Genomic DNA, 72089 nt, shown 5'->3' with positions numbered 1-72089 from the left:
GCAGATCTGCTCCTTAAAAAATCATAGCCAAGATGGTTCTCTAACCATCCTTATGTGTTTAGAATATGGTTATCGTGTAACTCCTTGCACATAAATCCATATTTTCTAATCACTTAGCTTCATTTCTTTAGTACTTCAAGAGTACTAACCAATGAACTATATGGCTATATAGAGACTTCTCTCAAAAATTTGATTTTTTTTTAACTATTCGTCATACTCCAAGTATACGAATTATAAGAATGGCGATACATCTTAGCTTAATGAATTAATCCCACAGCGGAAGCAAGTGGATTCAATTTCTTCATGTTCAATACTTTTGAACTTGTCAAGACTCTTATTAACATAAGAATATTAAGTTTATGCTAATATCCATCGAACTAGATATTCTAGAGATGTATTATTCTTCTCCTACTTTTTTCATCATTCACAATGATTAATATGTCGTTCACATATAAGACTATTAACATCACCTTACTCCCACTAAACTTCATGTATAAACATAACTACTCGACAATTCGAGAAAAAGTTTATCACATGATCAAAACATACATTTCAACTCCTTAACTTCTACTTAAGACTTCTTCTTACGTTTGCATCCTACCTTAGGATAGTTGCGATTATCAAAACTCATGCAAGATTATTTTGAAATCCAAGTGTCAAATTATATCCGAATTCAATAAAGCGTTGTTGTTGCGTGCAAAACCCTTTGCTACCAATCAACTAAGCTAAGTAAACATCTTCATGTTTATGCTCATTTCGGACTCTTGTGGAGTTGAGACTAGATAAAGCATCTTAATAAGTTACAGGTTTGTTACTTCCAAAAATAACATGACTCCTATCCACTTAGGTTTCGAATCATTAACTTCTTGATTTTGACCAAGAAGGAATATCTTCTTACGTCTTATTCTTAGTTTGTGGGTCTTGAACATTTTCTCCCACTCTATCTTTAAGAAATAATCCTCATTTCTTTAATAGACAACATCACGAGCCACAAACCCTTTGTTCTCGTGATCATGTAGGAAGAGATAGCACATGTTTACTATCGAAACAAGCTACAATTTAGGTACCATGCCTAACCATATCTCATATGAAAAGTAGATGATTACTTTAATCATGTTTTATTTTAGTGAAAAATTTAAATGCCAGACAAATTTTATAACAGAAACTACCTCCAACTGTAATGTAAAGATTCAATCATATCATAATGAAAGTGAACTTGCGATACGATATCACACTCTTTTTGGTGCAGATAAAAGTCATCACTTTATTGTTCCCTATTTTAACAAAGTACTAATACTTTGGTTTTATAATCTGTAGGTTTTGATACCTTTTAAACATTCATTGAACTTATTCAAAGAATTTCTCTTCTTACCTCATTAAGTGGATATCAAGTATCTACCTAATTCGTTGGTAAAAGAGATGAAGAAGTAATAACCTTCTCTTGATTGAAATCGTATTCGACCATACACTTTAAAGTGTAAATAGGGCGAATATCTTGCTCTATTGATAATCCTTTTCCAGAAAAAGTCATGAATTAACTTGCTTTGAATACAAGATTTGCACACACCAAAAGATTCCCAATCAAATGGTTTGGGAGACTAGTCAAAACTAGTTTCTAAAAGCGAATTTCAATCAAGAATTGAGAGATGATAGGGGTCACCAACTTGAGTTTTGTATATATGACATTTATTTCTAGTTTGAATATAATTACCTTTTGTATGGTCTCGCCATGATCTTAATCGTGGTATGTAAGAGCACAACGCTTGTTTTAATTACATAATAGAGAGACCCTTTGCGTTTTATACAAAAACTTGAATTATATTTTTATTTAGACGTAGTGTACATCATAACAATTATTTGAGGTACATGTCTAAATACAAAACTTATAATGAGTACACTACATCATTCATATGTTCATGGATAAAATGACAACTACCCTAGTTTCATTCATGCAATTTTATGAATTTATTCTTACTAGTCGTCAAACGATAATGCCAAATATTATGATGAAATCCACAAATTTGTATCAAAAACTCATGATGTGGTAATTGGCAAGAATGCAATGTCAATGTCACAGATATTCAAGAAGGAATATGTTGGGGTCACACAACCAACTTCCTTGATCTTTACTTATTGGGGTTTGTATCTATTTTAGTGTTTAACACCTTCTCTTTCGAGCCTAGTTTTATCCTTAACAATTAAGATAGGTACTTACTTCTTATTGCTCCCACTGACTTCAAGAATTTCTACTTGATGAAGACTTATCTTCATATAAATTCCTAGTTAATCCTTCACAAGGATGAACTCTATTGTGGTATTTGGTTAATCAAAATTTCTAACAAATTAATTTACCAATTTAACATTGTCATGTTCTTAACAACTTAAGTGCTTGATGACAAGTGTTTAGGTTGAGCAATAAGACTTTTTAACCATGGATGCATAGAAGAATTATCAAAACATATTTTGACTAATTATTACCTCTAGTCATATTTCTTCACAAGAAATCATACATGGTATGTTTAGGATTTTAAGATGCTAGTCTTATATGTCATAGGACAATTCCTATGGAGTTCTATGGAATAGAACGATTCCTATGGAGCTGGTCCATGCCTCATTTAAATGGTTCAATTGACTCTATTTGTCTTTAGCTATAGTGGTTTAATGGAGACTTAAGTTAAAATCGAAATGACAACGTATATGTCTAGGAGCAAAGATATAGAACAAATTAAACAACGAAATATTGGGAAAATTAAACATTCATCGTTATATCTAAAACATTTAAGTATGTTTAAGCATTTATATAATGACCTCCACCCAATTATATAAACGATTCCGAGACCCAAAATTCATATTAAATCTTGGATGTGAGCCTACGGGCCCTCTACACCTCTTGCTAATATAATCTTGGTGGGTTAACCCTTTTAGCAGATTCTACAATTAGAACTCTCGATCGATGAATTTACGTTAAGTTCATCTTTAGCCCGAACCTATTGGGACAACTGTCCCTCTAATACTTTCGTTGAGATCAACCAAATTTCGAAGTGTAATAACTGTTTATTACCCCCACATACCCAACGTCAAATGAAGTACCCCGAGCAATCGTATTGTACCCCTTATGAAATTGAGATTCATTGGTTCCTACTATTTGGTAAGGCTATGTCTCAATCTTAATAACGTGAGAGGTCGAGTCAATTTATTATCTATCAAATTTAAGTGAACTAAATTTTCGAACTAACGATAATTATAATTGACACGGTCGAATACTCGATATGATATGCATGTGTTGTTTATGGCGATTTGGCAATGCATGTAACATATAAAAATAAATGCAAAGCAATAAATAAATTTCCTAGTATGGCCTTCCTAAAATAGAAAATCTAATAATCTATTTACAAATTCGGAAATCAACTCCATTGGTCTCTTGAACTTCAAGTGGTATGCTTCCCAAGGACTCTGTTTTGATCGGAACGCCTTTCCGATTGGCGCCGTTTTGAAGGAACTCCGGAATGACAAATAATAATAAAATACATGTCTATTCCTATTATACATTTGTAATATATAAAAACTAGTAAAAATAAAAGTGATACGAGATCACATTAAATTACAACCGAATCAATATCCCCTTACATTACGGGTAATATCGATTAAAACTAAGGCCAACCTAAGATAAAATTACATAATTCAAAATTACATAAGTAAAATATGACATTCATCAATAAAAAAGCAGCATTATTATATGATCTAACATGTCAAATTATGTGCCAAATCGCCCTATTTAAACCTTATATCGTATATAATCCGGTTTTATGGAAATGCGTGATAATAACTTATTAAAATCACCAATCAATACTTAAATCAAATTTAAGCGTAAGTTAATTACCCTAACTCAATTAGGACTCAAAATTAGCCCTTACTCAATTTTGACAATAATTCAACTTGGTTTTGTATTATTGCTTATTAAACTTCTTATAATCATAACAATTATGAAATAATTCCCAATAAGTCATAAAAATTTGAAAAAATTCGACATCGCATTTTTGCAAATACTAGAATATTACCAAGATTCCAAAACTCAATAAAATTCGCCCACAAAATATTTTTAATTTACTTCATTAATAAATCGTATAAATCAAAACTTTTATCATTCAATCCAAATTAAACATAAAAATTATGGAAAAATCAAAATAAAAATTTTGAACATTCTTAAATAATTTCCAGAACCTGGAAATGGTAAAATTTCAACCAAAAATTTCGAATTTTTTTTATGACTAATAAAGTTGCTTTTTTATCGATTTTATCACATAAAAATCAATAAACATACCAAATCAATCAAAATTAATCATGCAACTTTAGATCTGATGTTCATATCATATATACAACATTAGGGGAAAATGTCATGCCATAAAATTCATTTTAGCTATTTTTGCTAAGAATAGTCACTATTTATATAATTTTAACCATTAAAATTATAAATCATGCATAATAAATCACATTTATCTCAAATTTTACATACAATCTGTAAAATATGCATGTGACATCATATTAAAATTTCATGGTCTGTTTCGAAGTTTAACTATTTTTAGTCATTTAACCTCCATTTATACCATTTTTATCACATAAATATCATAAATTATGCAATATTAATCACATTAATACGAAATTTTACATACAATACATAAAATATGCATATGAGGTCATACTAAAAAATCACGGCCAGTAGTGAAGTTTAACTATTTTTAGTAAATAAAAATTCATTTTACTCATAAAAATGTAATTATTTCACTAAAAATCATTAAAAATTATTAAATTAAGCAATAATCATCCATAAATCATCAATATGACCTAAACATATTTTAGAACTGGACTGTATAACATGCAAAAAATTTTGTGGCATTTATCCTTATAAATCACAAAATATCTAGTTTAAATTAAGTTACATTTAACTCGGAAAAACCAAACCGATTATGCATGCAACACCAAAGCTCTTGATGCCAATTGTTGGGTTCATATACCTGTATTAGACTCATATAATTTATTTAATAAATTACCCATAATTTATATTTATATGGATCTTGTGCATGCATAACAAAATAACAAAATTTAAGGAGCAAAACAATTTTCTTACATACAATATGGTTCGAATTTTTGGGGCACAAGTAAGGTCTCCCACCTTCACTTGTTCTTGAGCTCAATACATTTGGAATGATCCTCCAAGTTCTTCAAGTCTCAAATATAGAGACACTCATCTTAGTTGCACCCAAGACTAACCCAAACACTAATACAATTACTAACTAGATAATATGTATTAGTAACCTTAAATATTAATCCCCTATTTACTAAATGAATAGGTAATCTCTATCATTTTCCCGCCAAAATGCATCTTCTCAAAAAAGGATACTAATGATAATTATGTCCATTCACTAAATAAGTAAACTAACAATTACAATTTAATTCATCTATTGTATTTTCATTAAAATTAATCTTTTCATCAAATTATATTATTTTCAGTAAACTCTAAGCTATAATATTTTAATTAAAATAAAATCAAATTGATATAAAACTATAAATTGCTAAATCTTTTACTGATGCTATTATTAGATGATGATTTAACTCATATTCCGTATAAAACCAAAACTAAAAATCGTTGTTATTACTTTCATAACAAAAAAAATTGAAAAAAAAATTGAAACTCATTAGCTTTGCTATAAAATTATTTTCATTAAAATACATTTTAACTCATTACAAACTCATTAGCTTTGCTATAAAATTATTTTCTTTAAAATACATTTTAACTCATTACTCAATTCTTTTAACTAATTTTCAGTTATAGCTTTTATTTATCAAAGCAAAATACAATGATGAGAAATATAAACAACTATAAGGTACCAATATTATATAAGTAATTTTATAAAAAAAATATTAAACTTTAAATATTGTGCATATAATGCACGAGGTATAAACTAGTTCTAATATTATTATTATTACTACTCTAGTAATATGATTGCATTATTAGAATTATTAAACAAGTTTTAGCATAAAACCATTTTTATGAGAGAAAGAGAATAATAGAGATAACTTAGATCTTCAAAATAAACATCTCTTATGTTGTTATTTGAACCGTGCAAAAGGGCCACAATGGGAAGCACAATTGCATTTTTTTTTTATTGCTTTTATCTTCCATATGCACTAGGTATGTAAGGGCTACTACTAGGTGCAATTATCATGTTTTTAGCATCTTATGCCATGATAATGACAAAACCCTTAACCACGCAAAATTTTGGCCCCACTATGCTAATATGGACATCTATTTTACAATTTGTATTTTGTCAATTATAATGTGTGACATGTAACAAGTAACATGTCATTAGAAATTTAAATGCATATTTAGCTAATTAAATATCATTTTAAATCAAATAATTACATTTAACAAATTAACAAGTAATTCACAATTACATGTATATAAAATGGGTCATATTAAGTCTAGTTAATATAATCTACAACATTTTGTAATTATAACTAACTAATTACTCTTATCTCAAATGTTTCATAAACATTAATCAATTTTAGTAATATAACAAATTAATTACTAAATTGAATCTTATTTAATCACATTACAATAAGATATATAACTCTCTCTTATGCAATAAAACTTGTTCAATTTAAGGAATTAATTAATCTGTATCGATATACAATTAATTAACTTTACAGTTTGGGAATCGTCCTTTAGGTGTGACCTTAAGGGATCAACTGATCACCACCGTCAAACGACATTAATGTCAAACTCTAGTTAGCCAATCATTATCGATTAATGTTGATCAGTTGACTATATAATTGAATCATCCCTTGCGTATTCTTATTATGAGATTTATTAATGTGATCGCACTATTGTTGAAGACACTTACTCCAACACAATATGCTTACAAGTGGTGGAAATGCTTGGTTTCCGTTCATAATCAATTTGAATTGTAATCATCTGCTTCTTTTCATCAACAAATTTAATACAGGATGGAAAAAACTGTCCCATTTGTAACTCAACCATCACTCTAGCAAATCCCAATCTGGTCTTCAATTCAGTAGGAGTATCACTTTTGATATATTAGCCTACTAAATTTGCAATTTTTGGCAGACTTTTGCAACAAAAAATCAGAGGTAAATCATTAAGCCTAATCCAGGCTGGCACGTTTTTAACCTCTTCCTTAGGTAATTCAATATCAGGCATCCAAGCTTTGATATCCTAGGTTTATTATCAAATAAGAAATGACCACTGTTTAAAACCTTTTGCTTCATCTCATCAGTTTGAAAACGAGCAAGAAAAATACCATTGGGCAAAAATGGTATTTTATCTAATGTGAATCTACTCCATATTCTTTTCAGGAACCTTCAAGAATTTGCCAAGGAGGGTTAGCCCCCACAACAAAACCATAAACAGCATTTTGCCAATAGTCTAACTCACCTTGGACATCATCATCAGAAAGATGTAGCAGATCTGCAGGATCCTATTCAATAATTTTCATAACCTTCCTCCCATGCCTATGAAACCAGACCCCTTCAGAATCCTCCTCATTCTCAGATTCAGATTCTTCAATGTCTTCAACTGTAAACCCATCTAATTGCATCGTAGGGATACATGTAATCTCATGTATACTTTTTGCATTTTGTACTTCATCCACGTCTGGACCTTTCATGATTTTCTGCTTCAATTCCCGACCTATAATATTTTTATTAGACTTTATGGATTATCTACGATGTTTGATTTTATTAGATTGAATAGATTTCCTTGTCATTGATCAAGTAATCTGAGCAATCTGGTCAATTTTCCTAACCCTAGAAAAGACGGCTTTCTCTCTCTATCTCTAGGTCAAACATCTTGAAATATATTCTTGGCCAAACCCTTGGTTACCTTGGTAGAAGCTTTGACTACCTTGGTTACCCCCAAAATCTTGCTACCCTTGAGGTTAGTTTACAAAATTTTGGTTTTGGTTGTTGTTTGACTATTGGGTTTGGTTTCCGAAGTTGCTTCTTTGATTTTGGTTTCCACCCTTAGGTTGAGAAAACCCGGGTGGATTGGTGTTTTGCACTTGCGGTTGGAGGTTTTGCGGGTTTTGGACATTGGTACTTTTGTAGCTAAAATTGGGGTGATTCTTCAAACCCGGGCGATAGTAATTGGGGTTCGAGTTATAAACATTTGAGTTGTTGTAAGGTGGCCTTGGTGGCCTCATGTTGTTATTGTAGGTTTGAAAAGCAATTACATCTTGAACATTATCATCATATCTCACATTGTAAGCATTGTTAGCACACACATCGAAAGTATGTCCATTTCCTCCATATAATTCACAAGAAGAATTTGGAATGACCTCTTCCATGAGTGGACCAAGGGGGCCACTAGCTTAGTGCACTTGATTCCTTTGCATTTGCTCAAGTTTCTTTGTGAGAAGATCAAGTTTAGCATTGGTTTTGGCATTTCAGTTAGAAGAGTTCTCTTGTGGATAGCGGTTGTTTCTCCTCAACATGTTACCTATCGACCCATAGTTAGATTCCAAATCAACCATCTTTTTGATAAGGGTCGTTCTCTTTGGTTCTTGGTAACAAGTTTGAAAGAAGGTTTGGGTAATGTACCAAGCGGGGATTCCATGGTGACTTGGTGAGGACAACGAGAAATCAAGTCTTGGTTTCTATCCCACGCTTCACCCAAGGACTCCCCATCTTCTTGCTGGGATGTATGGATCTCATTCCGGAGCATAACGGTCCTTGAAGAAGGATAATACTTGGCTAGGAAAGCCTTGGCTAAAGTATCCCAAGTTGTGAAGGTATTTGGTGGGTGAATGTTCAACCACCGGTCCACTTTATCTCTTAAGAAAAATGGAAACAACATAAGACTCAATGTGTCCTCGGAGACTCCATTTCTTTTCATCATCGCTACTTTGCTCTTGAACTTTCGAAGATGAGTATGGGCATCTTCATCAATATTGCTGCTAAAGCTATCTCTCTCTATCAAGCCGAATTGGGCGGGATGAATCTCGAAGTTATTAGGAGCCAAAGTACCAAAGTTGATTGGAGAAGAAGAGTCATCCAGGTTTGGGCGGTTGTGATCTCTTAGAGCCGCCATTTGTGGTAGTGGAATTGGTATATTTGGAGGTGGTGATTGAGGTGGTGTATTTGTGGGAATTTGGAGATCGTGAAATGGGTTTTCTAATAGAGGATCAATGGTGTTGTTTGGTTGTTGTTAAGTTATGGTTTCAATGAGAGGTTGGGAGGGTGAATTTGCTTGGTCCAAAGTTACTTGAGAAGAGGTTTTAACCCTTACAATGGTCCTATTCCTTAAGGCTCTAAAAAGCCTTTCGGGGTCGGAGTCAAAGAGCAAAGCATGATGGTTCCTCCTAGGCAAGCAACTTGACAAACCGTAAGCCTCCTAGTGCTTTTTACACACTAGGGTAAGGCAAAAACCACACACTCTACAAGAACCACACAAACTACGCAAACAACTAATAAAGACTAAGCCTAAGACTCTTAACTAACTAAGTACAATCTAACGCCATCCCCGGCAACGACGCCATTTTGATGAACGAGTTTTTGCTGTCAATTCTCACACCAAAAGTTAACCCAATTATAGTAGTATAATCGGGGTCGAACCACAAGGATGGGGTAGAGTTGCACTTGATTTACTTAAGTCTAAGTCTAGTCGAAAAACAAGAACGTTGGTGAAATCAATTAGACTAAAACTAAAGCAATTGAAAGCAAGTAAACTAAGATGATAAGACATAAACAATTGATAAAAACTAAGCTCTTTGGGTTCCCCTAAGCAAGTCAAGCTAAATATGGGTATTAATGGGTAATGGGTAATTATTGGCCTAGAAGAACTAATCTCTTAGACTCTCCTAAAGATGAACACAAAGTTCTCACAAAGCATTCAAATTCATTGTAAACATACTATCAAGCATCTATGTAAACTTTCATTCATCAAGATACCAAGCATAAATTGGAGAAAGACATGAACTTTCATTCACACATTTCTACAAACACCTTCTATGCATGTTAACAAAAACCAAACAATTTACCCAATTACCAACATTAACAACCCATATTCAACCCTCAATCCTTATTTAGGTTCCCCCTAAACCCTAGGGGGTCACTACTCACACATAATTAAAAGACAAATGTAAACAAATGGAGAAAAGCAATTAAACATGGTGATAAACATGGTATTAAATGAAGCAACAACTAAATAACAAAATAGAAATGTAAACAATTGAAGAGTTAAACTAAGAAGAGAGAAAATTGTACCAACAAAAGGAAAGATTGAATCTTTGATTGATAAATGGAAGATGTTCTTCAACAATCTTCAATTACAAACCAAGTACCCAAATGTAAACTATTGAAACTACGTATATCTAGGCTAAATAAGTAAGTAATTAAGGCTTAATTATGGAAAGATTAAAACTTGGATTAAGGAAGGTTGCATAAATTTAGAGAGTTTTCAGATCTAGGATAATGTGTCTAAATGGAATTAGGGAGGGGGTTATTATAGTTTACAACAATTTTTGGTCAAAATTACAAAGGAAGGAAATAACAGTCGGGGTGCCTGAGCAGACCGACCGGCCGCCAGTGCCGCACCCGGCTGAGAGTTCCCTGTAATTTTGGCTTCAAATTTGTGGTTATCAAGTGTTCCCAGCCGGTAGACCGGCTGCCGGTGGGCTGGCCGGCTGGGAATCCTCTACTTCTTTTCTTTATTTTTGAAGTCGTCACGTATGGACAACCGGTGGGCCGGCTGCCGGTGGCCCACCCGGCTGGGAGTCCTCTGTTTCATTTCCTCCTTTTTTTCTTCTTTAACTCAAGGGGAGGGTGCCCAGCCGGTAGACCAGCTGTCGGCCGGCCGGCTGGGAGGCTCTTCTTAGCTTCTTCTCCTCTTATTTCCTATGCATCTTCAAAACTTCCTAACTTACTCCCATTTCTTCATTTCCGTCTCAAATCCTATGACATGAGACACAAAATCATAGAACGAGAAATAGGAAACAAAATGCAAGTAATAGGCATAAAGACCGTCTCAAAATCGACTAAAATGCATAGAAAAGAATGGAGAATTACGACCAAATAAATGTATACCACCGCACACTATCTAACAAATCCAAAGCCAACACAATCCACCAAGCGAGATGTTACATTCTACCGCCCTTAAAATGAACTTCGTCCTTGAAGTTTACTCACAATCATAAACGTCACCACCAAAACTGTCAACACTATCGCAACCATATTTACCCACAACCTTTGTCCATAACCATACATATAAAATACATACTACTACGAGCATAACCTTTACCTCTAATAATATCAACCACAAGTCCATCCTTATTCTACACCAAGACTCAAAATTTCTCTGTCGCATCCTACCACTCTTAAGATAACGTTACGTCCTCGTCACCCAACTTGTACTATATCCTTAGCTACTTCTTCCCATTATCACCATCTTATATCACCGATCACTGACTATAACCTCAACACCGACAACCATTCCCACATCTAAAGCTCTCTTTCTCTCGCAGTTCCACACCTCTAATCACTCCGCACACCACCTAACATATACCAAAAATCCTCCGCATGACCACTACTTCAACTCTTCCACATTACCGCACAACCACATTCTTTCCTATTCACGCACCTATCCCCACAACATCACCCACGATCCATAAATTATTACACACTCACTAGGTCCACAAATTTCCCTTTTACTACCGCCAAACTCGTCCATAACTTAACATGATACTAATTCCCAACACTCCATGCTTACTGCCCCGATAAAGATTATGAACCCCCTGCAGCTTCCAGCTCAGTATACACATGCTCCCCCAATTACTTGCCACAACTATATCCACAATGCCTCATCTAAAACAAGATCGAAAGTATTCCCACAACATCCCACAACTATGTCCCATCAACAAAATATCACTGTTCTATGACAACAATAACCACACGCGCAACTCTCTTCCATATTATACTCTACTCTCACCCACAAGCCGAAAATCACAAGAAATAGCAGTAAACAAACTAACAATCTATATGCCCATACTAGGCTGACATATACTTTCAGAAGTGCGTCTCACAAGTATCCTGCCTACTCCACCACAACTAATTATGGCATCGCAACACCGCCACCAACAGCCGCACCGCAGCGCGAAAGTACCCGCATTGCAACACGGAGTACCGTGCCCGAATCGCAACCCGGAACACCACAACAACATTATTATTAAACAGTGTCCCGACACAACGATCACCTCATGACTCATCCACCACGCAACATGTTACACGGAATAACCAGATAACAACTTTATAATATCATCCATACTACTACTCACGAGGTCGGAACCTCACACGATCACTTACATACATCATAAATACACATTCAAGTATAACTAATCATTCCAAGCCTTGCAAGTTATCGAGTGATAAAGTATATAGCTAACACCAGATTAAACTCATATGCTCTTCATAACACATTCTCCAATTCACATAGTTATCATCTCCTGACCGATGCGACCATATTACTAATGCTCCACTACTAGCAAATGCCTTGTACATCAACATCTGGTACTCCCTCGCAACCATGCATACCAATTCTTATAGCAACTCTAATAATCTTATCAACAAAATTACCTCAATATCTATACTAATTTTGTCCTCGATTACATCGCCACCTAACTTGCCACCAAAGTCTCATACCATGTAATTACTCTATTAGAATATATTTCCTTTAGTTCCTCGAAACTCACGACAAACATGTTGTCTCACGTATCTTATATATATATATATATATATATATATCATTGAACTCACATTCTCATCTTAATACTCTACGTCTCCATGATTCCTTACCCTCATGCCCCATAACTTTTGCGAATTTTCACTTGACTTACTCTCATCCTTCTTGTCACATTGCACTTGACAACACCCATAATACACTCAACTCATTACTCCTACTACCTAGCTCTTTAATCATTTCGTTACCTTCTCATTACTTCCCAAAAATCAAATTCCATTAGTCTATATCAATAACTTCTCATTCATTTCTTATCAACAATTTCTCTCATCATGCTACTCACTCATATTCACCACCAATAGGTCCACCCACTCAATGGTTTCTCCTTAATTGATTACATCTTCATTTAACACCTCCAGAAATCAAGATTTGCCTCATCCTGTTACTTCCCGAAGAATTACACACTAGGCTCACCTCCTAGTAATCCAAACTCCCAAACACAACCACTATACTACCTAAAAATCCACATTGCGGTATCCATTGACCTAAGCTCACTAAACACCATTCCTTTACATTCTTCTATCATGGCTTCCCAGTACACATATCCGCCACCAACATAGTCAAACCCATATCCTTCCATTAGACCCCTACTTATCCCAAATTACCACAATTCACATCCCTCATTACAAAATTTTCATTATCACATTCCTCAGAACTACATTACCCCTTGACCATATACACTTATCACTACATTACTGAAACTTACGATTATATCGCTCACCATCTCACAAACATGTTCTTTGCCTCAATAAATTCATCAACTTCACTTCTATTTGACACGATCACATATGACCACGTATATTCCTCACAACCCATACTAACCACAACATGATGTTCCCACATTACAAAATCCGTCTACCTCATGCATTAAGGCCAAAATACACGTAAGACAACACAATAAGAAACAAATAACACCAGTAAAGTAAATATGACATCCAAATCGGTCAAAAGATAAGTGTAGGTCCATGACAGAGGTCACTCGGTCGAGTTCTGTAACTACTCGGCCGGGTGTTCACACTCCAGAAACTGACCTATATATCAAATAAAAGGAACTCGGTCGAATACCAGAGGTACTCAGTCGAGTACGACCTACTCGGTCGAGTACTCACTCAACTCGGTCGAGTGGCCACATTCTAGAAACTACGCCAAAATCACAAACACCGTACTCGGTCGAGTGCCAGTGCTACTCGGTCGAGTACATGAGGTACTCGGTTGAGTACACTACGCAATTCTCAACAGCGTCCAATTTTCCTAAAACGGTCATATCTCCCTCATTTCTTGGTCATTTTAGGCGTGCGACCTATCGTTAGAATCATAAGAGAACAAGCTATCACCTTCATCTTATTAATATCATTCCTAAAACTAGACTTATGACCATTTAAAGACAGCCCTTCCATAGTCGGACTTCATACAAATCAAATTTTCTTAACAAAATAACTTAAACATTACCAATGCAAACAATAGCATCTCAACACTTCTAAAACAAGTATAATAAGTGAGCTTTTATCATACCGACATGTAAATTAAACACAACATTAAATATGCATGACAAAAAGACGTCTTTCTTCACATATTCAATTCCTACACGCACACTTGTATCACCACTTTTACCAATTTGTGCTCATACTTCCCCACCAATAATTGTAACACCCCCATAAATCGGGATCCTTCCTCAAGGCAATCCCAACGCATGAGAGCGTCACAAGAATTGGGTTCCCAAGCTTGTAGTGCGAACAAATGAGTAAAGAAGAATTTATGATGATAAACTTTAAATAGATAGGTTGTAGTTAAATAATTAGTTACATGTTAAGGGATGCAAATACCATCCTATTTAGTACAACCAAATCGAAATAAAAGTGGAGTTTAAATAGTAAAAAACTAGACAAGCACAAGTGATGACAACTAGTGAAGACCGCTCCCACGCCTCTGTATCTAAGCAAAGCTAACCTGTCAAATCACTGCTCCCCATATGGGAGGAAATCACCATATGGTTCCCCACAGATATTTAAAAACCCAGGTGTTAGTTTAATAATACAAATGCTTAATGAATGCTAATGAGAAAGACTAAATGCTCATGTGATAAATGCTAAGACAATCAACCACGAATCCAACAAGTGTACGAGATGCATAAAACCGTCCTCTAAGTTTTTCACCTTCACATAACCGGTGCCAGGGACATGCCTACGACACCACATACCAACACTAGGTACTCGGAACACGTCCGTGGTACCCGGGCCTGAGAGCGACTCGAGTCCCCTGGCAGACATCGTATCTCAACCACACGAGTCCCTCCAAAACTCAAGTACTAAATGTGCACATCCTCCTTAGAGTAGGAAGCTCCAAGAGGTGACTCAAGCGGAAGACGGTTTCCCAACCGCCTTCCGTCTCCGCAACAACAACCAAGTATACTCCACAATATTCCACCACAATCAACACAATTAATTTCCAATAAGAGTAATCATATAATCACACCAAGCATAATAAGTCAAAATGCTAAATCCTTCATTAACTTACCTATTTTCATGTAATTACTCTCTAACATGTTATAATGTATTCTAACCATTTATGTAACACCCGCGAATTTCTCATTTTGATATTTATAATTTATTTAACCTTTTAATTACTTTATTTTATATTTTTACATTATTTAATTATATTAATTGTATTTTAAACATAATTTCTATAAAAGTAATATCTTAAAATTGAACTTATATAAAAATACGTGTTTTAGTCGGATAGTAATAATAGTGACAATAATAATAATATTAACAATAATAAAGTTCCGACCTAGATTATAATAGGTTTAAAATGAAATTCCGTCTTGTGATAGACCGTCACATTTTCACATGTGAGGCCAATCTTTTCCCGACCAATCCCGTATCGACAACACATATCTACCTACCTTTATTACCACTCACTAAATTAACATTCATTCCACACTCACTTTTTTTGACCAATCCCAACCACTTTTCCTTTCTAAATTCCCCTTCCTTTTTCGAAAACTCCTGTAAAACAGCCAACAGAGTGCAGCAACAAAACGAGACCCAAAAACCATTTTTGTCGAGCTTGAATCCCAGATTTCGTCTTCATTTCTCAACCATTCCTCTTTATTTTTGTACCATTCTTCTCCTTATCTCTTCCTTCATCTTTTAAGGTAAGAAAGACATAATCTTATGGAGTTTTCGTCTCGACCCGTCTCATGAATGTTGCGTTTTTAAGCTAATCTCGGCTGTCATTACGATTTCTAGGTGAAGCTTTGAGGACCCAGAAGGAAACTCGTTCTTAATAGACATTCCTCTCGAAGACTGAAGAAAGTTAAGGTAACGGTGATGGGTTACTCGACAAAATGTCGGGAATCCGTCCTTCCTACTCGTTTTTGTCTTTATTTATCGTAAAGCTCAAGTCTTTGTATGTTACTCATGAATGGGGTTGGTTTTGTGTTGATAATGGTCTTCTTACGCGGCCGTTTTGGTTTCCTTGGACCCGTCTCAACTGGATTCGGGTATTGGGGGATTGCTGAGTTCACCTGCTTAGGCCGTGGTTATTATGCTGCTGTCAGTCCTGTGTTTCGTCCCTTCCTGTTGCTATTATACATCATCTAAAGCAGTGAACATGACTTTGTGAGACAATCCATCAATATTATTCATCTGAGTGATGCGTTAATTTGTCAGATGAACTTTCCTAACTGCCTTGAGTAAACAAATTAGATTTGATCATCACGTGACCTTGTTTCCAATTCTTGGATATTACTGTACCTATCATGCGTTGACTTACTGACCAAATTGTATGCTTTAATCCATTTGGCCACTTAGTGATCTTTATTATTTCACTTGATTCAATATTAACTTGGTTGTATTGATTGTGAATTGAGATGAGTTTACTCGAGTATTGTGGAAATGGGTTGTCTTTGGTCAGTCTTGGACGCAATTTTTAGGCTGGAATTGTTGTTGGTTCGAGTCAATTTGATTACTCTCGTCTTGTGTGCATATACATGAATGAACATGGTCTTTTGTTTGGATGAATTCGGCCTTGTAACATGCTTAAAAACTCGTCTTAAGACGGCCTCATGAATTTGCTAGAAAAACCATGTATATATAAGTTGTTGATGGGTGACTTTTGTGGACTGTTTTCGAGTCGAACTCACGGATGATTTGAACTAAATAGTTGATTCCCGCCTCCTTTGTATATCCAAGTATGTAATGGGTTGGTGGTATGTGAGAAATTTCACCCTTTTCATGCTTAAAATTTCGTCTTAAGACGGTCACAAAAGAACTTTATAAATTGTAAAAATGGACTTTGTCGAGCAGTTTTCGTGGGCTGTTTTGACGGGTTTCTTTATGATAAATTGAACCAACTTTCTTGGTATTGACTCAAGTACAGGTAAATGTTTTGATTGGGTCTTTTGTTTGGGTGAAATCCGTCTTGGTTTGGCCTAGAAAACCGTCCCAAGACGGCTGGACTGGAGGGAATTGTTGCGTTGTTGACTGTGATCGTGCGCATATCCTCCTACATGCTTTCTTTTTTTTGTCTTTTGTGCTTTGCTTGTTCATTTTGGTGGTTTAATGGTTGGGCTCACTCTTGTTTTTTTTGGACTCATTTTCTTGTTGTGGTTTGGGCTCACCACCCTCTTAATTTTGGGCTAACCACAAGTATGTATTTGGGCTCACCATATTTACTTTGTTGGACCTATGCGATTAAATTGTTTGGACCTTACATAAGTTTAGGTTCGGTCGTGTCTAAAATTTTCGGGCTTGAGTGGTTAATTCCTGTCTCGTATTTTATATATTGTGACACGTTAAATATCGTTCTTTTGTATACCCACTATGTAGGGCTCAATCGGTTTTACTCGTTGGATTCCTTTGGTCTTATTTATTGGGCTAGTTATGTGAGTTAGTTAAATTTGTGTAGTTTACTTGATTGGACTTGGTAGGCTTCGCTTGTTGGATTTCACGTTTTATTCCGTAAATTTCACATAACGTAAATTATTCATTATCACTCTTTATATCTTATTTAACCGGCTTGTTAAATTATAAAATGGAATGTTTAGTAATATAATACAAGTATGAGATATTTATTATAAGTACTTGTAAGAGTCATATTCTAGATAATGTCTAGTATTGTTCGGTTGTGAGAGTCTTGGTTCTACCGGAATACTAGGGGTGAGCCTGAGGCCCTCTAGTTGCGGTATGAACGTCGGGAGTGATGTTCCCATCCGTACTCATAGTGATGCAGACCATAAGTATGAATGTGACATTATCATCTCGACCCCGAGTCTTGGTCCTATCGGGTACTAGGGGTGAGCCAGAGGCCCTCTAGTTGCGATATGATTCGTCGGGAGTGATGTTCCCATCCGTACTCATGGTGATGCAGACCGTAAGTATGAATGTGACATTAATCATCCCGTCCCCGAGTCACGGTCCTATCGGATGCTAGGGGCGAGCCATAGGCCCTCTAGTTGCGATAAGGTCGTCGGGATTGATGTTCCCATTTGCACTTATGGTGAGATGCAAGCCATAGGTATGAATGTGACATTAATAATCCCGTTCTATGTGCTTGTTTGTTGTGTTTGTTTCTTGTATTTGGCCATGTTTTAAAGGTAACCGCTGAGCCAGATACTTGTTTGTTGTGCCTCGGACATGTTTTAAAGGTAACCTCTGAGTCGGGCACTTGTTTGTTGTATTTGGCCATGTTTTAAAGGTAACCGCTGAGCCAGATACTTGTTTGTTGTGCCTCGGACATGTTTTAAAGGTAACCTCTGAGTCGGACACTTGTTTGCAGTATTTGGACATGTTTTAAAGGTAACCGCTGAGCCATATACTTTATGTGTTGTGCCTCGGACATGTTTTAAAGGTAACATCTGAGTCGGGCACTTGTTTGTAGTATTTGGACATGTTTTAAAGGTAACCGCTGAGCCATATACTTTAGAGGTCGTGCCTTGGACATGTTTTAAAGGTAACCGCTGAGCCAAGGTACTTAAGGATTGTGTCTCGGACATGCTTTAAAGGTAGCCTCTGAGCCGGATGCTTTGCTTATTATGTGATGTTAGTGGTCTCATTTCATGTATTGTATTTTATTTGGCTTTCAAAGTTCATGGCTAAGGTTTCCATTCACATGTTTCATGATGTTAATCTTGTTTATCCGTGACCTATGATATTCTATCGTGTTTATAGTTGTATTATCATTTATGACATTTTAGTTGGATTGTCTCATATGTATGTATCATACGCCTTATCTATGATTGACTACGCATGTTTGGAATGTTAGTCTCATATCTCAATGCTTGCATCAAATGGTTATATTCATGATGTTCTAATATGTTCTTGTTTATCTGTGTTTCGACATTTTGTGGCTGGGAGAACCTTGAGTTACTCCCCACTGACTGTGGCGTTCATGTTTACATGAATGACAGGTTGTGAAGATGCTTACTTGGGAAAGACGTGTGGGCTAGCGAGAACTAAACATTGGACTAGTAGTTGGTTTATTAGGATTGTTTAGACTCACCTTTTATCTTTTGTCATTCGAGGGATATATTTTCCCTCACCTTTGACTATCGCGTTTGTATAATTTAATCTTTATTTCCGCATTCTTTATTTGTCTTTTAGATTTTTATGAACCCGCGCTTTATAAACTTTAAAAGTCTCAAAAATTTCCTAAAATTCCGCATTTTATAATTTATATTTTCCGCGTTATTGCGGGGGTTCATAGTTGGTATCAGAGCCTTTGTTGCTCCCGACGCACACACGTGTACCCCAAACTTAGTTTGAACTTGACCTTGAATAATGAATGAGAGATGGGTAGAACTAAGGACCTAAGTTGGTAGTCTCTTTGTGTATGCTATTTGTTAGGTGCTAACTTGATTGATTTATTTGGTGTCTTGAGAAGATGGTGCGACCAACCAAGGTGGAGAATACTATCATGGAAGCTCTTACACAAATTCTCCGGAATCAACAAGATGCCAATGCTCAAGTCAATCATCGTCCTAACTCCCGTGGCAAGAGATCCTTTGTACCCTCATCTTCGTCATCTACTAAGAAGAAGAAGCCTTTTCTAAGAGGACAAGTACCAAGTGGACAAGTGCTAGGTGGACAAACTCCCTCATCGGAAGACAACCCTGAGGAGACCCGCAAATGTTTCAAGTGTAGGCAAGCTTATCACCCCGGGATTGGATGCTATGATATGCCCTTGAAGTGTTACCTTTGCAAGAAGCCTGGTCATTTCATCAAGGATTGCCCCGAGAAGAAGAAGACTTCTCCTCCTCATGATCCGGAAGTTGAGCCTAGAGGAGCCGTTCGTGTCGAGAATCAAGTCGGAGCCGTCGTTCCTCCCGACACCACTTCGGGTGTGTTTTCTATCCTTGATCAACCTTATCTTACTTTTATTCCGTGATGCTCATCCTTCTTCTAAACTCCTTTTTGGTTTACCCTAGGAGTTCCTCTCATATCATTCTTTCCGTATTACCCTTGGAATTCTTGTTGTGAATCTTTCCTCTCGATTCACCTTTGTACCTTTCCCTTTATCTTGACCATAAGCTTTATCGTTCATGCATCTCCTATTCTTTTGGCTGTGCTTTCCCTTTTGTTTCTAATCTAGAGGCTTATGAAAATTCTACCTTTGACATCTTTGTTGACCTTACTTCGACTCTTACCCTGGGAAGTTCATCATAACTCTTTTAATTAGTTAAGTTGAATCCTTTTTTCATACCGGTATCTATGATGTCTAAGTTACTTTTCTTTTATTCAATTTCTAAATATTTCAAGCTACCATTTTATTCATTGTTAAAAGTTGATGTTACTTTTGCAAATCCTTACCTATTTTAAAGATTTGAAAATGAAAATTTGATTTAATTCCATATTTGTTCTTGGAATATAAACTTAATTATCATGATTTTAATTGCTAAACCCGAAATTTCTTTAAATTTTATCCAATTTCGGTTAACTTTGATCTGTTTATGATTTATTGGTGAAAGTTTAATGTTATATTTTCAGGAATTTGACTCCCTTTTTGAGTTTAAAAGTGGAACTTTTATTTTTATATTGGCTTTTGTAAAAGGAAAATTTGAATAGATTACCTTTTTCGATTGTTTTTAACGTTGATGGAATGTTAGGACTCGTTATTAAAGGCATCTAATAACTTGTCCTGCACTTATCGATGAATGATTTTTGTTTGAAACTTGTCTTTGACTTGGAAAGTTAGCGTTCTTGTGTGCACGACAAGAACAATTTCGTTCCATAAAGGAGGCTTATAGTTTTGAAAACTCTTCATAAATATTTTTGAAAGTATTCTGATTTTGGATTTCTGCAAATGATTTGGTATTTTGACCTTATCTTTGATTCGGAGTGTGATGTTCCTGAATGCGCGACGAGAGCACTTTCGTTCCTTTGATGAGAATCGGGTTCTGTTGGAAAATTCTACCTAAAACTTTTGAAAGAATTTTAGTTTTTACAATAAGTAACCTTTTGATATTTTAGTTACAAATTTCAAAAGTCTGGCTTTAATTTTTATAACCTTTCATTTCTATTTTCAAGTTTCGAGGACGAAACTTTTTAAAAGATGGGGTGATTGTAACACCCGCGAATTTCTCATTTTGATATTTATAATTTATTTAACCTTTTAATTACTTTATTTTATATTTTTACATTATTTAATTATATTAATTGTATTTTAAACATAATTTCTATAAAAGTAATATCTTAAAATTGAACTTATATAAAAATACGTGTTTTAGTCGGATAGTAATAATAGTGACAATAATAATAATATTAACAATAATAAAGTTCCGTCCTAGATTATAATAGGTTTAAAATGAAATTCCGTCTTGTGATAGACCGTCACATTTTCACATGTGAGGCCAATCTTTTCCCGACCAATCCCGTATCGACAACACATATCTACCTACCTTTATTACCACTCACTAAATTAACATTCATTCCACACTCACTTTTTTTGACCAATCCCAACCACTTTTCCTTTCTAAACTCCCCTTCTTTTTTCGAAAACTCCTGTAAAACAACCAACAGAGTGCAGCAACAAAACGAGACCCAAAAACCATTTTTGTCGAGCTTGAATCCCAGATTTCGTCTTCATTTCTCAACCATTCCTCTTTATTTTTGTACCATTCTTCTCCTTATCTCTTCCTTCATCTTTTAAGGTAAGAAAGACATAGTCTTGTGGAGTTTTCGTCTCGACCCGTCTCATGAATGTTGCGTTTTTAAGCTAATCTCGGCTGTCATTACGATTTCTAGGTGAAGCTTTGAGGACCCAGAAGGAAACTCGTTCTTAATAGACATTCCTCTCGAAGACTGAAGAAAGTTAAGGTAACGGTGATGGGTTACTCGACAAAATGTCGGGAATCCGTCCTTCCTACTCGTTTTTGTCTTTATTTATCGTAAAGCTCAAGTCTTTGTATGTTACTCATGAATGGGGTTGGTTTTGTGTTGATAATGGTCTTCTTACGCGGCCGTTTTGGTTTCCTTGGACCCGTCTCAACTGGATTCGGGTATTGGGGGATTGCTGAGTTCACCTGCTTAGGCCGTGGTTATTATGCTGCTGTCAGTCCTGTGTTTCGTCCCTTCCTGTTGCTATTATACATCATCTAAAGCAGTGAACATGACTTTGTGAGACAATCCATCAATATTATTCATCTGAGTGATGCGTTAATTTGTCGGATGAACTTTCCTAAGCGCCTTGAGTAAACAAATTAGATTTGATCATCACGTGACCTTGTTTCCAATTCTTGGATATTACTGTACCTATCATGCGTTGACTTACTGACCAAATTGTATGCTTTAATCCATTTGGCCACTTAGTGATCTTTAATATTTCACTTGATTCAATATTAACTTGGTTGTATTGACTGTGAATTGAGATGAGTTTACTCGAGTATTGTGGAAATGGGTTGTCTTTGGTCAGTCTTGGACGCAATTTTTAGGCTGGAATTGTTGTTGGTTCGAGTCAATTTGATGACTCTCGTCTTGTGTGCATATACATGAATGAACATGGTCTTTTGTTTGGATGAATTCGGCCTTGTAACATGCTTAAAAACTCGTCTTAAGACGGCCTCATGAATTTGCTAGAAAAACCATGTATATATAAGTTGTTGATGGGTGACTTTTGTGGACTGTTTTCGAGTCGAACTCACGGATGATTTGAACTAAATAGTTGATTCCCGCCTCCTTTGTATATCCAAGTATGTAATGGGTTGGTGGTATGTGAGAAATTTCACCCTTTTCATGCTTAAAATTTCGTCTTAAGACGGTCACAAAAGAACTTTATAAATTGTAAAAATGGACTTTGTCGAGCAGTTTTCGTGGGCTGTTTTGACGGGTTTCTTTATGATAAATTGAACCAACTTTCTTGGTATTGACTCAAGTACAGGTAAATGTTTTGATTGGGTCTTTTGTTTGGGTGAAATCCGTCTTGGTTTGGCCTAGAAAACCGTCCCAAGACGGCTGGACTGGAGGGAATTGTTGCGTTGTTGACTGTGATCGTGCGTATATCCTCCTACATGCTTTATTTTTTTTGTCTTTTGTGCTTTGCTTGTTCATTTTGGTGGTTTAATGGTTGGGCTCACTCTTGTTTTTTTTGGACTCATTTTCTTGTTGTGGTTTGGGCTCACCACCCTCTTAATTTTGGGCTAACCACAAGTATGTATTTGGGCTCACCATATTTACTTTGTTGGACCTATGCGATTAAATTGTTTGGACCTTACATAAGCTTAGGTTCGGTCGTGTCTAAAATTTTCGGGCTTGAGTGGTTAATTCCTGTCTCGTATTTTATATATTGTGACACGTTAAATATCGTTCTTTTGTATACCCACTATGTAGGGCTCAATCGGTTTTACTCGTTGGGTTCCTTTGGTCTTATTTATTGGGCTAGTTATGTGAGTTAGTTAAATTTGTGTAGTTTACTTGATTGGACTTGGTAGGCTTCGCTTGTTGGATTTCACGTTTTATTCCGTAAATTTCACATAACGTAAATTATTCATTATCACTCTTTATATCTTATTTAACCGAAGCATTAAAATTATAAAATGGAATGTTTAGTAATATAATACAAGTATGAGATATTTATTATAAGTACTTGTAAGAGTCATATTCTAGATAATGTCTAGTATTGTTCGGTTGTGAGTCTTGGTTCTCTTAGGAATACTAGGGGTGAGCCTGAGGCCCTCTAGTTGCGGTATGAACGTCGGGAGTGATGTTCCCATCCGTACTCATAGTGATGCAGACCATAAGTATGAATGTGACATTATCATCTCGACCCCGAGTCTTGGTCCTATCGGGTACTAGGGGTGAGCCAGAGGCCCTCTAGTTGCGATATGATTCGTCGGGAGTGATGTTCCCATCCGTACTCATGGTGATGCAGACCGTAAGTATGAATGTGACATTAATCATCCCGTCCCCGAGTCACGGTCCTATCGGATGCTAGGGGCGAGCCATAGGCCCTCTAGTTGCGATAAGGTCATCGGGATTGATGTTCCCATTTGCACTTATGGTGAGATGCAAGCCATAGGTATGAATGTGACATTAATAATCCCGTTCTATGTGCTTGTTTGTTGTGTTTGTTTCTTGTATTTGGCCATGTTTTAAAGGTAACCGGCCCAGCCGGATACTTGTTTTTTGTGCCTCGGACATGTTTTAAAGGTAACCTCTGAGTCGGGCACTTGTTTGTTGTATTTGGCCATGTTTTAAAGGTAACCGCTGAGCCAGATACTTGTTTGTTGTGCCTCGGACATGTTTTAAAGGTAACCTCTGAGTCGGGCACTTGTTTGTTGTATTTGGCCATGTTTTAAAGGTAAATCATTGGCCAGATACTTGTTTGTTGTACCTCGGACATGTTTTAAAGGTAACCTCTGAGTCGGGTACTTGTTTGTAGTATTTGGACATGTTTTAAAGGTAACCGCTGAACCAGATACTTTTTATGTTGTGTCTCGGACATGTTTTAAAGGTAACCTCTGAGTCGGACACTTGTTTGCAGTATTTGGACATGTTTTAAAGGTAACCGCTGAGCCATATACTTTATGTGTTGTGCCTCGGACATGTTTTAAAGGTAACCTCTGAGTCGGGCACTTGTTTGTAGTATTTGGACATGTTTTAAATGTAACCGCTGAGCCATATACTTTAGAGGTCGTGCCTTGGACATGTTTTAAAGGTAACCGCTGAGCCAAGGTACTTAAGGATTGTGTCTCGGACATGCTTTAAAGGTAGCCTCTGAGCCGGATGCTTTGCTTATTATGTGATGTTAGTGGTCTCATTTCGTGTATTGTATTTTATTTGGCTTTCAAAGTTCATGGCTAAGGTTTCCATTCACATGTTTCATGATGTTAATCTTCTTTATCCGTGACCTAAGATATTCTATCGTGTTTATAGTTGTATTATCATTTATGACGTTTTAGTTGGATTGTCTCATATGTATGTATCATACGCCTTATCTATGATTGACTACGCATGTTTGGAATGTTAGTCTCATATCTCAATGCTTGCATCAAATGGTTATATTCATGATGTTCTAATATGTTCTTGTTTATCTGTGTTTCGACATTTTGTGGCTGGGAGAACCTTGAGTTACTCCCCCCCCTTGCGACTGTAAGCGTTCATGTTTACATGAATGACAGGTTGTGAAGATGCTTACTTGGGAAAGACGTGTGGGCTAGCGAGAACTAAACATTGGACTAGTAGTTGGTTTATTAGGATTGTTTAGACTCACCTTTTATCTTTTGTCATTCGAGGGATATATTTTCCCTCACCTTTGACTATCGCGTTTGTATAATTTAATCTTTATTTCCGCATTCTTTATTTGTCTTTTAGATTTTTATGAACCCGCGCTTTATAAACTTTAAAAGTCTCAAAAATTTCCTAAAATTCCGCATTTTATAATTTATATTTTCCGCGTTATTGCGGGGGTTCACAATTTATATGACACCTAACCATACTTACTCTCTCACCATATGCATAATTAACACAAGACCATATCATGTCACAAACCCTAATTACCAATAAACATGTTATAATGCAACTACCATGAGACAAGTGTAATTAATGACAATAAATGCATAATTAAACATCCATATTATTAGAGCTAAGTAGGGAAAACCCTACCTTAAGCTTACCTTCACAAAGCCTCGATCTAAGGCCTAGAAATGCTATTCAATGAAGCTTCCTACATAAATTAATTACTACATTCATTAACATAATACACTACAATAAACATACAAATTAATCTCCTTAATTACCCATAACCCTAACTAATTATGAGATAATCTGTAACAGCCCTAATTTTCACGACCAAAGATGATAAACTAGACATGGAAAAATTCACGGCTGTTACTCCACATTTAGCTGAAAATGCCAAGTGTAAGGTAAATACAAAGTCAACCTTTAAAAACAAAGTATATGTCTCAAAACTTCATCAAATAATTAAGGCGTTGCAGCGGAAGACTTAAGTATTACAAAATCTAAAACAATAATTAAAATTCAAATCTGACGGTCTTATAAAATTATAAATAAATTAAGACGGAGTATTTATTCAAAATTCTTCCACGCTCGTACTACTCCCCGGATCCAATATGCACCCATGCAGCATTTCAATTATACCTATCAATTGTACCCAAAAACACAATAGGTACAGGTTCCAGTGGGGGAACGACCCAAAACATAAGGACGTCAGCAAAGCTGAGTTTAAGAAAATAAGAAATATTGACAAATTCACAAACAATATTATAAATTAACAAAGCTTCGAAACCAAAGTAAAAACAAGAAATATATTCCAAAACCAATTGTTGTAAATCCAATAATATTAACCTAACAATTCAAAATCCATAACTTTTACCACCTGTGTGCCAAGGTCCTACCCTTGACACGGTCTAGAGGCACCACCTGTGCTTTGTTAGACTCATAAAAGTGCGCACCTCTCACATTTGGACAGTCAGTAGGATGGAACCGTCAAAGGAGAAAGTCTAACTACCTAGCGAATGGCGGCCGGACAATCCCCACCCAAATGAAGTCGGGCCAAGAGTTAAATATTCGGGACGAAATCCCAGGAGCGTCTATGGACATGGCCCACCTGCAGGTCCGGTTCGATCTGCGGACGTGCAACGGTCTTTTTGAAAGCCACGCTCGGCGGCGTAAAGATGCTTTCGACCGGATCGTTTTTAGATCGGTCGGTTTCGTCTCGGTAAGGGTCTCGAAACGATTAGAGATGTTCGGAGTCGCCACCAAGCATTTGTGGGATGCCTGGAACCCGTTCGAATTCCACTTTATACATCGGTCAAATCAAAGCACAAAGCAGCGTTTTGACATAGGTACTAAAGATAAGGAAATCGTCCCTCTTTAACATCCTATCTCTAGAATGACTCTCGTACGCCCTGGATAAGGTCGTCCACTATCCAAAGTTTCTGAGTAACAGGTGAAGGTACGTATTGGGAAGCCCTTTAATCAGACACCCAATCCCGCCCGCGTTTAGCGGCCTCTACTGATCGATCTTGGTTGGTTGAATGCAAAAGTTGATAAAACGGTTTAAATGCATGAATGCGCATCCAATGATTTAAACCTAACATGTGAGAGCTTTCTAAGTCGGTTGATTTAATCCAAGTATCAAGTATAAGATGTCGAGTTGGATTAATGATTGATTTTGCATGCAAGACGGAAATTAAACAGCCATTTACCGTATTAGGTTTAGGGTTCATAACATGATCCATTTGTCTTAGTAAGGCATTTTGCAAATGTGGTTTGAATAGTCATCTGATCCGTCCTATATCCGGGTTAACCGGAGTCGCGATCGTCCTAGACTAATGCTGGAAGGGAACAAGCCATGTACCAGACGGCTATAAGAGGTGCGAGGCAGCCGGCGGTGTAAGGGGCCTCCCTCTGGTTTTGAAAATGAGAAAGAAAAGGCCTGCTTGAGGCGCGGGTTAGCCAACAGCTGTATGCCGTGTTCTGACTGTTTAGAAAACGTTATGGAATGTGGTTAAAATGGGTATTTGAACCCGGTTTGATTTTGAAAGGGTCGTTTAGACCGCATTTGTCGATTTGAAGAACAATACTCGAATAATCATCATTATTTGATAATATTCGGTGTTGGGTTCGGTTTTGACAAGTTGACATGAATAGTTTTGAAAATGATTATGGACTAGTTGTTTTAAGTCCATTTTGAATGTAATTAGTCGGTACTCATCATCGTACCCGGGTTAAAATCCGGCATGGTATGTATAACCAAGGATGACTTTGTGTTGGTGACTAATATGTTTGTTTGAAAAACGTAAAGAAATGAAATAAAAGGCTTTAAAATACCTCTTAAATGTCGTTAACCAAATATTATCACCGAAACACGGATTTAACCGTCATGGTATAAAGAACCAAGGGTGAAAATTGCTTTATGGTTAAAACATGTGAAATGAAACAAAAAGGTTTCGAAAATACTTGAAATGGTAAAAACCGATTATAAATATGAAAAATGGGTTAAGGGAAATGACGAGAACAAACACGATTGATCTCTGGTCTGAGCACCCCATTTAGGCGCGAGCCTGTTGGCGACCTAAGGGGCTTCTGCCTCAGACCAAAAATCAGTTTTGGCTCGTTTATTCCATGTTTTGGTTCATGTTATGCATGTTTTAGCATGATAAAGTCATGAAACAAATGAAAACATAATAAAAGAGGATTTTTACACCCTCATACTTACATGTTTGGTTATGGCGAGTGACCGACGTAAGTGTAACAACTTGTTTGATCGGAAAAAACTCGGTTTAAAACCGTTTTGGTAAGTAAAAGAGTGTTTTAAAAGTTTAGTGATGGTGTAGTGGTCAAAGTGGTCGGACAAGTGATTTAATGCACGATGACGGTACCAAACAATGTGTAAGGCTCGTGTTTACGATCGGTAGGTCGTAAACACGCGTCGGATTGTGACTTTAGAAGTCGAGTCGAGAATTTTAAGTGAGAAAAGAGGGGGCGGACACTCGCGTGAGTCTCAAATGGGTGGCATTTGAGGGGTATTTATAGGAGAATGAGTGGTTGTGTGAGTTTTGAGCGACGTGGCCACCTGGGCTGCTCAAAGAGGCGCGAGCCAAGCCGCGGGTCTTCGAGTTGTGTTGTCACTATCACAACAAACGCAATCATGATTTGTTCTATCCTAGGTTTTGTAGTCACATGTTTGGTACTTGACCATTCATGAATCCGGGAAAACTTAGTATAGAAGGCTTGAGATATTTTGGTTTTTGTGTTTGACTCGGTTTGACTCGTTGTTGGAGTTGAGATTTTGAATTTTCGAGTCGGTTATCGGTCCGGTGTCGGTTTTGACTCTAGTTAGTGTCATCGCGACCCCGTCGTCGTGGATTAAACAGTCCAGGTATTTTTGAAATGTTTTGAAATGTTTTGTTTTCCAAATCGTTTTAATTTTTCCGACGTAAAGTTGTACACAAACTGTCGATCAAATGCTGCGATCCCAAAACATGTTGTAGTCCGATAATCATCGGGTGTTTGTTGGAGTCTCGGCAGATCTTGGTATCTCTGAGCCCCCACTTTGACGAGGCTTGGACGGGCGAAAGTCAAAGTAGAGTCCCCAGTCAATCGAAGATTACAACCTGAAGACCCAAGCGACGTCGAGGCGGCTCGAAAGGATTCGGGCGAGGACTGCCGTCGGGAAGGGCGGCGCCAAGGCGACTCGAGGGTGCGAGTCCAGGACTGTCGTCGGGAACAGTTTAGTCTCCGTCGACTGTCCGTGCGGGTCGTTTAAAGTCCATTAGACTACGTATGAAGGCTCGCCAGCCATAAGAAGGAGTCATACCTGAGGCATCTTCGGATACGTCCTTGCATGGTTGCGGATGAATGCTCGCCAGCTGCGGTGCGTACGTGAGGAGGGCTCGCCAGCCGCGATGCGTTGTAAGGCTCGCCAGCCGAGGTAAGGAAATGTACCCGAGGCATCTTCGGGATCTGTCCTTGAAAGGTTGTGAACAAAGGCTCGCCAGCCAATGTAAGGAAATGTACCCGAGGCATCTTCGGGATCTGTCCTTGAAAGGTTGCGGACAAAGGCTCGCCAGCCAAGGTAAGGAAATGTACCCGAGGCATCTTCGGGATCTGTCCTTGAAAGGTTGCGAACAAAGGCTCGCCAGCCAAGGTAAGGAAATGTACCCGAGGCATCTTCGGGATCTGTCCTTGAATGTTTGCGGACAAAGGCTCGCCAGCCAAGGTAAGGAAATGTACCCGAGGCATCTTCGGGATCTGTCCTTGAAAGATTGCGGACAAAGGCTCGCCATCCAAGGTAAGGAAATGTACCCGAGGCATCTTCGGGATCTGTCCTTGAATGTTTGCGGACAAAGGATCGCCAGCCAAGGTAAGGAAATGTACCCGAGGCATCTTCGGGATCTGTCCTTGAATGTTTGCGGACAAAGGCTCGCCAGCCAAGGTAAGGAAATGTACCCGAGGCATCTTCGGGATCTGTCCTTGAATGTTTGCGGACAAAGGCTCGCCAGCCAATGGTAAAGGTCGGTTAATGGACCATGGGAATAGCCGCGTTGAATGGGCTTGTTTCGAAAGTAGCGAACTCGTGATGTCGCTGGGGAAATAGCGAGTATGGATTCTCACTATCACTATTTTTGGAATGAGCGGGTTCCGCGAGGAAGCCCCCTGCTGGTATTTGAAGGAATAGTGAATTTTGGAACTTTCACCATTCGGTTTGAATTTGCAGTGTCGGTTTTGATCGCCGTTTGTTTTAATTTTGAAGGAAAATAGAAAATTTGAGTTTGCTATTACGTTTGAAGTGACGGTTTATGTGCCGCTGTTGACATTTTGACAGAAGTAGTGAATTTGGAATCTTCACTATTGATTGAAGTGACGGTTTATGTGCCGCCGTTGCTTGAAATAGCGATTTTTGAATTTTCGCCATTATTTTTGAAGTTGGCGGTTTTGATCGTCGTTTGCTTTGCAATTTTTGAAAATAGCGAATTTGAATTTCACTATTTGGTTTTGTTTGCTTTCAAAGAAATGATGACATTCAATACCGTCAACGAAAACTTTGAAGTTTGTTGTGGGAAATTGGGCCAAAGCCCAAATTTCGCTGGAAAAGAAAAGGGGAGGCCTGGTTTAGGCGCGAGCCACCTGGCGATGCAAGCCGACTTCCCTATTTTCTGTTAAAAAAGACGCGAGGTTGAGTTGCGGATGAATATTCATCTTCAACCTCAAAATCTCGCCAAAATCGCCATTAAAGGACCTTCAAGTTTGCTTTTGCCTGTGCCATTACCAACAAATGTCATCTCAAGGTAAGTATTTCTTCTTGAATCCTTTCAAATTTGTCGATTTTAGCTTGATTAAATTAGGGCGAAATTTTGCCCTAAAAATCGAATTGGGCGTATTTTATTGAGCCAATTTCGAGTGAAATTGATGTTTGCATTAGGTTAGAAACCTGTTTAGTAGTATAAGGGTGCTTTTAGTTTGCATTTTGGTCCCCGTTCCCGCTCCCTAGGCTCGAAAAACGTGATTGAGGTGAGAAACCGTCTCATTTCACAATGCCAAGTTTATTTGCTTGGGTAGTGGGTCCCACTAGGTTGCATTGTAGTTGGGAAAACTCGTGTTTGCCATTTAAGGACCTTCATTGGATGTTTTGTGGGCAAAATTGAATTTTTGCCTTTTGCGACGGTCTTACGTCTGACCAAATAAGCGCCTGTCTGGGCTTGAATTGAGTCAGTTTGCCTTAAAATGGACCTCATTGGTATTTTAGGTCACCTTGGAGCGTGATAAAATCACGTTTGCCTTTTTGCGGCCGTTTTTGGATTTTTACCGGTTTGGGGCTCAAATTAGCGTATGAATTGTCTTTTTGAGCCGTGGAAAAATCCCATTGTGTCGGGAATGTAAAATCCCCATTGTGTCGGGAATGTATTTTGGGTTGTTGGCGGACCTTGTAGGGGTCTTGAAATGCCGTTTTTGTGGTTTTGACTCGTCTTTTGCTTGAAAAGAGGGGCGAGTCGTTTTTGTGTTTTTCGTTTGTGAATGGTTTGGGGGTGGGATTGCCCCTTGTTTTTTGTATTGCAAGTTGTTTTTTGTTTTTGGATTTATCCATTTCATGCCGTCGTAATGCCGAAATTTTGGCTGACGTTTTTTTTGTTTGTAGGAGAGTGTTCGGAGCAGGCCGGGTTCATGGCTGCGACTTTTGAGGAGTTGTTCGAGCCGGGCCCGGGTAGTACTCCGGTTAGCACGCCCCCTGTGATCGTGGAGGACATTGCGAGGAGGAGAGACCTCCCGAGCGGTATTGGGGCATCGGGGGCGTCGAGGAGCGTGCGAGCCCGTTGTTGGGGTTTGTTAGTGCGGTGAGAGCTCGGGGCCGGGCCGAGGCGGGTACCTCCGGGAGGAGGGTTTCTTCGAGGGAGCGACGTCCTCGGGGGACTAGGCGGACGTTGTGGGACGTCAATAGGGTCGTTGACTTGGGCCCTGTCCACCACGTTGAGTCTCGCGGTCATAAGAGACGGAGAGCAGAGACAGCCCAGGATGATCTTGCGACGTCGCGAGTTTGAGCCCGCGGCGATTCGGCCCCGGGGGTTGCTTTTACGGGCGGCGCCAGAGTGGGCTGAGGGTTTGGACGGTAGCCAGTTGTTGCTTCGACTGGACCGACACCTTTCCTACCATGCTCACGAGGGCATGGTGAGTCGCGTTCCCCGGTTGAAATTTGTCATTCATTTTTGAAGTGTCGAGCCTAAATAGGCATTCGACGTTGTCATTTTTGATTTCGGAGATCGGCACCATGAGGACTTTCTCGGCTACTCTACTGCTTGGGCCTCTACGACGTTCTTTGAGCCGGGTCGAGGGCGTTGATAGAGAGGTCGGCGTTTGGGCGTTGGTGGCCGCTTGGCGGGACATTCACGAGGTCCTCGATTAGGTCGAACTGTGTTTGATCCGCGCCATGTTGGACCGTCTTCGGGACACGACGTCGTCGTTCCACATGGAGTTTGGGGAGGTTGGCATGACTCTGGAGGACTTTGCCATGGTGTCCGGCCTTCCCTGTGGTGAGCTGCCCATTGAGTTTACCGCGACTCCGGAGAGAGTGTCCTCTCTTGCGGTCACTGCTTTGATTGGTACTGCTTTGCCGGAGCCTTCCGACGTCACTCCGTACCTGATTGCGAGTTCTTACGTGAAGGACCACTTCACTGAGAGGGTGGCAGGTGTTATTCCGGCGTCGTTGGCGAGCCCGGAGGCAGAGGCTGAGGCCGACGCGAGGGAGGCACGGCTGTGGTTGTGGTATGTCTTGGGTGCCACGTACTTTGGCGACAAGGGCGAGCGCTTGTCGACCAAGGTGCTTCCTCTTCTTGCCGACCTTGACGCTTTGGGTCGGTTTGATGATTCTGCCGCCTTTGGCGAGTTTCACCCGTGATTGTCTGTGGCGGTGCGTCCGGAGACAGTGGGAGCGGGTAGTGCTTCTGCTCTGGTTGGTCCCGGCCTCATCTTTGAGGTACGAGTGCTTTTTTTGGTAGTTTTTTTTTTACTTTGATTTTGATTTTGACTTTGGCAATTTTTGAGAAATTGGCTAATTTGTGTTTGCTGTGTTTGATTACAGGCTTGGTTGTATGCTTACTTCACTCCTCTGCGTCCGGGGACTACAGGCGGTGTTCCCTCGGCTTACCCTGCTGTGAGGGGTTGGACGGTGAGTCGGAAGAGGTCGACTAAGTCGACCTACGAGGACTGCAGGCGTCGCGTGAACAAGCTTAGGATTGCTGATGTAAGTTCTTGCTCTCTTCCCCTTCTCCTTTATAGAGTTAGATAGATATAGGATGACTAGGTAGCTTATGAAGCCCCCAGTTAGCTGAGTAGCTTGGTTTTGAATGCAGTTTGTTGGGCGGCCTTGGGAGCACTACACGGGTGTGCCGGCTGCCGTCACGGAGCGTTTGCGACCTCACAGCTCCCTGCGCTTGTGCACAGGAGACGGCGATTGAGCCGGTTTGGTACTTGGGAGCGTCTAGTTCGCCGATGCTTTCCGAGACTTTCGTCGTGCCGGTTGACCCGCCTGGGGTGTTGTTCCAGAGTCGACTCGATGAGGTTGAGGAGCACCTTCACGGTCGAGGAGGTGAGGAGTCATGTTCTTTGCGGGGCGCCGACTACGACACCTTCCGGTTGTCGAGGCTTGCTTAGTACCCGATCGAGGTATGTTTTCCTCTTTTCTTTGTTTTCATTGCCTCCCTTGATAGGAGGGTTTGTCATTTTTGATGTGGATCCAAATGGCGAGAGTCGACCCGGCCGATGAGGACTCACCCCGACTTTCAAGACGGAGACCACTTTTCGGGGCGGGTGGCAAGGAGCTTGATTCTGCGCTTACCGGAGCCCGCGGTGGCCGAGGTGGCGGATCTTGGCATGGAGTGGAGGTTGGACTGCCTACGAGGGTGAGTTCCTCGACTGAACACTTCCTCCAATTATACTTTGCCTTGTATTGAAGGACATTTTTGTTTTGTAGGTGATTTGTTTAGCCACCACCGAACTTGTGGCGGATGGCTAACCGGAGAGCGTTCTTTGGTGACCTGGCTACGAGGGAGGCTCGGCTTTCTCGGGTACGTTTTGTGTGTTGCTTTTGTATATTTGGTGTTGTATTTCACGTTTTTAGATCTTGAGGATCTGTTATTGTGTTTGGCAGGGCACAGCGGATCCGGTGGAGCTTGCTCGGGTCCGTGCTGAGTTGGAGGCAGCCAGGTCGACGATCGCGGGCCAGGAGCTGGGGATCATCCGTCGGGACCGGGACTTGAGGCGTCACGAGGACGAGCTGCGGAGCCGAGACGCGGAGATTGCCTCTCAAGGCTCGATTGGGCTGCGGTGGAGCTTCACGTCGAGATGGAGCGTGAGACGCTGGAGAGTTCCCCGGAGAGGGAGTCTGAGCTGGTGGTGGTGTCTGCGTTGGCGGCGACTCCTAGTGAGACCAGGACTGGTCCGACGGGAGACGTCGAGTAGTCGTTGTAGTTTGCCCGTGTCTTGGACTCTTGTCTGTACATATTTACATTTTGCGTGAGGCGGTTTGTATATATGTGTTTTTGGACTGTGGTTTGTTTTGTGATTTTTGGCTTTTTTGTGTTGTGTTTCGGAGGAGCGCCATTTTACCGATTCTCCTTTTGTTTTGCACCAGTTCCTGCATCGTTAGTGTAGAAAAACAGGCAACAGATAGCACGTACGCATAAACGTAAACACGTAGAAGCATTTGATTGAAAATCACGTAAAGCATTTGAAAATCAAAATTAACCAAGACGACTTAAAGTTAAAATTGAAATTTTGAAATGAATTTTGAAAATTCCGTGACAAAATCGTCACGTTTGGAATTCAAAAGTAATTGATTTGAAAATTCACGTTTGGAACTCAAACCGTCAGGAAAGAATTTTGGAAAAGGATTTTTGCGAGTATATTTGGCTCTTGAGGTCAAGACTCGAATTTGTGAGTGCTTGAATTTTTGAGGAAAATTGATGTCGTGTTATCAATTTTCGATTTTGATTTTTGTGTTGCGAAAAAGCGAGAAATTTTCTGAATTTCGACTGACATGGAAACGATCCGTCACGGATCAGGGCGACTAGCCCTTCCCCCTTAAAAAAAGAAAGAAAAATCCGTATGCTTAAAGCTGCGTCATGGAAACCGTATCGGATTTCGTAAAACGCGAAAACAAGGAAATGTGAGTGTGAAGAAACACAAAATTTCCCGGGTCATCCCGAAGAGGCGCGAGCAGCCCGGCGGGAGGTTTGAGGCGTCAGGAGAAAACACATGTTGAAAGAGACAAGTCAACAGCGGGAATCCTGGGGAAGCCTCAAAGAGGCGCGAGCGTCTTGGCGATGGAAGCCGGCTCTCCTCTTTTTCTGAAAAACGCGCTGATCATTTTGTATAAATAGAGACGTTTGCGCTTCATTGTTCCATCATCCGAAACACAAAAACATCTCTACAAAACCTCTTCTTCTTCCACAAAAATATTTCATGGATGCTTTCGAGAACGCGTTGCGACAATGGTGCCGGGATTTGTCGCCTCCCGAGAAGTATCAACTCGATTGCATGGGAGTTGGTCAATTGTTGGTGCTTCGTCAAGTCAAGGTGCAACCTTCGTTTCTTGAAGCATGTTCTCGGTTTTGGGATTTGAAACATCATGTTTTCGTTTTCCCAAAAGGCGAGCTTTGTTCTCTTGCCGAAGAAGTTGGAGTCATTGGTGGGTGGTCGGGTTGTGCTCCGGTGCTTCCTCCGACTCGGTTGTGCTACAAGGAGAAATTTCGTTCCATGTTGGGCTTGTCAACAAGCCAAGTCAACTTTCTTCGGATAGTTTTGCTTCCATGAGTCAAATTCCGTTCCATGTTGGGCGTTCCATGAGGAAGAAGTTGTACCCGGATAGTTTTGCTTCCACCGAGGCCTATTGGGCCACAAGATTGGCGGAGGAGGGTGGTCCTCATATCCGTTGGGTGGTGTCGTGGTGGCACTTGAGGTCCTTCACGGGGTTGCCCGCTTCGGGTGCTAGTCCTCGTTCTTTAATGGTTGTGGGTTTGAAGGTTGTTTCCTTCATTTATCCCGAAAGGCTTATGAGGCAAATGGGGCGTCAACAAAAGGTGCCCGCTCAAGATACTCTTGTCCAAGAGAATGTTTTTCGGAACTCCGAGCTTGTGGAGTTCTTTGAAAGGTGGTGGGCCACTCGGCCGCTTTGGGAGGTACCAAACCCCGTTGCCACGACATGGGTGACTCCTGCTTATGTCAACTGGTCACCTGCTCCGTCCTTGGAAGAGAGATCCAAGTTTCGTAAGGACGAGGTTGTCGACTTGAAGTACCGAGAGGTTGGCAAGGCCAACCGTGCCTTGTTTGAGGAGTATGTTGATGGAGCTACTCCCGATGTGATGAGATCACCGAAGAGGAGGAGTTCCGGCCCCAAGAGTATGGTGGGCCGTGCATTGGCTCGTCTTGGGTCGAACATGGGGTCTTGTGCTAGACCGGAGGCCATCGCCGTCTTAGATCCGTTTAGGATCCGTTCCGAGGAAGAAGTCCATGCTAGGCGGGCCAACAAGAAGAACAAGGGGAAGATGTACCCCGAAGGAAAAGCCAAGGGTAGAATGGAAGAGTGAAGACCTCCATTACCCACTTTATTATTATGTTGTATTCTTGTTGTGAGTTTGTATTATGTTGTACTAGCTAGTTGTTGTGTGTTTTGTGCTAGTTTTACTATGTGAGATGTGTTAGTGGACACCTTAGCTTTGACAAGTTGTAGACACGTCGAGCTTTATTTGTTGTTGAAATTGTAATCCCTCCCATTATTAATTAAATAAGAGGATTGCTCGTGTCGGAAATTGTGAACGCTTGTTTCTTCCATCCATTTTGTAAAGGCAATTCAATTTGAATCGTCCTAAACGATTGCACTTGGGAAAGTGGTATTTTGTGGAAAGGGAGAAAGGCTCATTTTTGTATTTTGTGGGGAAAGGGAATGGTTTTCCCTTTTCTCCTTTTTTGATGGGGATGTTTTTTTTGTGTGTGGGTAATGTTTTTTATTACGGGAATGGTTGTATCCTTCTTGTGTAAGAAAGGACTGCCTACGTATCCACCTGGAGAGGTGTAATCAAACCATGATCGTAGTTCGAAATGTTATGTGAATTTGAATTGGGTTTTGTGGTTGTATCCCTCAAGCATAAGAGGGATTGCCTACGTATTCACCTGAAGAGGTGAAATCAAACCATGCTCGTAGTTCAGGAGGTTTTTGTTTTTGTAGTGCAAATGGACGTTGCCTTCGACGGATCAAAGGACATTCGAAACGGGCAAGGTGCCGCAGCTTAGACTCGATAAAACATGCAATTTCAAATCAGAACATATTGAGGAACTTGACTTGAAAAGGGTTGAGGTTGGTGCTAGTTGCAAAACTAGGCTAGGTTGTTGGTTGATAGGGCTCAAGGGTAGTATTTCTTGAGTTGGTCTAGGTTGGTCGGGTTTGTAAAGTCCTCCCCATCTAGGTCACTCAGTCTCACTGCGCCCCCCGAAAGTATCTTCTTGACCAGGTATGGCCCGACCCAGTTGGGTTTGAATTTTCCCCTCGGATCGACGGGTAATGGTGCTAGGTAGAAGGGTGTGGCGCCTGTCGGTGTTCGAATGGAGGTTCGGTATCCCCAGAGTGTGAATGGGAGTTTGCTCGGCCAATCGCGGTAGTTGTCTTGTATTTTCTTGATAATGGTAACAAGAGTTTTGTTCGCTGCCTCCACCGCTCCGTTGGTTTGGGGACGGTAGGGGGATGATCGATGTCGTTTGATCTTGTATTTGTCCAGCAAACCTTGAGTTTCCGCCCGGAAGTGAGAGCCTTGATCGCTGATGATTTCATGGGGTACCCCATATCGGCAGATGATGTTGTTTTGAATGAACTTAGCCACTTGTTTGGCGGTCAAGACTGCATATGACTGCGCTTCCACCCATTTGGTGAAGTAGTCGATGGCGACGAGGATGAACCAATGCCCCTTGGTGCCTATCGGGTTGACTTTCCCGATGATGTCGATGCCCCAGGTTGAGAATGGCCAAGGTGATGTCATGGTGTATAAAAGGGATGGTGGTATATGTTGTATATTGGCGAAGATTTGGCAATGTTTGACGTAGTTACGGCAATCGGCTTCCATGGTTGTCCAGTAGTAACCTAGCCGCATGACTTTCCGTGTAAGCATCATTGCACTCATGTGAGGGCCACATTCTCCGTCGTGAACCTCTCCCATGACTTTTTTGGCTTCGTGATGGTCAATGCAAAGGAGGATAATTCCTTGGGGTGTTCTTTTGTAGAGCTGATTTTGGTTTATCACGAATTGTGATGCAAGTAAACGGATGGCTCTTTGTCCTCTTTGATCGAAGTTGGGAGGGAATTCGTTTTTGGTTTTGTAATTGAGGATGGCTTGGTACCAAGGTTCATCATGGCTTTCCTCGTCGTCGATAATGGCACAAATGTGAGCTGGCTCGCTCCTTCTCTCGACACAAAGGGTCATTGATGTCATGTCGTCAGGTATGTTGACGAGCGCGGCAAGTTTTGCCAGGGCATCAGCATATTTATTTTCCTCTCGTGGCAAGTGGAAGTAGTCGACTTTGTCGAAGAACTCGGCCTCTTGATTGATCTTCGCTTGGTAAGGAGCTAGGCTGTCAGATCGGATTTTCCATGATCCGGATACCTGATTGATGATGAGTGAGGAATCGCCATGGACCCTCAATCTCTTGATGCCAAGTGTGATGGCAGCTTGTAAGCCGATGAGACATGCTTCATATTCAGCGGCGTTGTTGGTGACGGCGAAGTCTAGCTTGACCGAGATCGGAACATGTTCTGCCTCTGGTGAAATTAGAAGGATTCCTACCCCGAAGCCTCTCAGATTAGATGCACCATCAAAATATAGGTCCCATGCGTCGGAGTCGGCACAAAGGATGTCTTCGTCAGGAAGTGACCATGTGTCGGTCGTTGGATCCTCGCTGACGATATTTTCTGCTAGGAAATCGGCAACTGCTCTTCCCTTGATAACCTTGAGGGACGGACTTGAGGTCAAACTCGGACAGCATCAGTGTCCACCTAGACAGCCTTCCGTTTAGTATGGGTTTTTCGAAGATGTATTTGACTGGGTCCATCTTGGAGTAGATGTGGACCGAGTAGCTGAGCATGTAATGCCGCGGCTTCTTTGTTGACCATACTAGGGCAAGGCATGTCTTTTCTAGTTGGGTATACCTCGTCTCGTACTCAATGAACTTTTTGCTGATGTAGTAGATGGCTCGCTCTTCGTTGCCAACTGTTTGTACTAGCATTGCTCCTATGGCTGTGTTGGTTACAGTCAGGTATAGGGATAGAGGAATCCCCGGTTGAGGTGGCATGAGGACAGGAGGTTTGGATAGGATTTCCTTTATCCTGGCGAACGCCTTCTGACAGTCGTCGTCCCAATCGGTGTGATCGGAGGTGCGAAGCGTCTTGAATATCGGTTCACAAACCATAGTGAGCTTGGCAATGAACCGGCTGATGTACTGGACCTGACCGAGAAATCCCCGAATCTCCTTCTCGTTCTTAGGCCGAGGCATTTGTTGAAGGGCTTTTATTTTGGTTGGATAATTCTCAATGCCTCTTTTGCTGACGACATGTCCCAAGAGTTTTCCGGAGGTGACCCCGAATGCACACTTCTGAGGATTTAGTCTCATGTTATATTTCCGCAGACGAGCGAAGAATTTCCGGAGGGCATTGATGTGGCCGTCCCGCTCTTTTGATTTGACGATCATGTCATCGACATATACCTCTACCTCCTTGTGCATCATATCATGTAGGAGAGTGGTAGCGGTTCTTTGATAGGTTGCTCCGGCGTTGATGAGGCCGAAAGGCATGACCATGTAGCAATATGTACCCCACTGTGTAGTGAACGCAGTTTTGTGCATGTCTTCCTCGGCCATTTTAATCTGGTTGTACCCGGCATACCCGTCCATGAATGATAGGAGAGCATGTTCGGCAGTGTTGTCTACCAGAATGTCAACATGTGGCAAAGGGAAGTCGTCTTTTGGACTTGCCTTGTTCAGATCCCTGAAGTCGACGCAAACCCGAATTCGTCCGTCTTTCTTTGGTACCGGTACAATGTTGGCCACCCAGTCAGAGTATTCAGACACTCTGATGAACCCAGCCTTGAACTGTTTGTCCACCTTTTCTTTTATTTTTAGGGCCCACTCAGGTCGCATCCGGCGTAGTTTCTGTTTCACAGGTTTAGCCCCGGGTTTGATGGGTATCCGATGCTCTGCAATTTCTCTGTCAATCCCAGGCATGTCTCTGTAAGACCAGGCGAACACATCCTTGTATTCGTGGAGGAGGTCAATGAACTGCTGTCTTTCCGAGGGGTCCAGGGTTGTCCCTATCCTAAGTTCTTGAGGTGTATTGTCGGTTCCTACGTTAATAGGCTCGGTTTCCTCAATGATGGGGGTTCTGGTTTCCCGTTTGTCAAGTTCTTTGGCTAAGTGAGGTGGGTAGTTACTCAAGTCAAATTCCTCATAATCATTCAGAATTGCATTGCAGTTAAATTGAGATGAGTCATAAGCAAACTTAGCGTTCATTAAGTTGACACGAGCGAAAAGCTCGGAGAGGACAGACATCTCGTGGTCGGTCGGAGGCGACACGACGAGGGAAGTGGCTCCTGAATGCTCCAGGTTGTCACCTTTAATGGGAGTGGGGGTGACCTTAGTAGACTCAGCCTCTGAATCAGCCACGACTTTGTGATAAAATAGTGGGAAGGGGACCTTGACTGGGACATCTGGAGTGTTAGGAGCTATAACAGACTCGGACTCAGACTCGGATCCTTCATCACTTCCCTCCTTGAACATAGGGCCTTCTCCAGTTGTGATCTTGAGAATGCGGCCTTGGCGATCGCTCCACTTGATGGTTTTCCTCCAGCCTTGGGTGGCTTTCTCCGGGTCAGTATCGGAGATCAAGGCGGTTGGATCAAACTGATTGTCTTTCAGGGCGATGTTGATGATGTCCTCATAGTCGAGGCGTTTGATGTTATCTTCCCCAAAGAGTAGTGTGACAGCTTGTCCGTTGAGGCACGGTGACGGTTTGGATTCAGTTGACGCGGCTTCGATGCTGTCGGGGATAAAGTAGCAGTCCTGGAAGACTTCCACTTCCGGGTATCTAGCCTTCGCCACAGAGTCATAGATTGGCTCCGGAAAGCCGTGGTAGAGTTCAGACTCTCCCTCGGGGACAAAGTATCCGTTGGGAGTCAGGTGGTAGGGATGGAGGATGACTCCGTGCTTCTTGCGTTTTCGGATTAGGAGGTTCATCTCCTGGATGTCTTTGTCAGTAGGTTCGTATCCCAGCCCAAAGGGAATGTTGGGGACCTCAGCCTGTTTCAAGGGAGGCAAGGGGTCTTTTAGCGAATTGAGCGGCAAACCCGGGAAGTAACCCTGACGCATCATGATACGGTTGATCGTGAGGTTGGCGAACGGGTCACATTCAGAGGTTGTTAGTTCATCAGTTATGGCGTTCACGGCTTGGAAACCCCACATTTCATTGTCGTCCTCCTCAATGGCTTGGGAGGCTACCTCTCTTCTCATTACTGCTTTGATCGGGGAAGCGGGGATCGTGATCGTTTTCCCGTTGAAGGGGACCCTGATCTTTTGGTGGAGCGTTGAGGTGACCGCCTTGACGGCGTGAATCCAGGGACGTCCCAGGAGCATGTTGAAGGATGCGTCGATGTCGACCACTTGGAAACTGGTTTGTCTTTCCAGTGGCCCGGTTGCGACGGCTAGAGTGATAAGCCCAGCGACCTTGCGACGAGTGCGGTCGTAGGCGCGTACTCCTTGATTCGTTGGGATTAAATCAGATTCCTTAATACCCAGCCTGTGGGCAGTTTTGAGAGGTATGACATTCACGGCGGAACCGTCATCCACAAGGACCATTGGTACATTCTTTTGGAGGCATTGCACAGTGATGTACAGGGCCAGGTTATGGTTGGCTCCGAATAGGGGGATATCCTCGTCGGAGAAGACGACCGGGTTGCTCAGATCAGGGGCGTCTCTTGTCATGTGTGCCACTATTTCTTCTGGGGAAGAGGTGGAGGGCACGGTTAATTTTCCCAAGGCCTGCAGTAGGGCCTGCCGTGCTCAAAAGACGTTGTGGCCAACTTGAGATCTCGGCCTTTGCTTTCTGAAGTTGTTTCAGTATTGAGTTCTTAGGAGCCTTTGGTTGAGTGTCCGCTTCCGGGACGATTTGGTCATTCATTGTTGGAACGGCCGTTGGGTTGCTCGGATTCTGATAGGGACGTCCGAATCGGGTAAGATGTCCGATTTCCTTCATCCGCTTCTCCTTTCCTGGGACGACATAGACATCCTCAACATCATCCCGCCATATGCCGTTAATTTCAGGGTCTCGAGGGTACCTTGGAGGGGTATTCCTCGATGGGTAGTTCTTGTGGGGAATATTTTTGTGAGGGCGATTTTTGTGGGGATAGTTATTTTGAGGGTAGTTATTTTGAGGGTAATTCTCATGAAGGTGGTTATTTTGAAGGTGATTTTCGTCGGGTCTATGCCAGAATGGTCGCGGGAGCAATCCATCCAGGGGTGGGTAGTTTTGAATGCTTGGGGAATTCTCCCTCGGACGTGGTGCCGGGGGATTGAAGATGAGTCGACGGTAGGCGTCGTCGAGTCGGGTGATTCTCTCAGAAAGGCTGGCAATGGCCTCCTCAACTTGCTGAAACATAGTGAGCATAGTGGCGATCGAATACGAACACTCCGTCCTCGAAGGGTCCTTTTCCAGAACATTCACCTCGTCGTCAATTGGCAAGATGAAATGAGAGCAGTCTAGGGTCGGCTCATCGTCGGAGATGGCGTGAATTCCCGAGGGATTCGTCTTGTTGTTTGGCTTAGTTGGTGGGGGTATAGGCAAATCTCCCTTCTCAATCATGTCTTGAATGAGGTGCTTGAGTTTGAAGCAATTTTCGGTATCATGCCCTTTCCCTCGATGATACTGGAAGTAGGCGTTGGGATTCCAAAATCGGGATTTCTTGGCGTCGGTCGGGTCCGGGGTGGGCCCGATCGGTTGTAGCTTCCCTTGGTCCATGAGCCTTTTCAGGGCACTTGCATAAGTTGACCCTATGTTGGTGAACACTCTCTGGGGGCGTTCAATTTTCTTGGCAGATGGTTCGGCGAGGTTAACCTCATCAATCTTGTTTGTCTGGCCGTAAGGGCGAGATCCGGTTGAGGTGGATCCTTGGTAACCCCTGCCTGTGGTCTTTGCTAAGACACCCTTTCGGAGGTCGTCCTCAATACGTGTCCCCGTAACTGCAGATCTTGAAAAGTTTTGATATTCGATACCTCGGCGGGTTGGCATAAACCGGGCGGAGGTTGTTGACAAATTTTTCCACCAGAGTTGATTCACTCGGCTTACTGACCAACTGAGTACTCGCCCTCCTCCAACGGGTTAGGAACTCAGTGAATCCTTCCTTGTCGTTTTGCGTTAATAACTCGAGAGTACGGGTGTTGGCCTGGATCTCGACATTGTCGGCATACTATTTGGCAAACTCAACTGCGATCTCATCCCAGGTGGTAAGGTTTTTCGGGTCCAAGGAGTAGTACCATTGGCGAGGAATCGGCTCCAAAGAGGATGGGAAGATCCTGGTAAAAAGTTCCTGTTTGACCCCCTTAATGGCCATGTAGTCTTTGAAAGCACGGATGTGGTTGAGTGGGTCCTCCACTCCCTTGAACTTAGGCACATCAGTCAGGGTGAAGTTGTCAGGTAACTGGTCCCCAACAGGTTCGAACCTTCGGTTGTATTTAAGGTGGATGTTGTTACCCCGGGCTAGGAGTTGTTCTTCCAGAAGTTTCAGCCTCTTCTCAGTCTCAGTCAGAGGTGGGGTATTATGTTCCCCAATTTCCTTGTTCTCCAGGGCGTCGATACGGGTCTCGACGCGATCCAGGGTGACCTTAAGAACGGTAAGCAGGCTGGCTAGCTGATCAGTTGTGACATCTCTGTTGTTATCATTGTTGTTGTTGGACGAAGCTGAAGACGGGGCCATGGCTCTAAGGCAGAAAAACGGCTCACATTACAACTCGATCCGACACGGTTCCAAGACTGAACGCAGACAACATAGAGGATGAGACCAAGATCGGACTCAACAAGACGAGGGTGACCGTGTGTGGTCCCTCGGTGCCGACTCGATTTATGACGTGACGGTGTTTGACCGAACCTTTGACACGAGTCCAATCATGACGGCATGACGCCACTGGACGGGTCTCGTGGTGAGACGACTCATAAGTAAAGACCCATAAGTAAGTTTGCTTTGACTCAATAGACACGAGGCGGAATTGGAATGGTGGACTGAAGTTTTCGAAAATAGAAATTTTCAAAAAGATTCATTTGTCGCTTTAATGGGCGGCTTTCGAAGATAGAGATCTCCCCAAGTCGATCAGTTGAAAAGGGTTGTCATAAGTTTACTTGCAAAAGACGGTTTGAGTTTGAGTCGGCTCGGAAAGCAGTGTGTTGCTTCCCAAGACGGTTTTGAAATTCAAAATTGTATATTTTGAAAATCGGGTTTGAAATGTTTGAAGAGGTCTCGGGGACGGTGTACGGTCCTCGGGATCCCGAAAGTGTTTCGAGAAAAGGGTGTGTGCTTTTCTCGGGTTTTGAAAGAGCCATTGTCGGCGCGAAACGGGTTAAAATCCGTGTCTAGACGCGGCGATTATAACGGCGTAAAAAGGTGATTTGAAATGGTTATACAAAACCGGGTTTGAAAATCGTCATTACGACGGCCTAGAAAGGCGTGTTGAAATGGTTATACAAAACCGAGTTTGAAAATCGTCATTACGACGGCCTAGAAAGGCGTGTTGAAATGGTTATACAAAACCGAGTTTGAAAATCGTCATTACGACGGCCTAGAAAGACGTGTTGAAATGGTTATACAAAACCGAGTTTGAAAATCGTCATTACGACGGCCTAGAAAGGCGTGTTGAAATGGTTATACAAAACCGAGTTTGAAAATTGTCATTACGACGGCCTAGAAAGGCGTGTATCGGTCGGCGAAAGACCGAGGTTTGAAATGGCCATTATAACGGCGCAAAAAGGTTTTTTGTAAGTTTGAAATGACACGGAAGGACTTATGATCAAGTAGCACATAAGCACTCACAGTTTCATTATATTATGCATCATGCTGACATGGGTTTTGGCTTAAAAGGGTGGGTTACACACCAAGCAATCAAACCCCGATTTGCGAGAGGGATACCAATCCAAACAAAATGTGTAAGGAGGGTGCCCTAGCCTCGTGCTCGAAAGTGATGAAAGCTCTTTGACGAAACAGAAATGTGTAACGTCAATGGTATGCTTGACTCAATCGGGATTCGAAACGCGGGGATGAGAAAACTCACGCCGACGGGACGAGCCAATTGGTCGAAAAAGGTTAGGTTGTGGGCCCGGACAAGGAACCCGACCGTGACCGTAATATCAATTAATGCATTCCAACCAAGAACTCGTTCGAGTCTCACTATCTAGGGATCACAAAGACTTAAGTGTCCTAGTTTTCCCCAGCGGAGTCGCCAATCTGTGGACATGGCCCACCTGCAGGTCCGGTTCGATCTGCGGACGTGCAGCAGTCTTTTTGAAAGCCACGCTCGGCGGCGTAAAGATGCTTTCGACCGGATCGTTTTTAGATCGGTCGGTTTCGTCTCGGTAAGGGTCTCGAAACGATTAGAGATGTTCGGAGTCGCCACCAAGCATTTGTGGGATGCCTGGAACCCGTTCGAATTCCACTTTATACCTCAGTCAAATCGAAGCACAAAGCAGCGTTTTGACATAGGTACTAAAGATAAGGAAATCGTCCCTCTTTAGCATCCTATCTCTAGAATGACTCTCATACGCCCTGGATAAGGTCGTCCACTATCCAAAGTTTCTGAGTAACAGGTGAAGGTACGTATTGGGAAGCCCTTTAATCAGACACCCAATCCCGCTCGCGTTTAGCGGCCTCTACTGATCGATCTTGGTTGGTTGAATGCAAAAGTTGATAAGACGGTTTAAATGCATGAATGCGCATCCAATGATTTAAACCTAACATGTGAGAGCTTTCTAAGTCGGTTGATTTAATCCAAGTATCAAAAATAAGATGTCGAGTTGGATTAATGATTGATTTTGCATGCAAGATGGAAATTAAACATCCATTTACCGTATTAGGTTTAGGGTGCATAACATGATCCATTTGTCTTGGTAAGGCATTTTGCAAATGTGGTTTGAATAGTCATCTGATCCGTCCTATATCCGGGTTAACCGGAGTTGCGATCGTCCTAGACTAATGCTGGAAGGGAACATGCCCTGTACCAGACGGCTATAAGAGGCGCGAGCCAGCCGACGATGTAAGGGGCCTCCCTCTGGTTTTGAAAATAAGAAAGAAAAGGCCTGCTTGAGGCGCGGGTTAGCCAACAGCTGTATGCCGTGTTCTAACTGTTTAGAAAACGTTATGGAACGTGTTGAAAATGGGTATTTGAACCCGGTTTGATTTTGAAAGGGTCGTTTAGACCGCATTTGTCGATTTGAAGAACTAGACTCGAATAATCATCATTATTTGATAATATTCGGTGTCGGGTTTGGTTTTGACAAGCTTGACATGAATAGTTTTGAAAATGATTATGGACTAATTGTTTTAAGTCCATTTTGAATGTAATTAGTCGGTACTCATCATCGTACCCGGGTTAAAATCCGGCATGGTATGTATAACCAAGGATGACTTTGTGTTGGTGACTAATATGTTTGTTTGAAAAAAGTAAAGAAATGAAATAAAAGGCTTTAAAATACCTCTTAAATGTCATTAACCAAATATTATCACCGAAACACGGATTTAACCGTCATGGTATGAAGAACCAAGGGTGAAAAATGATTTATGGTTAAAACATGTGAAATGAAACAAAAAGGTTTCGAAAATACTTGAAATGGTAAAAACCGATTACAAATATGAAATATGGGTTAAGGGAAATGACGAGAACAAACACGGTTGATCTCTGGTCTGAGCACCCCATTTAGGCGTGTTCCTGTTGGCGACCTAAGGGGCTTCTGCCTCAGACCAAAAATCAGGTTTGGCTCGTTTATTCCATGTTTTGGTTCATGTTATGCATGTTTTAGCATGTTAAAGTCATGAAACAAATGAAAACATAATAAAAGAGGATTTTTACACCCACATACTTACATGTTTGGTTATGGCGAGTGACCGACGTAACTGTAACAACTTGTTTGATCGGAAAAAACTCGGTTTAAAACCGTTTTGGTAAGTAAAAGAGTGTTTTAAAAGTTTAGTGATGGTGTAGTGGTCAAAGTGGTCGGACAAGTGATTTAATGCACGATGACGGTACCAAACAATGTGTAAGGCTCGTGTTTACGATCGGTAGGTCGTAAACACGCGTCGGATTGTGACTTTAGAAGTCGAGTCGAGAATTTTAAGGGAGAAAAGAGGGGGCGGACACTCGCGTGAGTCTCAAATGGGTGGCATTTGAGGGGTATTTATAGGAGAATGAGTGGTTGTGTGAGTTTTGAGCGACGTGGCCACCTGGGCTGCTCAAAGAGGCGCGAGCAAAGCCGCGGGTCTTCGAGTTGTGTTGTCACTATCACAACAAACGCAATCATGATTTGTTCTATCCTAGGTTTTGTAGTCACATGTTTGGTACTTGACCATTCATGAATCCGGGAAAACTTAGTATAGAAGGCTTGAGATATTTTGGTTTTTGTGTTTGACTCGGTTTGACTCGTTGTTGGAGTCGGGATTTTGAATTTTCGAGTCGGTTTTTGGTCCGGTGTCGGTTTTGACTCTAGTTAGTGTCATCGCGACCCCGTCGTCGTGCATTAAACACTCCAGGTATTTTTGAAATGTTTTGAAATGTTTTGTTTTCGAAATCGTTTTAAGTTTTCCGACGTAAAGTTGTACACAAACTGTCGATCAAACGCTGCGATCCCAAAACATGTTGTAGTCCGATAATCATCGGGTGTTTGTTGGAGTCTCAGCAGATACTGGGTATCTACAGCGTCAAACACGACCTTAAACCTTCTAGACCAGGAGAAAACCAAATTTTCAAAAGCGGCCTGAGCCAAAACCATTCCAATGTGTAATATTCGAAATTTAGAAGTACAAGTAGAAATTCATGGATGTTAAAATATTATAAAAATAGTTTAAACGTTAAACCGAACATGCTCTTTACTTAAATTTAAAAAGGGTAAAAGTCCTTACCTCTCAAGGCGATCAATCCAAGCTAGCTTAATCCAAAAATTCTTTTACCTCAAAACCACAAGCTACAGGTATAGAAAAGTATCCGGTTACTAATCTATCAAAAAGAAAATAATCCAAACTTATAAAATAGACTCAGTAGTACGTAGGCTCGCTTTACATCTCATCAGGTGATCATAACTTAAACTGATATCTTAAAGAAACGCTCAATTACCCGAATACACTACCTACCCATTAAACACGATCTATGAATCCAAGCTGATAAAGCCATACACAAATTTAATAGGTTAGAAATATTGGCCCATGTGCATAATTTGTAGCTCAGCATAATGAGATCCGTAAAGCATTCTACTCAACTTCTAATTATTTTTGTTTCCAACTAACACATCACCCACAATTAAGCTCCCTATAAGACAATAACACTACACCCTACAAGATGGTATGTGCAATAATAAATAATATGATTGATCAATTTAATAGTAGCTTAAGCTAATGTCCACAGCAACTTGGCAACAATACTGACCCCTTCCGAAACTCCCTATACTGCAGTGAGCACAACCAATAACACAGTACCCTAGCATAGTGACACATTTCGGTAATAAACTCACACAAATCAACTTTAATTCCAACAAATACTCCTCATAACTTGTATAAAATTCCTTATAATATCATCTTAATTTTCATTAAACTTACCAAATCTAAAATAAAAGTATCACAAACACTAACAACACCAAGCCACGACAATCTCAACCTCAATTTAACAAATCATATACTATTCTAGAAAGACTATTTACCAAACTGGGCTAAATGATAAAAGATAAAATACTTACAATTTATTCACTACAAAGGACGGTAGAGACGATTGATCACTGGCGAGTCCAGGCGTGCAAGTACGCAGGTTAGACAAGGAAAAGAAAAAGAAGGGGAAAGAGGCGGAGAGGAGGAGATGAATGTTGGGATTTCTAGATGATTAAATTAGGTTTTGTCCTTTTGTCAAACTCTTAAACCGGGTACAGGGCTTTACTAGAAAGCTTCTCTTTTTTTTTTCTTTTCCTTCGGGTCGTAATTAAGTCTAAGCCCAACACTAAACTCGGTTTCGCTATAATCTTTCACATCCGAAATAAATTAAAACCCATGACTAAAGAGAACTCGGGTAAGTTTATTTCCCACAACGATCTAAAATTCCAAAACTTCCAATTTAGCATCTCCGTAGTAACTAATTAAAATAAGAAGAATAATATTTTTTTATAAATAAATTCATAAAATTACGGAGTGTTACAGACTTCCCTCCTTAAAACAAAGCTTCGTCCCCGAAGCTTAAACTCTCCCTCAACAAGTGATCCTTCGTACTTACACTCTAATGTCTACCAACTTCACATTCCCAAATTTTCACATGTCTGCTCAGCGATATACAATGCTCATTCTACAAATTACTCTGTGGACATGGCCCACCTGCAGGTCCGGTTCGATCTGCGGACATACAAGGGTCTTTTTGAAAGCCACGCTCGGCGGCGTAAAGGTGCTTTCGACCGGATCGTTTTAGATCGGTCGGTTTCGTCTCGGTAAGGGTCTCGAAACGATTAGAGATGTTCGGAGTCACCACCAAGCATTTGTGGGATGCCTGGAACCCGTTCGAATTCCACTTTATACCTCGGTCAAATCGAAGCACAAAGCAGCGTTTGACATAGGTACTAAAGATAAGGAAATCGTCCCTCTTTAGCATCCTATCTCTAGAATGACTCTCGTACTGTAATACTCCATATTTATAAGTCTCTGGGTACTCTATCGAGTAGGCCTTACTCTTTCGAGTAAGGGTGAGTTGCGTTTTAAAATAGTTTCTGACCTGTTGGTACTCGATCGAGTAACTATGATACTCGATCGAGTAAGGGGGTACTCGATCGAGTACCTTAGCTACTCGATCGAGTAGCCGGTTTACGGGGAGTTATTTCTCGGGTTTTGTTAATTATGCGATTAAGGTACATAATCTTTTCCGTCATTGTTCTAAACACTTTTCAAAACCTAATTTACTGTCAAGAGAGAAAGCAAAGTACGTTCATCACCTTAATCGCATTGTTAGCAAATCCCGGAGTTTGGAAGGTCGGATTTCATCGTTCTTTATACCGTTGTGATCCTTACGTCAAGGGTAAGACCTATATACCATTTTTATAATGTTTCTTTAAAGTTGGTTAAACCCTAATTTGGGAATTGGGGGTTTTGTAGTATGTTATGCTTGGTAGTGATTATATGTTTGTATGTTATGAGGAGGATTCGTAGAGGAAGCTTTTTTATATCAGCTGTGAGATCGTCTGATTGTTGTGCTTTCCAGGTAGGGTTTCCCTACTCAGTATTAGTTACATAATGTGTGGTGATTGTGCTGTAATTAGTGCTTGTTGTTTGGTTTCGTGACGGTTGTTGATTGATTGTTGTTGATGGATGTGATTGTTTGTCTCTGGTTCTCGAGATGCGTTCTCGGCTGAGTGGAGTCACTTGCGGGAGTGGCTTCACGCCCTAGTTTTGCTCTCCGCGGAACCCGCCACGGGAGGGGATGTGCACATTAATGGGACAGGGTTATCGCTCGGTATGATGAGCGGGACTTAGGTGGGAACGGCTACGGTCCCCCACTGGCAGGGCTGGTCCAGTGGACAGTCGGTGACGGAGATGGAGTGGAGTGGATGATTGTGTATGATTGTATGAGCTGTATTGTTTTCTGTTGAGTTGGCTATATGATTTATGTAAATAGTACTTACCCCGATTATTGTTTTAAAACCTGTGGTGATCCATTCGGGGATGGTGAGCAGATATTGAGCAGGTATGAGATGAGTACTGGGATAGCTGGGATGTGCCACGATATGATGATAGAAGTCTTCCGTTGTAGCTTAGTAGTTTTCATGACATTTCAGTTAGATCAGCAAACAGTCAATTTGAGAACATGTATTTGTACTTTTGGTTTTGGTTTTGAGATTGTAAACTTTCACTAAGTATTTCTATTTAAACGTTGTTTCTCTATTGTTTATTTGATTATCATTGCCTCGGGTAACCGAGATGGTAACATCCTTATACCTGGGTGGTCCTGCTAAGGCACTTGGAGTGTGGGGGTGTTACAAAATGGTATCTGAGCGACGATCCTGAAACCTGTAACCAATGAACCCAATTAATATAGGGAGTCAATTAAAATGAACCTGGGGTAAAGGTTGTAGGAGCTAATGCAAAGGCTTGGGAGAAGTCCTAAAGTCGCGAAATCGCCCTACAATTTTGAACCGGTCACATGGGGGGGTGTTACCGTAGAAGGGTGTTAAGATAAAGGATTCATTCTCGAGGTTTAAGTGTGCGAAAGTTATATAACAAGTTTTCAGGGTAACTGTTGTAATACCAGGGTTTTGGTCAACTCGAGATCATCACAGTTCGCATTATCTACCAGAGAACAACCACTTTAGAAATATCAACTGTAAGAATACACGTAAACCAGCATACAATCTAACATTGACCCCACCAAATTCCTCTCCCAAGTCGAAACTATTACCAATTCCGAACAATTGAACCATATGTGTATTCCTTCCGCCCTACTACTAATAAATCACAGGAGTATTAAAACATGCGATACATAAGCACTACTTAAACACCTTGAAACCATAGAAAACATACACGTAATCAAAACCTTTTGACTCATCAGACATACAACACGAACTAGTCAATTTGTTTGATGTAAATTCTGAAACATATTTCCCAATAAAAGTAACAACATATGATCCATGACAACAACAACATTACTTCCATATCACACATGTGTTTGACATTTTAGCAACCACATCATTCAATCGTGTCCAGCAACTTAGTATAACTCCTTTTCAACAAAACAAAAGATATCGCATAATTAGCCTAAGCATGTACATATACCATCATATAACTTGTAAAACATTATCTATGGCAAAAGATTAGCAAGGTGAACAAGTTCTCTGGTTTGCACGGTTTGAACAAATAGGCAACTCGCGGCTCAATTAAACGTAACTATAACGACTATCATTTGAACATACACCTAACATGTGGATCATCAAAGGGTTATCCCATTATAATTGCCAACATAGCTATCATAAACAATATTTATTAGATTATAATTGATAGAAACGACTCGGAAATATAGGTATGTCAAATGTCGTGCTACAATTGCAAGAATCACTTTAGCGTTTTATGACGATATAATAACGAACATATTCAATAAGGAATAACGACACGGTTTATTATCATGTTATAGGTTTTAGGTTCAATCAATTAATTTAATGCAATGGAAGCAATAAGTATAACTATAGGCACACAGACTCACATAAAGGACCTTAGAACTCAGATGACATCCTACATGTGGGAACATTTAGACATAATCATTACTACCATTCATGTGTAAACATTTAACATAGTTATTGTAAATATTCATGCGAGGACATTAGGACGTTTAACGCCACCAAAATTTTACCCAGATATGATAACATAGTTTGATATTTATGTATACCCGACCACTATACAAATATGATGAACACATCGGTGATATTACAACATGCCACAAAATATGCAAACAACTGGACTCGTCTGAACATATTTCACCCTCGATTAAGAATCAAATTAATCTATTCAATTTTACTCATACTATCATGCCAACAATGTTATCAACTAAGTTTCAATTTTATCACTTGTTAAGTTACATGACTACTGAACATGCGTGCGGTTACCTTCATATAAAGACATTATAATTTCACATTACTAAGGCTCATGAATTAATCAATCAACTCAGTATGAAAACTTAACATAGAACGTACATTTTACAGTCATGATTCAGTTGTAACTTTCAAAAATCACGAATAAATAACCGCTCAACGAAAACTTGAGTTATATTACTTTTCATAACATACAGAGAGTTAATAATTCGTGATAAAAAGAATGAGGTCCAAAGTTCAAGAATTCAATTTTTAAAGGATTTTACTGAGCTCAGTTGGTCCAAACAAGTACATGACAAAGAATTGGTCCGAAACTTGGGTCAATTTGCAAAATTTACCGTTTAATATAGAGACATCAATAATTTTCGTGGCTTATCAATTTGAAAACATAAGCGAGTCTTCTAGTCGATGGAGTTGGAATTATGCAAAAATCATTTATACAAATTAAATGAGGATTTTTACAAAATCGTTGGTCAAAACATCACTGCACAGGAACTTCCTGACCACAGCCCACTAAAACCTTTATTACTCCTAATCCGTATATCCTATACACATGAAACCAACGTCAAATGAACACTAACTCACGAGGCTAACTCTCATAAAATTTTCATCCATAGGAAGTTAACAGGAAAGAAATGACAGCAAGATCAATTAGGGAGTAAAATCAAACAAGCGTGTTTCAGCACTAGGTCATTCTTTACTATGTTACGAGCTCTTATGAATCCACTATGTACACTAACCCATCCCAACTTAAATCTCACACTTTGCACTTACGTAAACGTCTATCCCATAGAATCCCTTCGCATCTCGACCTACTCCTTACATCTAAGTCACGATTGGTATGACTAGGAACAAGCAAGTCAATAGTGTTTCTAATTACTATCACAATACTATACTAGCATGGCTTCGGGATCACATAACCGCATATTACTAGACATAATAGCACTATCAACACGTCATTCACATCCATCCAGATAAATATCGTCAATTTGCAATTATTCTCACGCTCACGATTACCACAATCCAACGCTTCGTTGATTATCAATCTGAACACGAAAATTTTATTTCTTATTTCCACAACATCATATGATCACGTCATCATTCATACAAAATACTTACCGTAACGTTGTCCTGCAGAATGGTTAGAATATATGGGTCTCAAGGTATACATCAACTCGATTATATCCAAGGTTTTCCTGCTAACTACCCCATTCACTCAATTTTCTCTCGGGTTACCTGTTCAAAACGAGAGGGCAAAAGAGCACGTATTAAGGGCTCCTTCTTAACCGCACTGTGAGCTCCTAGCAGTTTATTCCCAGGGGTTCATTTTATTTAGACGCATCCTACGTTCTTTGGGTTCATTGGTTCAGGCCTGAGGATCGTTCGCTCTGATACCACTTTGTAACACCCCGGTTTATGAAGGAGCCTTTGGCAAGACATTCCCTAATAAACCGAACTGTTACCATCTCGGTTCCCCGAGGTAGTGAATAACAAATTAAACTCCAAGGCAACTTATATAAATACTCTAACTTGATTATTACAAACTTCTTTTTACAACAATTATAAAGAACTACATAAATGGAAGTGGAAGTCTTCTAAATAATGATCTAACTACTATGTCTTCGATCCAAAGTCTCACGCCCATCAAGCTCCCGTCCTATCTCTTAAACCTGTCAAGTCTGCTCGCCAATATTTGGGTCATCACGGTGTTCACGAATACACGGTGGTCAACCATGAGGTTGAGTAGGGAATACAACGAAACAACAAAATATGATATGCATGTTCCTCCGTCACCTCCATCTCCATCTCAACTCATATCTCATAACCCGGACAACCCAGCCATACCGATCCCCGGTAGACTATATATATCGACCGCAGTCGATCTGCCAGCTCGCAGCTGAGGACACTAGGGCAAGTCCTGCAGAACCAGCCTGGGCCTTATCACAACATCACATCGTATCTCATCATCGTCACCACCACACCATCCTCCAACTCCAATGCATATGCAATGCTCAACAGTACTCAATGCAACATAATATGTATATCAACGAAGGAAATCATGCCAGCTATCAAAATAATGAAATAACATAATCAACACGAACAGTTCAGTCAACCACACTCCAGTGTATGAAACATAACATAAATCACAACCACGAACAAGTCAACGATCACAACTTGGTCACATGAAACACAACAAATCAACACAAATTAACAACACCGGTAAGTCAAGTGTATTTCCCTACCTCAGTACTGCAGTCAAATAGTCGGAAGCTCAGTGCTAATCCACGAAAATTCGCCCTCTGAAAGATAATGAAATGATAACCGATTACTTAACTATCCCCGTTCCCAAAATAGAAGTTACTAAAAATAGAATTTCTTAAAATGGAAACTTTCCCGATATAGTAACTTTTCTCTTTTAACAAACCCGACTCAAAAACCGTCTCTAATTATTTTAAAGGACTCGGGAATTAAATTAAATACGAATATGATAAATAAAAGATTAAACGAGTTAAACGATTTAAGAAAACCCGAATCAACCATAAAACAACTCGAAAAACCCGACTCCACCACCCGTGACACCTCACTCGCCCAAACCCCTCACGCGCGCCAACCACCGCGACAACCGCCAGGCTTGCGCCCACTTCGACCCACCACCAACAACCAAGCCCCACCTGGTCGATCGCGCCGGCGAGTCGAACCAGGGTCGACATTGGGCCTGGTTCACCACCGTGCCTCACCACAAAGCAGCCCTACACCACCCCTCGGCCACCACCACTGTCAACAAAACACTAATCTCTCACCACCATTCTGCTCGCCGCCAACCCACGCACACAGACACCATAGCGCCACCGTTTCGACCTCCCCTTAGTCCACGGTGGCACCACCCCAAAACTACCCACCTAAACCCGTCTGAAAACCGTAACCAAAACCCGTTTTGGCTACCCCTGTCATTAACCGCCTTTCACAACCACCATCACCACCCAAAACCTCCCTAACCACCACCACTACACTCGTCCCTTACCACCCTACTCCCTTACTCTACCAACCACCACCAAAGAATGCCTCGACAAGACACGAACAACCACCCAAAACTCGACGGAAGGATGAAAACAGAGGAAAGGGTTGAACTCTTACCTTTTCCGCCACCACAACCGCCACCAGGGCCACCCACGGCCGTCGACAAAAGTCCCTAGCTCTTCCTTGCTTCGGCCGTCAACACTCACGGCCACACTCTCTCCCTCTCTATGCGTGAAATCTGGTGTTTTGGTGTTGGTGAAGGAGGGAGGCGTGTGAGATGAGGGGTGTGTATGGTTAGGGTAAAACTAGGTTAAAATTTAGGTTAAAGATCAAGTTAGATGGTAAATGGGTCATGGGTATGGGTAACGTGATTGGTAAAAGGGTAAGCTATCGTTCAGATAAACCCGTCTCAACAAACTTACGAGTAACTTGGTCTTACGATATCAACACGACTAAACAATTAACTCGACTCAATTAACGATATAAAATACGGGGTATTACAGTCTTCCCCCCTTAAAATGAACTTCATCCCGAAGTTCGCTCAACTACCAAACAGATTTTCTAGTACAAGAATTCATGAACTCATGCGGGTGAGACGGAATGTTACATTCTACCCTCCTAAAAAGAAAGTTACGTCCCGGAACTTACTTCATGCAAACCTATCACCACTCATGAACTCATGTAAACTATCGAGCACCATAACAAAGACAGCTTTAATACACAACATAGAGAACTCATTTGTATGGGTACCACGCAACGACGCATCGGCTTGATCAAAACCACGATCTACAACTTGATCAAAACCACAATCTATAAACAAGTGCAATTTAAACATTAAGATTTTACAATCCTACCCAACTAAAAAACATGGTTACGTCCTCGTAACCTCTTTTCAAATGTCATATCCCTATGCAACAACTCACTGTCAACAACAGGTAACAGAAAAGAACACATGATAAGAGATTGCGCAGTAACATTTAAGTCGAAAACAAGGTTTTATTATGGAATTAACTGATTGTCATCAAGTAACACTTATTACTTAGCCCATGCTGGACTTAAAATACAACATCAAACTAAAGAACAACAAGAAAGGAGCCAAAGGTTTACACGGCTCCACAACAGACCGATCATGGTGTCACTAACCCTAACCTAACGGTCCTTAGGTCGCGCCTCCTCTGATTCTGGTGACTTCTATGTCATTCCCTTCCTGGTTCACCTCTTCCCCGAAGTCTGGCATGGGTGGTTCAATTACTTTCGGATCGGATACATTAGCGTAAAATTCGTATCTCAGTCGCCTTGCTATGAAGTCAAAGGTATGCTCGGGTGGGTATCCGGCCCCGCCGCAGATGAATGGGGTCACGGCATAGTCTCATGCAATGGGTGGACAACTCTCTCATATAGAAGCGTTTGCTTGTCCTTTAGTACGCCGTCGGGATAGTATCGATAAGGGTATACGCTCTTAACTGAGTATTAGTTAAGTACTCAGGGTGCCCATTATGGCCATACTTGTCCATGGCAGCACAAAGTTTCTCACAATGCTCATTAAAGTCGGCATCAGGTGACATGTAACAGTCTCGCGGGTGTACATTGTAGGGATCCATCCTACAAGGTGGAAAGTTAAACAAATTAAGACACAAGGGTGTTACCGTAGAAGGGTGTTAAGATAAAGGATTCATTCTCGAGGTTTAAGTGTGCGAAAGTTATATAACAAGTTTTCAGGGTAACTGTTGTAATACCAGGGTTTTGGTCAACTCGAGATCATCACAGTTCGCATTATCTACCAGAGAACAACCACTTTAGAAATATCAACTGTAAGAATACACGTAAACCAGCATACAATCTAACATTGACCCCACCAAATTCCTCTCCCAAGTCGAAACTATTACCAATTCCGAACAATTGAACCATATGTGTATTCCTTCCGCCCTACTACTAATAAATCACAGGAGTATTAAAACATGCGATACATAAGCACTACTTAAACACCTTGAAACCATAGAAAACATACACGTAATCAAAACCTTTTGACTCATCAGACATACAACACGAACTAGTCAATTTGTTTGATGTAAATTCTGAAACATATTTCCCAATAAAAGTAACAACATATGATCCATGACAACAACAACATTACTTCCATATCACACATGTGTTTGACATTTTAGCAACCACATCATTCAATCGTGTCCAGCAACTTAGTATAACTCCTTTTCAACAAAACAAAAGATATCGCATAATTAGCCTAAGCATGTACATATACCATCATATAACTTGTAAAACATTATCTATGGCAAAAGATTAGCAAGGTGAACAAGTTCTCTCGGTTTTTACGGTTTGAACAAATAGGCAACTCGCGGCTCAATTAAACGTAACTATAACGACTATCATTTGAACATACACCTAACATGTGGATCATCAAAGGGTTATCCCATTATAATTGCCAACATAGCTATCATAAACAATATTTATTAGATTATAATTGATAGAAACGACTCGGAAATATAGGTATGTCAAATGTCGTGCTACAATTGCAAGAATCACTTTAGCGTTTTATGACGATATAATAACGAACATATTCAATAAGGAATAACGACACGGTTTATTATCATGTTATAGGTTTTAGGTTCAACTGAATTAATTTAATGCAATGGAAGCAATAAGTATAACTATAGGCACACAGACTCACATAAAGGACCTTAGAACTCAGATGACATCCTACATGTGGGAACATTTAGACATAATCATTACTACCATTCATGTGTAAACATTTAACATAGTTATTGTAAATATTCATGCGAGGACATTAGGACGTTTAACGCCACCAAAATTTTACCCAGATATGATAACATAGTTTGATATTTATGTATACCCGACCACTATACAAATATGACGAACACATCAGTGATATTACAACATGCCACAAAATATGCAAACAACTGGACTCGTACAACATATTTCACCCTCGATTAAGAATCAAATTAATCTATTCAATTTTACTCATACTATCATGCCAACAATGTTATCAACTAAGTTTCAATTTTATCACTTGTTAAGTTACATGACTACTGAACATGCGTGCGGTTACCTTCATATAAAGACATTATAATTTCACATTACTAAGGCTCATGAATTAATCAATCAACTGTATGAAAACTTAACATAGAACGCACATTTTACAGGTCATGATTCAGGTTGTAACTTTCAAAAATCACGAATAAATAACCGCTCAACAAAAACTTGAGTTATATTACTTTTCATAACATACAGAGAGTTAATAATTCGTGATAAAAAGAATGAGGTCCAAAGTTCAAGAATTCAATTTTTAAAGGATTTTACTGACTCGATTGGTCCAAACAAGTACATGACAAAGAATTGGTCCGAAACTTGGGTCAATTTGCAAAATTTACCGTTTAATATAGAGACATCAATAATTTTCGTGGCTTATCAATTTGAAAACATAAGCGAGTCTTCTAGTCGATGGAGTTGGAATTATGCAAAAATCATTTATACAAATTAAATGAGGATTTTTACAAAATCGTTGGTCAAAACATCACTGCACAGGAACTTCCTGACCACAGCCCACTAAAACATTTATTACTCCTAATCCGTATATCCTATACACATGAAACCAACGCCAAATGAACACTAACTCACGAGGCTAACTCTCATAACATTTTCATCCATAGGAAGTTAACAGGAAAGAAATGACAGCAAGATAAATTAGGGAGTAAAATCAAACAAGCGTGTTTCAAAGACTAGGTCATTCTTTACTATGTTACGAGCTCTTATGAATCCACTATGTACACTAACCCATCCCAACTTAAATCTCACACTTTGCACTTACGTAAACGTCTATCCCATAGAATCCCTTCGCATCTCGACCTACTCCTTACATCTAAGTCACGATTGGTATGACTAGGAACAAGCAAGTCAATAGTGTTTCTAATTACTATCACAATACTATACTAGCATGGCTTCGGGATCACATAACCGCATATTACTAGACATAATAGCACTATCAACACGTCATTCACATCCATCCAGATAAATATCGTCAATTTGCAATTATTCTCACGCTCACGATTACCACAATCCAACGCTTCGTTGATTATCAATCTGAACACGAAAATTTTATTTCTTATTTCCACAACATCATATGATCACGTCATCATTCATACAAAATACTTACCGTAACGTTGTCCTGCAGAATGGTTAGAATATATGGGTCTCAAGGTATACATCAACTCGATTATATCCAAGGTTTTCCTGCTAACTACCCCATTCACTCAATTTTCCCTCGGGTTACCCGTTCAAAACGAGAGGGCAAAAGAGCACGTATTATGGGCGCCTTCTTAACCGCACTGTGAGCTCCTAGCAGTTTATTCCCAGGGGTTCATTTTATTTAGACGCATCCTACGTTCTTTGGGTTCATTGGTTCAGGGCACGAGGATCGTTCGCTCCGATACCACTTTGTAACACCCCGGTTTATGAAGGAGCCTTTGGCAAGACATTCCCTAATAAACCGAATCATTACCATCTCGGTTCCCGAGGTAGTGAATAACAAATTAAACTCCAAGGCAACTTATATAAATACTCTAACTTGATTATTACAAACTTCTTTTTACAACAATTATAAAGAACTACATAAATGGAAGTGGAAGTCTTCTAAATAATGATCTAACTACTATGTCTTCTGATCCAGTGTCTCACGCCCATCAAGCTCCCGTCCTATCTCTTAAACCTGTCAAGTCTGCTCGCCAATATTTGGGTCATCACAGGTGTTCACGAATACACAGGGTCAACCATGAGGTTGAGTAGGGAATACAACGAAACAACAAAATATGATATGCATGTTCCTCCGTCACCTCCATCTCCATCTCAACTCATATCTCATAACCCGGACAACCCACCATACCGATCCCCTTAGACTATATATATCGACCGCAGATCGATCTGCCACTCGCAATGAGGACACTAGGGCAAGTCTGCAACCAGCTGGGCCTTATCACAACATCACATCGTATCTCATCATCGTCACCACCACACCATCCTCCAACTCCAATGCATATGCAATGCTCAACAGTACTCAATGCAACATAATATGTATATCAACGAATGAAATCATGCCAGCTATCAAAATAATGAAATAACATAATCAACACGAACAGTTCATCAACCACACTCCGATGTATGAAACATAACATAAATCACAACCACGAACAAGTCAACGATCACAACTTGGTCACATGAAACACAACAAATCAACACAAATTAACAACACCGTAAGTCAAGTGTATTTCCCTACCTCGATCTTTGCGATCAAATAGTCGGAAGCTCAGTGCTAATCCACGAAAATTCGCCCTCTGAAAGATAATGAAATGATAACCGATTACTTAACTATCCCCGTTCCCAAAATAGAAGTTACTAAAAATAGAATTTCTTAAAATGGAAACTTTCCCGATATAGTAACTTTTCTCTTTTAACAAACCCGACTCAAAAACCGTCTCTAATTATTTTAAAGGACTCAGGAATTAAATTAAATACGAATATGATAAATAAAAGATTAAACGAGTTAAACGATTTAAGAAAACCCGAATCAACCATAAAACAACTCGAAAAACCCGACTCCACCACCCGTGACACCTCACTCGCCCAAACCCCTCACGCGCCGCCCAACCACCGCGACAACCGCCAGCTTGCTGCCCACTTCGACCCACCACCAACAACCAAGCCCCACCTGTCGATCGCCACGGCGAGTCGAACCAGGGCGACATTGGGCCTGGTTCACCACCGTGCCTCACCACAAGCCCCTACACCACCCCTCGGCCACCACCACACAACAAAACACTAATCTCTCACCACCATTCTGCTCGCCGCCAACCCACGCACACAGACACCATAGCGCCACCGTTTCGACCTCCCCTTAGTCCACGGTGGCACCACCCCAAAACTACCCACCTAAACCCGTCTGAAAACCGTAACCAAAACCCGTTTTGGCTACCCCTGTCGCTGCCGCCTTTCACAACCACCATCACCACCCAAAACCTCCCTAACCACCACCACTACACTCGTCCCTTACCACCCTACTCCCTTACTCTACCTACCAACCACCAGCAATGCCTCGACAAGACACGAACAACCACCCAAAAACTCGACAGAAGGATGAAAACAGAGGAAAGGGTTGACTCTTACCTTTTTCCGCCACCACAACCGCCACCAGGGCCACCCACGGCCGTCGACAAAAGCCCCTAGCTCTTCCTTGCTTCGCTGTCAACACTCACGGCCACACTCTCTCCCTCTCTATGCGTGAAATCTGGTGTTTTGGTGTTGGTGAAGGAGGGAGGCATGTGAGATGAGGGGTGTGTATGGTTAGGGTAAAACTAGGTTAAAATTTAGGTTAAAGATCAAGTTAGATGGTAAATGGGTCATGGGTATGGGTAACGTGATTGGTAAAAGGGTAAGCTATCGTTCAGATAAACCCGTCTCAACAAACTTACGAGTAACTTGGTCTTACGATATCAACACGACTAAACAATTAACTCGACTCAATTAACGATATAAAATACGGGGTATTACAGTCTTCCCCCCTTAAAATGAACTTCGTCCCGAAGTTCGCTCAACTACCAAACAGATTTTCTAGTACAAGAATTCATGAACTCAAGCGGGTGAGACGGAATGTTACAGATACTCGATCGAGTAGGTGAGATACTCGATCGAGTGGGTTTAACTCGATCGAGTGGGTATTTGACGATTTTGAATCCAGAATCGTGTTTTTGGGCACTCGATCGAGTACCTCGGGCACTCGATCGAGTAGGGGGTCACTCGATCGAGTAGCCGGGCTACTCGGTCGAGTATGTTAGAGGTCAGAAGGTCTGTTTGGGTTCTGGAGTCGAGGCACTCGATCGAGTATGCTGGGCACTCGATCGAGTAGCCTCTTACTCGATCGAGTAGGTTTGGGTACTCGATCGAGTATGTCCTGGGCAGCCTGTTTTCGTGTTTTGAGGTTTAGTGCGTGTGTTTATGTCTACCCTTTCTTATATATAGTTTCAAGATGCCGCCCAAGAGAAACGCTTACTATGCGAGAGCTAAGACCATGAACATAGATGATGTTGTTAAGATGTTGGAGCACCAAGATGCCCTGACTGAGGCCTTAAAGAAAGTGAATAAGGATAAGGAGGTTGATCACTCTAAGATCAGTCTCTATATAGCGAGGTTTAACCCAAAAGAGTACACGGGAACCGGGGAACCGAACCTTCTTGACAATTGGCATCGTGAGATGGAGAACATCCTGGACCTGGTTCATTGTCCTGATGAGATCGAGTAGAACAAGCTGCGTTCTACCCGAGGGACGCACCGGCAAGTGGTGGGATACGGTGAAGGTGAGTGCTAGGGAGATGTATGCGAACCGAGCTTACCCGCTATACCATGGGACGAGTTTCGGAGAGCTATGAGGAAGGAGTTTGTCTTTAACATGTGAGGAGTAAGCGAGAGAGGAGTTTGATGGGTTTAAGATGACATCTGATATGTCAGTTGCTGAGTATTACAAGCAGTTTAATGAGAAGTCTAGGTATGCTGAGGATATGGGTCTGAGTGAGAATAACCTAGCGCTGAGGTTTGAAAGAGGGTTGACACCCAAGATTATGGATAAGTTACCCGTAGGAGTCCTTACCGATGTTAAGGAAGCTTATGAGAGAGCTGGGAGAGCTGAGAGGCTGGTTGAGATGGCTCAGGAGAGAGTGAGTGAGAAAAGAAAGGCTGAGAGTGAGGGTGGAGGCCAGTCTAGTCACAAGAAAGGCAACCACAATCAAGCTAGAGGGTTTTCTTAAGGGTCGTGGTTTAGTCTTTGGGGCTTCCTTCGGGCGTGGCCATGTGAGTAGCAGTGGTAGTTGGGGTATGACTTGCTTTGGCTGTGGCGGTGTGGGCCACAAGAGACATGAGTGCACGAGTATGCCGGGAGCTTTTCAGGGATCGGCTCGGGGGAGCTATTCTCAAGGACCTGCTCAGAGTTATGCGAGCAATAGACCGTCTGCGTCATGGTCTAACCGGGGAAGTTAGAGCTATCAGGGTGGAGGTAACCGCAATGGCGGTAATTCTTATCAGAAACCAGCTACGAACAACAACAACAACAATCAGGGGTCTGGTGCTAAGCCGACCACATCAGCCAGTACTGTCTAGGGAGGTGGACAGAAGACTAGTGGAAAGCTGTTCATGATGGACAAGAAAGCAGCTGAGGAGGATGCCCATGTTATCACTGGTACTTTTCTTGTTAATGGTATTCATACCTTTGTTTTGTTTGATTCGGGGGCTTCTCAGTCGTTTGTATCTTCGAGTCATGTTAAAAGGTTGAGTTTGAGAGTATATGAGTCTGTGAGTGAGAAAGTTTTTATACCTTCAGGTGAGTCTGTATCATATGGGAGGTTGTTTAGAGATGTGTCTATGATAGTTGGGCAAGTTGATCTACCTGTAGACTTGCTAGAGTTTCCTTTTGACGGTTTTGAGATGATAGTCGGGATAGACTGGTTAGGAAAGTATAAAGCTAAGATAGACTGTCATCAAAAGAAAGTGTTTTTGAGAGGGCCTAAGGGTGTTAGTGTGTCTTATCGTGGGTTTCTAGTCAAACCCAAAGTTAAGTTGATTGCAGCTGTCACCTTGAAGTCTTACCTAAGGAAGGGATGTCCTTTGATCTTGTGCCATGTGAGAGATGACCGGATAGAGAGTCCGACAGTTGATCAGATACCGGTGGTGGGAGAGTTTGCAGATGTTTTTACAGAGGAGATTCCAGGGTTGCCACCGAAGAGGGAGATAGATTTCACCGTTGAGTTGAAACCGGGGACGGGGCCAATATCTAAGGCACCGTACCGGATGGGTCCTAAAGAGATGGAAGAGCTCTGGAAATAGTTAGATGATCTGATCGAGAAGGGATACAATAGACCTAGTGTATCGCCGTGGGGAGCACCAGTTCTTTTTGTGAAAAAGAAAGATGGGAGTTTGAGGTTATGCATAGACTACAGAGAGCTGAACAGAGTGACAGTGAAGAACAAGTTTCCTTTGCCAAGGATAGATGACCTGTTTGATCAGTTGAGTGGTGCATCAGTCTTTTCCAAGATTGATTTGAGGTCGGGGTACCATCAGGTGAAGATTAGAGAGGTGGACATACCAAAGACAGCTTTCACGTCGAGGTATGGCCATTATGAGTATGTAGTGATGTCGTTTGGGTTATCTAATGCACCGGCTATGTTTATGGATTTGATGAACAGAATCTTCAGACAGTTTTTGGACAAGTTTGTGGTGGTGTTTATCGATGACATCTTAGTCTACTCTAAGACTAAGGAGGAGCATGAGGAGCATCTGAGGATCGTGTTGCAGACTTTCAGGGAGCATGAGTTGTATGCTAAGCTGTCCAAGTGTGAGTTCTGGTTAGAGAAAGTTACTTTTCTAGGGCATGTGATCTCTAAGGAGGGAGTAGCTGTGGATCCGGCGAAGATTGAGGCAGTGACAAAGTGGGAAGCACCAAAGAATGTTGCTGAGATTAGGAGATTCTTGGGTTTAGTTGGATACTACAGACGGTTCGTGAAAGATTTCTCCAAGATAGCTAGACCTATGACAACCTTGATGAGGAAAGAGAACATGTTTCGTTGGGATGAGAGTTGTGAGAAGGCGTTCCAAACATTAAAGGAGCGTTTGACCACAGCTCCTATCTTAGCATTGCCTGAAGGGATCGAGAACTTTGAGGTTTATACAGATGCCTCAAAGAATGGGTTAGGATGTGTGTTGATGCAGAACGGTAAGGTGATTGCTATGCTTCTAGGCAATTGAAGCCGTACGAGGAGAATTATCCTACACATGATCTAGAGTTGGGTGCAGTGGTGTTTGCTCTCAAGATTTGGAGACATTACCTTTATGGGGCGACCTTTAAGCTATTTTCAGATCACAAGAGTCTCAAGTACATCTTCACTCAAAAGGAGTTGAACATGAGACAGAGGAGGTGGATGGAGCTGATTGGCGATTATGACATGGATATTATCTACCATGAAGGGAAAGCCAATGTTGTTGCAGATGCTTTGAGTAGGAAGAGTGTACATTCCCTGTGTACAGCTCTATCTTTGTGGAGGTTGAGAGATGATGTGGGGAAGTTTGGGATACATATGATGCAGAGAGGGGATGTTGTGGGAGATTTGACAGTCCAGCCTGATCTTTATGATGATATTCGAGGTAAACAGGTTTCAGATCCTAAGATGGTTGAGTGGAGAGCTGGAGTAGAGAAAGGGACAGTGTCCCGATTTTCTATTCATACAGATGGTAGTTTGAGGTTCGATGGTAGGTGGTGTGTCCCTAATGATGAGGAGATGAAAAAGACAATCATGACAGAGGCACATTGTACACCGTATTCAGTACATCCGGGTGGTGACAAGTTATACAAGGATTTAAAGAACACGTTTTGGTGGCCTGGGATGAAGAAAGAAACAGCAGAGTTTGTGGCCCGTTGTTTGACATGCCAGAGAGTTAAAGGGGAACAGCGATAACCACAAGGTAAGATTCAGTCTTTAGAGGTACCTGAGTGGAAGTGGGAATCCATTTCTATGGATTTTATCGTGGGTTTACCAAAGAGTCAACAGGGTAATAACATGATATCGGTGATAGTGGATCGACTGACCAAGTCAGCTCACTTTGTTCCAATGAAAGATATATGGACTAAGGCACAATTGGCTATGGCTTATCGAAAGAATGTGCTAAAGTTACATGGAGTCCCTAAGGACATAGTGTCTGACAGAGATGCGAGGTTTATATCACGGTTTTGGAAAGAGTTGCAGGAATCTTTGGGAACAACTTTGAAGATGAGTACAGCTTTTCATCCTGCGACAGACGGTCAGACTGAGAGAATAATCAAAACTCTTGAGGATATGTTACGAGCTTGTGTGATGGACTTTGGTGGTAGCTGGGAACAGGGGTTGGATTTGATAGAGTTTTCTTACAACAACAGCTATCACACTAGTATTGGCATGGCACCGTTTGAGGCTTTATATGGGAGGAGATGCAGGAGTCCGATTTGTTGGGACTACAGTGTTGAGGCAGTGGTTCTAGGATCAGAGATGGTACATGAGATGGTTGAACAGATTAAGATGATCAGGGAACGGATGAGAGCAGCTCAGGATAGGCAAAAGAGTTATGCAGATCTACATCGCCGGGATATAGAGCTTCAGGTTGGGGATAAGGTTCTTCTGAAAGTGTCTCTTATGCGTGGGGTTATGAGATTTGGCAAGAAAGGCAAGCTGAGTCAGAAGTTCATCGGGCCCTATGAGATCTTAGAGCGAGTTGGGGAAGTTGCTTATCGTCTGGCTTTACCTGCTGCGTTAGAGAGAGTGCATAATGTGTTTCATGTATCGCATTTTGCGAGTATGTGAGTGACCCGTCACATGTGTTAGAGGCAGAGAACTTAGAGCTAGATGAGTCTTTATCATATCTTGAGGTACCTAAGCATATTCTTGACCGGAAAGTTAGGAAGACTAGGAGTGGTGAGACAGTTTTGCTTAAGATCCTTTGGTCTAACCACGAGACTGAGGAAGCTACATGGGAGGCAGAGGATGCCATGAGAGAGCGCTACCCTTTCCTTTTTGATCATGTTTGGTTACGAGGACGTAACCTTGTTTCTTTTAGGGGGGTAGGAGATGATCGCAAAGAGTTTTTAAGAGCTTTATACCTTTTTTTTTATGTTGTGTCGGTACGGTTGTTGTTGTTTGAGTCGGGCTGAGTTTGAGTTAGTAACATGTTTTATGTTGAGTTTTGTTTTGGTTGTTGAGTCGGGAGTGCGAAGTGTGAGTCTTTGTTTTGTTCTGGTTTGAACTTCGGGGACGAAGTTCTTTTTAAGGAGGGAAGACTGTAATACTCCATATTTATAAGTCTCTGGGTACTCTATCGAGTAGGCCTTACTCTGTCGAGTAAGGGTGAGTTGCGTTTTAAAATAGTTTCTGACCTGTTGGTACTCGATCGAGTAACTATGATACTCGATCGAATAAGGGGGTACTCGATCGAGTACCTTAGCTACTCGATCGAGTAGCCGGTTCTGAGGAGTTATTTCTCGGGTTTTGTTAATTATGCGATTAAGGTACATAATCTTTTCCGTCATTGTTCTAAACACTTTTCAAAACCTAATTTACTGTCAAGAGAGAAAGCAAAGTACGTTCATCACCTTAATCGCATTGTTAGCAAATCCCGGAGTTTGGAAGGTCGGATTTCATCGTTCTTTATACCGTTGTGATCCTTGCGTCAAGGGTAAGACCTATATACCATTTTTATAATGTTTCTTTAAAGTTGGTTAAACCCTAATTTGGGAATTGGGGGTTTTGTAGTATGTTATGCTTGGTAGTGATTATATGTTTGTATGTTATGAGGAGGATTCGTAGAGGAAGCTTTTTTATATCAGCTGTGAGATCGTCTGATTGTTGTGCTTTCCAGGTAGGGTTTCCCTACTCGCATTAGTTACATAATGTGTGGTGATTGTCTTTGTAATTAGTGCTTGTTGTTTGGTTTCGTGACGGTTGTTGATTGATTGTTGTTGATGGATGTGATTGTTTGTCTCTGGTTCTCGAGATGCGTTCTCGGCTGAGTAGAGTCACTTGCGGGAGTGGCTTCACGCCCTAGTTTTGCCCTCCGCGGAACCCGCCACGGGAGGGGATGTGCACATTAATGGGACAGGGTTATCGCTCGGTATGATGAGCGGGACTTAGGTGGGAACGGCTGCGGTCCCCCACTGGCAGGGCTGGTCCAGTGGACAGTCGGTGACGGAGATGGAGTGGAGTAGATGATTGTGTATGATTGTATGAGCTGTATTGTTTTCTGTTGAGTTGGCTATATGATTTATGTAAATAGTACTTACCCCGATTATTGTTTTAAAACCTGCGGTGATCCATTCGGGGATGGTGAGCAGATATTGAGCAGGTATGAGATGAGTACTGGGATAGCTGGGATGTGCCACGATCTGATGATAGAAGTCTTCCGCTGTAGCTTAGTAGTTTTCATGACATTTCAGTTAGATCAGTAAACAGTCAGTTTGAGAACGTGTATTTGTACTTTTGGTTTTGGTTTTGAGATTGTAACCTTTCACTAAGTATTTCTATTTAAACATTGTTTCTCTATTGTTTATTTGATTATCATTGCCTCGGGTAACCGAGACGGTAATATCCTTATACCAGGGTGGTCCTGGTAAGGCACTTGGAGTGTGGGGGTGTTACACGTACGCCCTGGATAAGGTCGTCCACTATCCAAAGTTTCTGAGTAAGAGGTGAAGGTACGTATTGGGAAACCCTTTAATCAGACACCCAATCCCGCCCGCGTTTAGCGGCCTCTACTGATCGATCTTGGTTGGTTGAATGCAAAAGTTGATAAAACAGTTTAAATGCATGAATGCGCATCCAATAATTTAAACCTAACATGTGAGAGCTTTCTAAGTCGGTTGATTTAATCCAAGTATCAAGTATAAGATGTCGAGTTGGATTAATGGTTGATTTGCATGCAAGACGGAAATTAAACATCCATTTACCGTATTAGGTTTAGGGTGCATAACATGATCCATTTGTCTTAGTAAGGCATTTTGCAAATATGGTTTGAACAGTCGCCTGATCCGTCCTATATCCGGGTTAATCGGACTCGGGATCGTCCTAGACTGATGCTGGAAGGGAACAGGCCCTGTACCAGACGGCTATATGAGGCGCGAGCCAGCCGGCGGTGTAAGGGGCCTCCCTCCGATTTTGAAAATGAGAAATGGAGAGCCTGTTTAGGTGCGGGTTAGCCCACGGTTTATGTGCCGTGTTCTGACCTTTTAGAAAACGTTATAAAACGTGTTGAAAATGGGTATTTGAACCCGGTTTGATTTGAAAGGGTCGTCTAGACCGCATTTGATGATTTGAAGAACTAGACTCGAATAATCATCATTATTTGATAATATTCGGTGTCGGGTTCGATTAGACAAACTTGACATGAATAGTTTTGAAAAATGATTATGGACTAATTGTTTTAAGTCCATTTGAATGTTATTAGCCGATACTCATCATCGTACCCGGGTTAAAATCCGGCATGGTATGTAGAACCAAGGATGATTTTGTGTTGGTGACTAACATGTTTGTTTGAAAATGTAAAGAAATGAAATAAAAGGCTTTAAAATACCTTCTAAATGTCATTAACCAAATATTATCACCGAAACACGGATTTAACCGTCATGGTATGAGGAACCAAGAGTGAAAAATGCTTTATGGTTAAAACATGTGAAATGAAACAAAAGGGTTTCGAAAATACTTGAAATGGTAAAAACCGATTACAAATATGAAAAATGGATTAAGGGAAATGACGAGAACAAACACGGTTGATCTCTGGTCCTAAATACCCCATTTAGGCGCGGGCCATTGGCGACCTAAGGGGCTTCTGCCTCGGACCAAAAATCAGTTTTGGCTCGTTTATTCCATGTTTTGGTTCATGTTATGCATGTTTTAACATGTTAGAGTCATGAAACAAATGAAAACATAATGAAAGAGGATTTTTACACCCTCATACTTACATGTTTGGTTATGGCGAGTGACCGACGTAAGTGTAATAACTCGTTTGATCGGAAAAAACTCGGTTTAAAACCGTTTTGGTGAGTAAAAGAGTGTTTTAAAAGTTTAGTGATGGTGTAATGGTCGAAATGGTCGGTCAAGTGGTTTAATGCACGATGACGGTACCAAACAATGTGTAAGGCTCGTGTTTACGATCGGTAGGTCGTAAATACGCGCCGGGTTGTGACTTAAGAAGTCGAGTCGAGAATTTTAAGGGAGAAAAGAGGGGGCGGACACTCGCGTAAGTCTAAAATGGGTGGCATTTGAGGGGTATTTATAGGATAATGAGTGGTTGTGTGAGTTTTGAGCGACGTGGCCACCTGGGCTGCTCAAAGAGGCGCGAGCCACGTCGCGGGTCTTCGAGCTGTGTTGTCACTTTCACAACAAACGCAATCATGATTTGTTCTATCCTAGGTTTTGTAGACACATGTTTGGTACTTGACCATTCATGAATCCGGGAAAACTTAAGGTAGAAGGTTTGAAATGTTTGTTTTTTGTGGTTGACTCGGTTTGACTCGTTGTTGGAGTCGGGATTTGAATTTTTGAGTCGGTTTTTGGTCCGGTGTCGGTTTTGACTCTAGTTAGTGTCATTGTGACCCCGTCGCCGTTCATTAAACACTCCAGGTATTTTTAAAATGTTTTGAAATGTTTTTTTTTCGAAATCGTTTTAAGTTTTCCGACGTAAAGTTGTACACAAACTGTTGATCAAACGCCGCGATTCCAAAACATGTTGTAGTCCGATAATCATCGGGTGTTTGTTGGAGTCTCAGCAGATACCGGGTATCTACATACTCCTTAAGTATAAACCTTAAGAATCTCACAATTCCCCAATCTTCCATTCCACGGAATACTACTGAACACAATACAGTACAAGCCCCTCATCATTTCCTCAATGTACACGAAACACTAATAAGAGCATGTCGGACGATGAAAATTTTTTTTTTGTAGCAAGCACCAAAATACATTTCAAATTTTCCACTTTTCACAAAGTTTAAAAGAAAAAAAACAAATGGTTTCCACAGCCAACAATTTGTGTGCATTTTGCAGAAACAACCACAACTTACCATAATAGTCATAACCAATGTCAATGATAACAATGACCAATATTGCGCGATAAGCACATAATAGTAATAAAACCAAAGTTAAGTAACAATATTCACTTCACATTATTCAAATGTGACATAAAGACTCCAAACAGACACAAAGACAAGTAAGCACGCACTTTCTCTATCCCCCTTAAAATAAAGTTTCGTCCACGAAGCACAAAATTACCTCAGGCAAAAAGATGAGGGTACTTGTCTCTCATAGCAGACTCAACTTCCCATGTAGCTTCTTCTACATTG

General features: G+C 41.0%; 3 long non-coding RNA genes and 1 other non-coding gene across 4 annotated transcripts; 3 read left to right on the top strand and 1 right to left on the bottom strand.

Moving 5' to 3' along the window:
• Positions 1–8633: 8633 nt before the first annotated feature.
• On the top strand, positions 8634–8740 carry LOC141625562 (small nucleolar RNA R71). Its single transcript, XR_012535335.1, has one exon. It is a non-coding gene; the product is annotated as a small nucleolar RNA R71 (small nucleolar RNA).
• A 6934-nt stretch (positions 8741–15674) lies between these two features.
• Positions 15675–20255, top strand: LOC141623637 (uncharacterized). Its single transcript, XR_012533488.1, has 3 exons — positions 15675–15962; positions 16057–16128; positions 19218–20255. It is a non-coding gene; the product is annotated as an uncharacterized LOC141623637 (long non-coding RNA).
• Positions 20256–21595: 1340 nt separating this feature from the next.
• Positions 21596–25669, top strand: LOC141623636 (uncharacterized). The gene is made up of 3 exons (XR_012533487.1): positions 21596–21956; positions 22051–22122; positions 25422–25669. It is a non-coding gene; the product is annotated as an uncharacterized LOC141623636 (long non-coding RNA).
• Positions 25670–25952: 283 nt separating this feature from the next.
• Positions 25953–49420, bottom strand: LOC141623635 (uncharacterized). The gene is made up of 3 exons (XR_012533486.1): positions 49271–49420; positions 48444–48505; positions 25953–26400 (listed from the first exon to the last, which is right to left on the bottom strand). It is a non-coding gene; the product is annotated as an uncharacterized LOC141623635 (long non-coding RNA).
• Positions 49421–72089: the final 22669 nt, after the last annotated feature.

This window comes from Silene latifolia, chromosome X, assembly GCF_048544455.1.
Source record: "Silene latifolia isolate original U9 population chromosome X, ASM4854445v1, whole genome shotgun sequence".
Taxonomy (NCBI): Eukaryota; Viridiplantae; Streptophyta; class Magnoliopsida; order Caryophyllales; family Caryophyllaceae; genus Silene; species Silene latifolia.
Note: the sequence above shows the minus strand (reverse complement) of the source record. Positions and strands in the feature narration are given on the sequence as shown.